This window comes from Sitophilus oryzae, unplaced genomic scaffold, assembly GCF_002938485.1.
Source record: "Sitophilus oryzae breed Bouriz unplaced genomic scaffold, Soryzae_2.0 scaffold_395_pilon_pilon, whole genome shotgun sequence".
NCBI classification, from domain to species: Eukaryota; Metazoa; Arthropoda; class Insecta; order Coleoptera; family Curculionidae; genus Sitophilus; species Sitophilus oryzae.
In genome coordinates, this window is record NW_022146968.1 from 600,766 (window position 1) to 672,854 (window position 72,089).

General features: G+C 32.4%; 6 protein-coding genes across 11 annotated transcripts in view; 3 read left to right on the forward strand and 3 right to left on the reverse strand.

The window, feature by feature from the left end:
• Positions 1 to 7,313: 7,313 nt before the first annotated feature.
• On the reverse strand, positions 7,314 to 9,002 carry LOC115885500 (tigger transposable element-derived protein 1-like). Its single transcript, XM_030904444.1, has one exon. It carries the CDS (start codon positions 9,000 to 9,002, stop codon positions 7,314 to 7,316), a length of 1,689 nt encoding a protein of 562 aa, XP_030760304.1.
• Positions 9,003 to 9,644: 642 nt separating this feature from the next.
• On the forward strand, positions 9,645 to 11,213 carry LOC115885524 (transcription factor Adf-1-like). Of its 5 annotated transcripts, XM_030904480.1 has the most exons (6): positions 9,645 to 9,942; positions 10,016 to 10,088; positions 10,152 to 10,280; positions 10,380 to 10,530; positions 10,592 to 10,821; positions 10,886 to 11,213. In XM_030904480.1, the coding sequence occupies exons 2-6, from the start codon at positions 10,061 to 10,063 to the stop codon at positions 11,092 to 11,094; spliced, it is 747 nt and encodes a 248-aa protein (XP_030760340.1). In that variant the 5' UTR covers positions 9,645 to 9,942; positions 10,016 to 10,060; the 3' UTR covers positions 11,095 to 11,213. The 5 variants fall into 5 exon arrangements, with proteins under 5 accessions (XP_030760340.1, XP_030760339.1, XP_030760337.1 ...); XM_030904479.1 differs by having other exon boundaries at positions 9,645 to 10,088; XM_030904477.1 differs by having other exon boundaries at positions 10,006 to 10,280.
• Positions 11,214 to 14,085: 2,872 nt separating this feature from the next.
• LOC115885501 lies at positions 14,086 to 15,354 on the reverse strand. The gene has a single exon (XM_030904445.1). It carries the CDS (start codon positions 15,352 to 15,354, stop codon positions 14,086 to 14,088), a length of 1,269 nt encoding a protein of 422 aa, XP_030760305.1.
• A 5,213-nt stretch (positions 15,355 to 20,567) lies between these two features.
• LOC115885481 lies at positions 20,568 to 22,070 on the reverse strand. 2 transcript variants are annotated; one of them, XM_030904426.1, is made up of 3 exons: positions 21,629 to 22,070; positions 20,983 to 21,271; positions 20,568 to 20,920 (listed from the first exon to the last, which is right to left on the reverse strand). In XM_030904426.1, exons 2-3 carry the CDS (start codon positions 21,268 to 21,270, stop codon positions 20,780 to 20,782), a joined length of 429 nt encoding a protein of 142 aa, XP_030760286.1. In that variant the 5' UTR covers position 21,271; positions 21,629 to 22,070; the 3' UTR covers positions 20,568 to 20,779. The 2 variants fall into 2 exon arrangements, with proteins under 2 accessions (XP_030760286.1, XP_030760285.1); XM_030904425.1 differs by having other exon boundaries at positions 21,341 to 22,070.
• Positions 22,071 to 40,034: 17,964 nt separating this feature from the next.
• On the forward strand, positions 40,035 to 41,771 carry LOC115885479. The gene is made up of 2 exons (XM_030904424.1): positions 40,035 to 41,176; positions 41,258 to 41,771. The coding sequence occupies exons 1-2, from the start codon at positions 40,053 to 40,055 to the stop codon at positions 41,553 to 41,555; spliced, it is 1,422 nt and encodes a 473-aa protein (XP_030760284.1). The 5' UTR covers positions 40,035 to 40,052; the 3' UTR covers positions 41,556 to 41,771.
• Positions 41,772 to 66,614: 24,843 nt separating this feature from the next.
• LOC115885502 overlaps positions 66,615 to 72,089 on the forward strand; it is a 6,306-nt gene continuing 831 nt past the window's right edge. Inside the window, exons 1-3 of the mRNA XM_030904447.1 lie at positions 66,615 to 66,827; positions 68,602 to 69,664; positions 71,504 to 72,089. The exon at positions 71,504 to 72,089 is cut by the window's right edge and continues 831 nt beyond it. Of these exons, the coding sequence (XP_030760307.1) occupies positions 66,615 to 66,827; positions 68,602 to 69,664; positions 71,504 to 72,089 (1,862 nt within the window). The remainder of the gene's footprint in view (positions 66,828 to 68,601; positions 69,665 to 71,503) is intronic.

Sequence of the window (72,089 nt, forward strand, 5' to 3'; positions counted from 1 at the left end):
AAATAGAAGATCGTGCTGGCACCGTGAGAACCTGTAGCTTTGATCCCCCTGATTCGGAGATGCCCTTTGACGACTTCATGGCCGGATACAACAGCAGTGAGAAGGCTCGCTATGGTGTAACCAAAGAAGAACAACGAGACCTCTTTTCCGTGCCTCTTGATTATTCGCACGCTCACTGTGTAGCCCGAGATTTGCGAATGTCGAGGAATCGCTGCGACGTTCAATGAGAAGTTTGGGCGTGTCGGAGAACTACGCCGACAGGATCCAGAGGTTGGAAGCGTCTTGAGGCTAACCGACAATGCGCATGGGCAAGCAAGACACATCTTCTATCTAGTTACCAAGGAATGGTCCCCGAGTAAGCCGACTTATCTCAATCTATGGAAGACCCTGATTGAACTGAGAGAAGCCCTGCTAAACAACATTACACGATTAGCCATTCCGAAGCTGGCATGTGGACTCGATGGTTTGAGTTGGCGTACAATCCGGAACATGATTGAAGTCTTGTTCAGATTTACGGGAATCGAGATCCTCGTTTGCTGCAACAACCCAAAGCTGAGATCGGGAGAGAAAACTGTAGACTGCTATTTCTACCAGACTTCCCAATGTACCAGGGGCCAGCTTTGCAAATACCTTCATTCACCGTGTATATTTCGGGACGAGCATGTACCTAAGACGGGGGCAGTGTTGCGGACCCGTGTAGACTCGACCTAACCTAACTATATGTCCCGCCCTCAGATGACCTTAACATTGCATTAAAGAATAGACACCGTAATGATTCATTCGGACGTTCGAGAAAAATCGAGTTCCACTGGAATGGAGAAGTACATACGAGAACAATCGAAACCTTCTCTATGCACCTAACGATCTATGGACTATTCTAGAAATCTTTAGCTGTGGGTATAAAAGCCGGCCGCTGGGGCCTAAAGAGGGCAGTTATAAATAGACGAGTACAGTTGACGCGCTAAAATTCAAAAATAAATTCTTAGTTATAAATCGTTTGTAAATAGTTCTTTAAGTCTTTTATCGTTATTGTTTTTGTTAATTGGTGTTAAATAAATAGTGTTTAAATAAATTGTGATCTATTCTATTATATATTTCTATCCACACGGAACCGACGAAAAACGTAACAATATGAAAGTGATTTTTTGGAAACACTCAGCACGAATGTTTGAATGCATTGACAGATTTGGAAAGAGCCGTATCCTCATCATTCAAAAGAGTAATTGTATTTGGAAAGGGTAGTAAATCCGTGCCAATATTATTTACTAAACAGATGCAAAATTTTGTAGACGCATTACTAAAAATCAGAAAAACAACAGATATTGTGCCACGATCAAATAAATATGTTTTTGCCAATCCCGGATCAGCTGATCGATGGATAAATGGGAGTTTAGTTTTGAGAAAACTTGCACATAAATGTGGAGCTAAAAATCCTGAATATCTCACGAGTACAAGGTTGCGGAAAAAAATTGCAACTATATTGCAGGTAATCAATTTTGAAAAAAATGAAATTGAACAGATGGCAAAATTTATGGGCCACACGGAGAAAACTCATTTAGAGTTTTACAGGTAATGTTAATTTTTTATCTCTATGCTTTCATATTTAGTCTCAGTAATATCATTCATGTAGTAAAAAACTGAAATAAAAACAGAATAACGAGATATATACATTTTTTATTTTAATTTTTTGACAATCCTATTTTTAAATTCTTGTAAAAATTCATGTTAGTTATATTGTTACACAAATATATGTTACAGACATTATTTTGTATCTGGAAATGTTCTATTATTTTAAGGCTTCCAGAAGATGTGTACCAAACTGCCAAAGTTGCAAAAGTCCTTCTTTTGGTGAATGCAGGAAGAGGTGTGCAATTCAAAGGGAAAAAACGGAAGCGTCTTGAGACTAACCGACAATGCACATGGTCAGGCAAGACACATCTTCTACCTGGTCACCAAGGAATGGTCGCCGAGTAAGGCAAATTGTCTCAATCTATGGAAGACCCTGATTGAACTGAGAGAAGCCCTGCAAAACAACAACATTACACGATTAGCCATTCCGAAGCTGGCGTGTGGACTCGATGATTTGAGTTGGCGTACAATCCGGAACATGATTGAAGTCTTGTTTAGATTTACGGAAATCGAGATCCTCGTTCGCTGCTACAACCCAAAGCTGAAATCGGGCGAGAAAACTATACACTGCTATTTCTACCAGACTTCTCAATGTACCAGGGGCCAGCTTTGCAAATACCTTCATTCACCGTATACATCTCGGGACGAGCATGTATCTAAGAAGGGGGCAGTGTTGCGGACCCGTGTGAACCCGGTCTAAGCTGACTAATACGCTTGGCGCCGTTCAAGGACGAATGAACAAATCTCGGCTATTCGAGAACCGGAACTGTGGGTATATAAACAGACGAGACGGCTGGGCCTGAAGAGGACAGACATAAATAGACGAGTACAGTTGACGCGCTAAAATTCAAAATAAATTCTTTCTAGATAATAGTTATAAATCGTTTGTAAATAGTTCTTTACGTCTTTTATCGTTATTGTTTTTGTTAATTAGTGTTAAATAAATTGTGTTTAACTAAATTGTGACTTTCTATCCACACGGAACCGAGGAAAAACCTAACAATATGCATTTTTTGTTTTCCAAACTGCATCATCCAGAAATTTTCTGATGTCAAACTGTTCTATAATACAGTAGCGTACCCAGAAGTCGGCTGTGCCCTCACAGTTAATGTTAAAAAGAAATTTCTTTTTTTTTAATAGTAGGTTGTAGGTATAGGTACACATTTAAAAAAAACGATTTGGTAATTGTTCTTTAAACGGGTTTTCTATTTTAAGGATTTTTGATAAATTTCTTTTTAGGAGTTTTGTTACTGTGCACCTGATGAAATAATATTCTGCGTGCGGAGGTTTTTTGTTTTTTATTTTTTGTAAAATCGGTGTCAAATATAGAGGAGGCATTTTTACATTATATACAGGGTGTGTATTAAGTCTGGAAACGCTCATATTATTATATCTGAGTTAGATCTAAAGCGTATGGTATGAAATTTGCTATACCAGGGTAAATCAACATTCCCAATTTATTGGGTTAGTTTGGGTTAGACGTTGCCAGCTGTCTAATTTCCTGATATATCAAGGCAAAGTTTGTAATTTTAAATAGTTACCCCATTTGTTTACTTCATTTTCGTATTCTTCTTAAAATTCTACACAAATTTGTCATTTTGAAATTTTCTGTTAGTTTTATTTTCAAGCAAACGCAAAAAATGGCAACAACGCCAATATTTCTGCTTGTAAAAATAAAAGTTTAATGACTTTACTTTAAAATTGTGTTTTATATGTTAACCAATAAAACACATTTTTTTTTCAAAAATGGCAAATTTCTGACTTCAATATCTTTTAATACGTTAAATTTAGGTATACGGTATGCTACATAAAAAATGTGTAGAATTTTAAGAAGAATACGAAAATTAAGTAAAAAATAGGGTACGTGTTTGAAATTACAAACTTGTCATGATTTGTCAGGAAATTAGACATCGTCGCCTTTATTACCAACAAATTCAAAATGTAGATTTACTCTGGTATACCAAATTTCATACAATTCGGTTCAGTACTAACTGAAATATTTGAGCGTTTCCAAACTTAAGACACACCCTGTATAATTCATCCTTGATAAATGTGCAGTTTATATCTTGAGTAAAAAAACATGTAAATTTGATTTCAGATTAAGTTCCAACATAGTCATCGTATTGAACGTGCAAAAGCATTCAGCTACTTATATATGTCAGATACCACTAGGTCACTTTCCTATAATTAAGATCGTGAAATAACATATCTCTTTGATGACTGGAGGTATTAAATTAAAATTAATTTATAACATTAATAAAAATTAAAAAACCTTATTTTTAGAAAGGAACATTACGGTGAAAAAACTTTCGAGAGTGTTCTCAAACTAGTGGAGGAAAAGAAAAGGGCTTATGCTGAAGATGGGATCGACATTCTTATAGAAAGAGATCCGTTTGTTATCATAATTTTGACACCCATAATGAAGCGGTCTCACGAACAAAACTAGTCATCCGAGGTTTGTTTTATTGATACAACTGGATCTTGCGATCAAACTGCGACTTGTGTCACATTTATTTTGGGCGCCCACAAAATTGGAGGGATACCTTGCTTGTTACATTCTGGTCAGACGGAAGAAATTTACCGTCATGCATTTTTATCCTTACGAAAAAAAATACCAAATGGTTTTTGAGGAAATGGCTTTCCAGAGGTTTTTATGACGGATGATTCACAGGCTGAATGAAAAGCTTTGTCGACTGTTTTTCCGGAATCTCAGCTATTGCTTTGCTCGTTCCATGTTTGCCAAGCGTTTTGGAGATCGCTATGTGAAACAAAAAATTGCATAGATAAGAGTCATCGCCAGTCATATATGATGGCATTCAGGGCGATTTTGTACGAAACTAACGAAATTAATGTCGAATTATTATACAAGACACTCTTAAAAGACAGCAAAATGTATAGCCTGCTTTTTGAATATCTTAAGACATACTGGTTGAGACGCAGAGAATGGTGTCATTTTCATCGGAAACATCTTCTTACTAGAGGCCACAATACTAATAATTATGTCGAAGCATCAATAAGGGTTTTTAAAGATGTAATTTTACAAAGGTGTAAAGTATTCAACAGTATTGCGTTGCTCGAATTTGTTGTTAAAATATTAGAATCGTACCATATAAGAAAAATGTTGAATTACGCAAACAACAGGGGAACTCGGCACGATATTTTGTACGACAAATGTAAAGGTGCCGCAAGTAAGCTGCAAGTGCAAAGCATAGATGAAGAGACATAAAGAGACACTTCATCAACTGATTCGCAGGTACTTTACACGGTTAACGTTAAAGATGGTTTCACATGTTGCGATTGCTTCAGTGGATCTGGCGGCGCCTATTGCAAACATATATGTGCCGTAGAACAGAATGCTGGAATACTGACAGAATCGGCTCCAGTATTAACACCTGAAGACAAAATTACTTTGGCTTATATTGCTCTTGGTACAAATACACCAAAAAGAAGTTTTTTTTTACATGTATGTGGCAAAACGCAGACAGTCAGATGTTGAGTGCGTTGCAGGTCCTGTCGATACTCCTAGTGTCAACATGGATATAAGTATAAAAGTAAATAATAACGCCGACGATAGCGAAACCGTGTGTTTCACGCCTATCACAAATTCCTCAAAATCGCAGTTTAATCGAATACTAGGCCTAACAGAGCCTTTATATACCCTACTATCAACAGTGACAACCAAAACATTGTGGTTAAATTTGTAAAATCTTTGGAACGTATTAAAACTGTATCTCAATTAACAAATTTTTACGCTCTAAAAACGAAGACAACACGACGTATACGAGTACAGTCTACATCTATCAGTCGCCGAAAAATACATAATAGACTGAGTCAGACCGACCGTCCAACAAAGAATCTAGTCAAAAAAAGAAACGAACCAGTGTCAAGCGGCAACATGATCTAATTGGAAATATTAAAAGGAATGTACCAAACGCTAAAATACATTGATTAATAATGTTCACTTTGTATGGCTTTTTTTATAATTTACATAAATAAACGATGATTTTATCCAATTAACTGTATTTACATTTCAAAAACTTTATCTGAAACATAATAATATGATTATACTTGTATATCTACTATAGTACACGTGCGCTGGGGCGCAGTATATTTAGCGAGGTGTGCTGACGCGGAGTACATTTTAGATGTTTGAAGGTGACGTATTGCGGTAGGCTGATTGATTGGCGTATTGATTTGTGCTAGCGTTAAGTATATTTAGTAAAATTGCTACCGAGGAGTGAGCCAGGGGGAAGGCCACACGGCGCCAAAGAAGAATAGGCGCCGAAGGCCCCGTTTTGTTTCTGCTTCTTTTTTTCGATATTATGCTTTTGCTAATTAGCGCTAGTTACTTAGCAATTAGCTTAACTGATTTTTAAAATCTCGTCTACTCCTAAATTATAATACAATCCTCAGATGATCAAGAATTACTAAAAAAATTCACAGTCCTTTACAAAGATGCAAATCGGGGGCATTGAAAATGATGAATAAAAAACGTAAAAATATGATTAGTGTTGGCTATATAGTGTATTAAATACATATGTTTAAATAACGAACTTAACAAAAAACAACAGATTTAAAGATTCACTGAAAGAGTAGTAGTGTTAACATTAAATAAAAACATTATCAATAATAATTATGCGATCGCACCTATCCGTAAAACAAGCAAGCAAAAAACCTCTGAAAAAACAAAATAACATACAAAACATCAGGTTAAAGCATGATGACAGATCATGATCAATGACAGATAAATAATTCTTACGGGAAAGTTACATTTTAAAGTTACATAATTTTATAATATTTTAACTGTTAAAGGCAAACCCTATTTAAACACAAAACTTTTTTGAATACCTACTACTGTATCTAAAAGACTTTTTTTAAATTACTAAAATTCTAGCTACGCTTCTTTTTTCTTGGCTGTTGTGCGTCACGTCACAGATTAACAGGCTCACGTTTGCACCACATAATCTGCAGACCACTAGGTAGACCGGTCGTAGAAATGTATGTTATACAACTTGTAGTCAATCTACACAAATATTATCAAAAACTTTTTTTCTTTTAAAATTGTGGTTCAGATTTTAGTAAAAGTGAAGGGGTCAGGTAAAATGGCAAAACTTAAATTTGATATGAGTTTTTAGTTTTTAACTAATATAGTGGCGAATTACAAAATTCTTTTCAATGAAAATTAATGAGTTAAATAAAATAATTTAATAAATTACTAGCTTTTTTCACGACTACGTTCGCGTTACACCTCGAATCGTTCATGCATTGATTTAAATGATTTTTACTTCTTTATAGAGAGCTAGTGAGCATAGATGTTTTTATTTTTCATCTTTTTTTTATTTATTAAGACTAATACTAATACTTTTATAGGTTATTTTTTATTCTTTGAAGGATAATTGAGTGAAGATATATTTCGTTATGATGTCACTAAATAAACCCTTCTATAAAATTTATACAGTAATACCCCGGACTTACGCGATAGGTGGGACTGAGCGCTATCCGCGTAAGTCGAATTCGCGTAAGTCGGGGTACAATTTTGCATATAAAGACATACAAAGTATGTTTAATTGGGACTGGAGACTAAATAAAACAATAATTTAGGAAATAATTAGTATCTAATTCTAAATAATATGACAATACAATATACAAACTATATTAATAGAGTGTATAAACACAATCCGAAGTTATTTTGATGTAGAAGGTTTCATAAATTGTAACAAAGTCGTCTGACGAGTCAATGATTTTTTCTTCTCCCGTAATATCTCCTCGTAGCATCCTAGTAATTTTTTTATTCCATGTTTTGTAACAAAACTGCGCTCTTCATTGGAGTCTATGCTTTCCAAAATTGTTAACCCTTTTTCAATCGAACTGAGGGCTTCTGTCAAGTTTCCAACTGTCATTTGATCTTCTAATTGAACTGGATCCAAAGAATCATGATTATCAATTTCTTCCTCTTGTTCACGCATTGTTATGAGCTCATCAATTGTAAGCTCCTCATTGTGTGAATCCAACAGCTCTTGAACATCATCACTATCCACTTCTAAATTTATTTGTCTACCAAGTTCGACAACGTCTTTGATCACATTGCAAATTTCATCAGGCCCTGACACTAATTCCGCCTGAGTCATAGTGGAGAAAAAAAATGGACAGAGTTTTTTCCAGACGCCATTTAAAGTTTTTTGTGAAATTTCATTCCAAGATTCTCCAATGATTCTCACTGCTTCTAAAACGTTGAATTGTTTCCAAAATTCTTTAACAGAGAGCTCGTTGTTTTGTCTCATAGCTTCATGCAGATGTGCAAACGATCGTCTCGTGTAATAAGCTTTGAATGTTTTGATAACGCCCTGGTCCATCGGTTGAAGCAAGCTGGTTGTATTTGGTGGCAAAAATTCAACTTTCACACGTGGGTCGAAACTAGTTAAAGTAGCAGGAGGATGACCTGGCGCGTTGTCGATTAATAGCATCACTTTAAACGGGATTTGTTTAGACTGGCAATAACGTTCGACTTCAGGTATGAAGTGATGACCAAACCAGTCTTCAAAAAGGGAGGCCGTCACCCAAGCTTTACGATTCGACTTCCAAATCACGGGCAAACCAGCTTTAGATTTGTTTTTCAATGCTCTTGGATTTTCCGAGCGATAAACTAAGAGAGGTTTTAATTTAAAGTCACCAGCTGCATTCGCGCCAAGCATCACTGTCAATCGATCTTTGGCGGCCTTAAAACCTGGAAAAGTTTTCTCTTCACGCGCAATAAAAGTTCTTTTAGGCATCTTCTTCCAAAATAGGCCAGTTTCATCTACGTTGAATATGGTTTGGCTGGTATAGCCACCTTCATTTATCATAGCTTTGAGTTTCTCTGGATAGAGAGATGCTGCCTCTTTATCTGCACTTGCCGCCTCTCCACTTTCTGCAATGCTATGCCAGTTACAGCGACTTTTGAACCGGCTGAACCAACCGTTACTGGCTTTAAACGTTTCATCTTTAGCCATCTCCCCAGCTTCTTCTTTTAATTTCTCAAAAATTTGTTTAGCTTGAAAGCACACCGTGTTCTGATCAATAGGACAATTTTTCACACTTACTTGATTATCACACCATAATTTTAACAATGTTTCCATTTCAGCGATAATACCATGCCGTTTACGAATGATGCTTGAATTCAAAGACTGAGCATTTTTCACAGCTTCGAGAATTTTTTCTTTACTTTTCGTAATTGATCTGACTGTCGATTCCGGAAGTTCATACTTCTTCGCTAAATCACAAATTTTTATTTTTGCATCGTAGTCTTTAATAATGTTAAGTTTACACTCCAAAGATAATGTTTTTCTCTTCTTGTTTAAAGCAAAAGAGTCGGTTCTACTTCGTTTGGATGCCATAGTACTTAGTAAATATCTCAGGTCGTCGCACAACGCACAAAAAAACACAAAATCGTAACTTATGTACCTACGCGCCGATTCCGCACTACACGTATGTGCTTGTTGTAAACTGAACGAATAATAATGCGGGCGGGGGGAGTCAGAAACAAACGCCGCCGCTTGACCTTGACTGCACGGCGTTCAAACAAAAAACGAATAGACGAGAAAATTAAATCGCGTAACTCCGAATTCGCGTAAGTCGAGGTAGCGTAAGTCGGGGTATTACTGTATTGCATTTTCGTACAGCAAACTTTTATTCCCTATTTTACTCCTTAAGGGTATAAATTTCATAAATTCGCTTTACCTTTGTGCCAATTTTTATGTGTATAATCCAGAGGTCAGCAAGTTTTATATAAATTTTACTAACTTTACCCATTTGCTTGATGAATTTCAAAATTTCTTCTAATTCCTTTTGTGTAGGATTTCATTCTTCTAGACCAAATAGTAAGGAATTTTCATACAACAAACTGTTCGAGATAATTTTACTCTCTAAGAGGATGAATTTCCTAAAATCGCTTTGTGTTGCTAATTCACTCTAATGTCGTTTAAACGAACCTTTGTGCTAATATTTATGTATCTAAAGCTGGCGGCATGAACTTAAGCCCCAATTATAGATTGAAAACGTTGCGGTTCGACGCCCGACGTTACGGTCGGTGAAAAGTTCGTTTATACGCAGGATGTTTTGTTGATTATAAATTTTTCGGTTGTTGTTGCGGTTGACGTTTTACGTCCAAAAGTTAACCAACTTTTAACTTCGACAGGAACGTTGACCTTGAAACGTTAGTAATAGCCAATAGAAATGACTTTTTTAGCGCCTCTATTTAAAAAAAAATGCGGTGGCGGCGATTCGAGCGATCATAACATAACCTCACAATTGTTTCAGTTTCTTTTTGGAAAGTAGGTATGAATTTTCGAAATTTTCTTTAGAAAATGCAGGAAAAAGGTGATTTATATTAAAATTTAGTACTTTGTAGGTGTTTCTATTTTGTTATTGGTGCCTATTGTTGTGAACTGTGAAAATGGAGGTCTTGGAAGACACTAGAGTTGGTATGTATACTAAACAATGTGCAGAAAGATATAATTATAAATTTTATATATTATTTTTTATAGATATACACCTTTTTCTTTCCCTAGTAGAAGGATTTAAACACTTATACGACATCAAACATAAAGACTATAAAGATGGTCAGAAAAAAGAAAATAGCTGGAGGGAAATAGGCACCGCTATGGACATATCAGGTAACATATTTTATGTAAGAAACATACTAAATAAAAGACTAGTTACATAATAACACCAATATACTAATAATTAGTATTATAATGTATACTTATTTTTAGTTGAAGAAGCCAAACGGATATGGAAACTCCTTCGGGATACATATGTTAGGAAGAAAAAAGCTGAACCATCTGGTTCACAAGGTGGCCTTGCTAGGCCTTGGCCTTATATGCAGGCCATGCAGTTTTATGATTCGTGCAGGGTACAGAGAAGGTACACAAAATAATTATTGAAATTATTTAGTACATACCTAAATATATTTTATTATTTTTAGAACAGTCTCGAACGTAAAATTACCGATTTCTCGGCCAAGTACCTGCGCAACTGCCTCTACTAGCACCTCTACAGTATGGGACAGCATGTCCACAATTGTCAGCTCTTGTGCCGAAACTCAATCTCAGGCTCAAGACTCTCAACTTGTAGAAGAGAGTGAAAATACTATCGAAAAAGAACAAGTGGTAAAGGAGACAGAAAAGAGTAAGCTAGCACTAGAAGATGGAATAGGTACCTATTCGGAGTACAAATTTCTAACTAAATGTTGATTTAAAAAAAATAATATATCTAACAGGACACTTCCGAAAAAGAAAAGTCCAGGCAAATGGATCTGAAATAAATGAAATTGTTGGGTTGGCTAAAACAATAGTTAGCAATATGAACAGCACTGTGGGTCCTATAAATGCAGCCTTTGGGAAATTTGTCTCTATCAGGCTTGATGAGATGTCATCTGAAATTGCCAAACAAAAAAGACTGAGGATTATGGAGATTTTGGAAGATTAAGTTTAGTAACAATAAGTATAATATACAGGGTCCGGCAATAGTGCTTAGGAGCTACATCCTAGAATAAAAAACTTGAGAATTTTGTTTAAGTGCAAACCTAAAGTATATACCAGGATGTATTTCACGAAAATATTTTAACTTCTATAGGGTGGCTCAAAAAAGTGTGAGTGGACCTGGATGATTTTTTTTTAAATGGAACACCCTGTATATTATTGCATTTTTGGCTTTCTTTCAGATCACTTTACATAACCCTAAGATATGAATAAATAAATTTCGATAGTTTCAGAGATATTAAATAATCAGTCCAAAATATATATTTTTTCAGCCCTTCTTAAAAAATTATTAAAAATACAAGAACTGTTCTGAAATCAAGACTATTTTGAAATTATTTTACTTTTTATGTGGTCTGTACTTACTTTGTCAAAAACATGTAATTCATAAAGAACTGTTCCCTGAAATTCAAGATTCTTTTAGGTATTTCATTATATGTTGGTATTTTTTTGGTTATAAAATGGAACATATTGTGATGCTCAGCGATGCCAACTTTACAAATATAAAATACATTTTCAGCGTGAAGAAGCAACATTTGAGAATTAGAGGAACATTTTAGCGATCGGCAATTTTAACGGTTTCTTCGCAGATATTTGCAATTTTATATTTCATATGGCATTTTCCACATTTTTTATCAAAGCCACCCAATGATTTTTCTCTCGTATTTTACCATTGAAAGCGCCATATGAAATAATACTGCGTGTATCTGCGAAACCGTTAAGAAATTTTGAAATACTCTAAATACAAAAATGTTGTTCATTTTTTAACTCCCTTGATCTAATAAAAAATAATATATAGGTGTTCCATTTAAAAAAAACAAAGAAAAAATATTTTATATTTTAGAAAGTTTGGGGGTAAATATTGAACATCCTGTATGATTTGCATGATTACCATATTTATAGCAAAGTAAGAACAGACCATCTAAAGTAAATACCTAATATACTTTGATTTCAGAACAGTTCCTGTATTTTTAATAATTTTTTAAAAAGACTTGAAAATATATATATTTTTGATTTATTTTTTAATATCTCTGAAACTATCGAAATATATTTATTCATATCTTAGGGTTATGTAAAGTGATCTGAAAGGAAGCCAAAAATGCAATAATATACAGGGTGTTCCATTTAAAAAAAATCATCCAGGTCCACTCACACTTTTTTGAGCCATCCTATAGAAGTTTACATATTTTCGTGAAATACATCCTGGTATATACTTTAGGTTTGCACTTAAACAAAATTCTCAAGTTTTTTATTCTAGGAGCTACAGATGCCCGACGCACTATTGCCGGACCCTGTATTCTACACTCACCGGCAAAAAAAACCGGCCACTAAAAACTAGTCCCAATTTCAAAGTTGGATTTCTCGCGAACCACTCATTAGATTTTAATGATTTTTTTTTAAATTGTAAATTAATTCCTTCTTAACGGATGCTACGTCAGCAATTTTTATTCCAAATTTATTTTGAGCATATACAAGGCACAACTATAAGACGAAGTTTTTCGCCCAAACTTTGTAACACCCTGTAGGGTGCAGCAGCTGTAGTAGCTATTGCTACATCAAATCACATTGTAGCGTCATCTTTTGTGAGCATTTTGTTTTTTTAATCACGAAATTATCTCTGTTTGTATTGGAGGTACGCTGCTTTAAAACAAACGCCTCGAAAAAAGCTTTAAAATCAAATCAAACATCAGAACGTAGACGTAAACTAACTAAAACATGAAAATTAAAAAAAAAAGGTAAAGAAATTTTAAGGGACTAATATCTAGTAACCACTCTGGTGAAATTTCCCGTTTCCATATACCGATTCCAGGCATCCTGGACTGTTGTTCAAAATATACTCAGGGTATCGGAGACATAACGTTGACTTCGGCCATCCTCAATTAAAGCCACAATACGAGCAAAATTCGTTTTAAAACAGCATATCTCCAATACAAAAAGAGATAATGTGATGATTAAAAAAACAAAATGCTCACAAAAGATGAGGCTATAATGTGATTTAATTTGGCAATAGCTACTACCGCTGCTGCACCCTACAGGGTGTTACAAAGTTCGGGCAAAAAACTTCGTCTTATTGTTGTGCCCTGTATATGCTCAAAATAAATTCGGAATAAAAATTTCTGACGCAGCATCCGTTAAAAAGGAATTAATTTACAATTTAAAAGAAAAATCATCAAAATCGAATGAGCGGTTCGCGAGAAATCCGACTTTGAAATTGGGTCTAGTTTTTAGTGGCCGGTTTTTTTTGCCGGTGAGTTTACAATATTTTAAGTTTTGATGTTACCTATATTAAGTATATACAGCGTGTCCCAGTGACATTTTACTGTGAAATTAGTAATAAACTTTTTTCCTATTTGGTAAGATCACAGATAATATGTGGTAAGATGTCACTGGGACATGCTATACATACATAAGTTTTTGAGTTTGGTTTTTTTTATTCATAAGAATTTTTATTTGTGTTGTCCATACATCTAATTTAATATTTCTATAATAAGACTGAAGGCCTGTGATTTTTGTAATATACTTAGTAATATAAGAATACAGGTAGACACTGTTGGCATAGCCGTTTTTCGTTTTTAGCATGCATGTTTCTGCAGGTTAATATTTTTTGAAATGTTGTTTTTATAAAAGATAATAAATTATATATGTATAATAAATAAAACAAAAGTATGTGAAAAATGGTTTTTAATTATTTTAAGTAGATAGGTAGTTTAAAAAATTCAAAAATTTAAAAATACAAAAATCAAAAATTATCTACAGTATGTCCACGGATAGAGGTCCCAGAAGGTGAAAAGGACTAAAAATTGCAATGAAAAAATGAAATTTTTAGTCCATTTTACCTCTTGGAACATCTTTCCATGGAGATACTGTATATATTCAAAGCCAAATTAAAAACAATCCATTATCTATAAGGTAAACAAAAACTTAATATGGAAATATAAAGTTAATTTGCAGCAAAAACAGTACCTCTATTGAGTACATGGTCGTACTGCCAAGGCAATTCACCAACCTCAGAGACGAAATAGTCTGCTACACTATTTCTCAGTTGGTAGAGGTATCGTACCGCATTATTGTTGGCTAGTCTACCAACTGATCTAAGTGGAGTGGTTTCCTCTCGCCAAATGCCATCGTTCTGATCTCCATTGTCAGTGTAACCTGCTGGATTATATTTTTGGCTTTTTGATAAGCAATAGTTGTGTAAAACAACACATGCCTTGACTATGGTATCCACATTTGGAGGGTCTGCAATTATGGTGGTTTTTAAAATTCGCCATCTAGCAACCAAGATTCCGAAGGCGTTTTCAATAGTCCTACGAGCTCTGGAAAGTCTATAATTAAATATTCTTTCTCTCACAGAAAGATTGGTGCCTCCAAAGGGTCGAAATATATATTTTTTTAGGGGGAAGGCTTCATCTGCTACTAAGACATAGGGCATTTTAAAAGTGGTATTTTCCAATTCCTCTGGAGGAGGGATGTTTAAATGACCCTTTTCCAGAAGCTCCTTAAAAAGCATATTGTGAAAAATTCCACCATCACTTGCACTTCCAAGAGAACCCACATCCACCATGATAAATCTATAATTGGCATTGCAGATTGCCATCAATACCGTGCTGAAATGTTTTTTATAATTAAAAAAGGCAGAGCCTGAATTAGGTGGGGCTTGTATTGAAACATGCTTCCCATCCAGGGCTCCTAGGCAGTGAGGGAAATTCCAAACATCTTCAAAATCTTTGGCAATAGCTTTCCATTTTTCAATGCTGTGGGGTAGCTCCAAATAATCATTTTTCAAACTATCCCAAATTGCCTCGCAAGTTGTATAAATAATGTCCCGAACTGTAGTTTTTCCCATTTGGAATGACCATGCCAAACTTTGCATTGAGTCGCCGTGGGCCAGGTAGCGTAAAGTAATGCAAAGTCTTTGTTCGGCTCCAATTCCCCTCTTAATTTTTCTTTTTTTAATCTTATCATGAATTAATGCCAGCAATGCATTAAAACTATTATCAGACATTCGAGTCCACTTAAAAAATTCTTCGGGGTCCTTCTTTTTAATGTTCTTAAAATAATTAAAAGAATTTTCTCGTGATAGATTTACAGGGCGAATGCTCCACCTCCTGGGTCTCCGTTCTTTCTGATTCTGGCTGAGCTTCAGTGCCAAACAACACAATAACAGGGCTAAAACTCCAACCGATATCTCATCATCGTGTACATCCATTTTTTTTTAAAGCCAAGAAAAAAAATCTTTTTAATTTTGCTAACTAAAATACTACCTAATTATTGGTATAATAATAATTTTTAAATTCTTCAATGACATTCATTGATTGAATAAATAAGGTTAGGTTGAAAATGTTAACTAAAACGTTTTATATCTATAACTAACAACAAATTACCGTCGTTATCGTTCAACGTCAACCGCAACGTCGAACCGCACCGTTTTCAATCTATAATTGGGGCTTTACTCTAAAATATCTAAAAACGTAATATATTATCTAACTGACACACCACTGACAATGACAAATAATTTGTGTGTGTAGGTGTTTTTCAGGTATCATGTTAGTATTTCTAGTCGTTTTACACAAAAGAAATAGCCATTAAAAAGCACTATAAAATATTTCATAACAAATCTACACATATATACCTTTCATTTAAAAAAAGAATCATCAAGATTGGTAAAGCGGTTTCGGCGGGATGGATGCAACAAAAAACCCCTTTGAGCTTTTATATATGTATGGATTAATTATTTTTCTAAACATGTTTTACTTTGCAAATTTTTATAAATATTCAGACTCGCCAATATCGTACTCCACCGTGTCCAGCCTGTTTACTGCGTAGGCCGATTCCTCTTCGGCGGCGTCGTTACCCTGGCCGAAGGAAGAGTCTTGAAGACGCTCGTCCGCGCATAGGAATAAGTTGACTGCGTAGCGTATTGCGTATTAATCGATTCTGAAACTTTCTATCTCGTGTATAACATGTTACGCAAGTTTATTATTTTAATCTCGATTTTGGCCAGATAAATGTGTGAAATGCCACCTGAATATCTTCCGCCATGACAGGTTTTTACTTTTTTTGTTATGGTAAAGTGGATTTGTATAAACTTTATTCAATAACGTATATTTTTTCCTCCATTAGTGATTTTTTAGTTTTAAGCTTGAAAATTAAGTATAACATTTTAGAAAAAGAAACACTGTAATATTTAAAAGAATAAGAAGAAATTAGTCTTATTTTGAAAAGGAAAATATAGAAAAACTCTTTCTATAGAAAAAAGTCTTTATGCTGGAACCAGAATCCGGTGACATATATTACGGTCTCACCGGAAACATTACTAATTACTTCCGCTGCATAACTTGGAAGAATATCTACTTTTAATAATGAACACCCCAGAAATACGCCAGTAAAAACATTTATTATTTGAGATTAAAACTCGAGTTAAATTATAAATATTAGTTACCTATGTTGTTATAGCTTTTATAGGCCTGTTTAACGACTTAATAAGTTACCTGGCGAAAAAATCTGTGCGCGTACCTACCACTATTGTTACAGGTTAATTCGTTAAGAAATATGTTACACAAGTTAAAAACCCTAAAATTTTAATGGTATTACTTGTGCATTATTGGTCTTATAATGTAATTTGTTGGAATTATATCTTCTTAAATATAATTAGACTTTTTAACGACTTTTAAGTTACCTAGGAAAAATCTGTGCATGCACCTACCAGTATTGTTTGTGGTATTGTTACAGGTTAATTCGTGGAAACAAATGTGTTACATATTATTCGTGGTATTAGTGGTATTATATTGAATCAGCTCGGCATTAGTGGGGCATTATATAAGAAATTTTGGTATTTAATTTGTATTTTTGGCATTACTTTTGGCATTAGTATACAGACATTTGTCAGCAGTTTACTCCTTGTAGATAATCAAAAAGTTTTTGATAAAATTTGCTTTTTTATGTCAGATCATTTCTATGAAAAATTACATTAGATTTTTATTAAAGATGCTGGAGTAATTATATAAAACATTGACTAATAAAGCTTGTCCATTTTAAATAAGGGGTCACCGAAGTTCATCCTCCTTGGAGTGTTTGGGTTAAGGGGTATAATAAATTAATCGTTGTTTTATGATAAAAACCATAAAACATTTATTTGTGAGTAAAATAATGCAATGGTTGGATATCTCTCCTTTATAATTAGGTGACTAAAATTACACTAAAATAATTAGAAAAATCTTGTACTTATTTAGTAATTACGTCAATATTAATTAATTGACTTTCTAGTCTATTTTATTTTATGTACAAATATATTATTAAATTTTAAGCATTAAGTAATATAACACTTTGTGCCCTGTTATATCGTAAGAGGTTACGAAATATACTCCTGGTTACACCCTTACGAAAACAGTGTAAGGGGTGTAAATAAATGTATAATCACTGTTTTATAATAAAAACTATAAAACATTTTTTTATTTGTGAGATTAAATAAACAAAAACAATGCATTGGTTAAAATAAGTACATTCAATACATATGTATGTGTTATAACATAATATAGCCATTACTATTATACTATTATTATTAAAATAATATGTAGTGTGGCTTATATTTCTTTAACGAATTAACCTGTAACAGACATTTATATGCCCAGTATATTTTTGTTTAACAAACCAATCATTAGAAAATCCAAAACCTACCGTTATAGGAGGTATAAGATGATTAAACTTATATAATGACAAACTACTTATCGGATAACAAATTAATTACTACTGTCAGCTAGTTCACCACTGTCTAGGTAGAATATACCTAGAGTACCTACACCTACCTATGATGTAGGTAGATTAAAGCTTATTTTGACGTTACTCTCACTTCGGTGTCACAAGCTGAATTTTTCAGGCATGGAAGTACAGTACATGATATGGGGACCCTTATTCCGAAAGTAGTACAAAAATTAGACCGGGTAAAAGGGCACTATCATCAAAAATCGATATATTATCAATACCACCGTATAGAGAAAACAAATACTCTATTTTTGATCCAGTACACAATAAAATCTTCGTAGGGAGTAATTTTTATAATTATTTACAAAAAAACATTTCCATTAGCGCTTATGACCAAAAAAAACTTTAAACATGAATAATCATTTCAATCATGCGAAAATTTGGTTTAAAAATAGATTTTTTTAATATAACTTTCATTTAACGAAAAGCGAAGGCCTAAATGAAAAAAGAAACAATTTAAAAAGTTTCGCTTATGTCTTTGACAAGGTATCAAAGCAAACCCCATATTTTTGCTTTTAAACTAAAAGATATATCAATAAACAATTAGCGATGTAATGGTTTTTGCGCGCGCTGGCCGACTGCCGCCGCTGCGCCGAGATTTCCTATACCCTTGTATATCGATGGCTTAAGTGCAAAATGTCGTAAGCCCAGTCACCCACTTTTTACAGGAGCAATAAAAAACTCTTTATTTTTTTGAAAACGCGCTATAGCTCGAATATTTTAATGTTATGCTCAAGTTTAATTAAGAATATATTTTTAGAATATAAAAGAATTATAATTTTTCTCTTCTTAAAAAAGCGAGGCGTGATACGACATTTGTTTTTTTAGTTATTGGTGGAATACGACATTTTAGTAAATACGAAGGAAATACGAAAAATAAACTAATTGAAAAACTAATAAAATGTTTTATTAGAAAAATAAACACGTTTTAAATGAAAAACTTAACTCTTAAGTATGTTTAAATATTTATATAATATTATATTACTATTATGTATTTAATCTTTGTTTTTGTCGCAGAAAGGAATGTCTTCATAGAATTTCTTAACTTCGTGTGGCAATACTTGCGTCAGTTCTTGTAGGTGATTATATTTTTGCCTAGTTATTGGAACTCTCTGCTTATATAATGGTCGTTCTATTAAAGGTTTGACCGAGTTATTTGGTCTTACTGGCAGTGGGATATAATCTTCCTGACTATAGTCAATTTTATAGTAAATAATCCCATCTGGCGAATACCTCAAACACTTCAAATCGTTCACTGTGGGATCATCCTTCTTTTTACCAGGACGAATAGATTGATAGGTAAAATTTTCCTTTAGATCATATTTAATGAAATATTCATGAGTTAAGTAGTGTGCTTCAAAGGGGAAAGGATTCTTTCTTGCTTCTCTAATTATCATTGGGTATTGGCTTGGGATATGAATTTCTTTTCCTTTTAACTTTCTCTCAATCAAGGCATGAGCGGAATCTACCTCCATTTGGGTGTGACCCTTTTCCAAAAACTTTTGGAAAATGGTCACACCTTGTTCTACTGCCAGATTTAAAAGGGCGTTAGCTAGTACGGCATTCCTATTCTGATATCCACACCCGTCCGAATAAATAATTATAGTTTTTTTTTCTTCCATGCAGAATTGTTCTAGATGTTTTACAATACAGGTGGTAAAAATTGACGAGACTAGTTCACCTTCTGTTTCGTTCCAGCAATAGTTAACACAGTGATGAGTGCTTAAATTATAAATAGAAAAGTTATGGACTTGCAATTTGCTCTTAAAGTAAAGCTTACTGGCATAGAGCATTGGACAAAGCTTTACTGCCTGCACGTCCATCGTGAACACGTAACATTCTTTCCTTGTCGCGGCTTCCTTATCTCTTTTCTTCTCGTTTCTGGCTTGTTCTTTTCTTTCTATATGATTTTTGTATTGTTCTTCTGTGGTGTTTCCTACCTTGTAAGAGCAGCAAAGATCACATTGATCTTTTTTTGGTCTGTGGATTGCGATATTCATTTCACTCAATGTATCCATAAAAGTACAAATCGAAAGCGGGCAATTTTGTTGCTGTTCACAGTGTTCCTTATACAGATTGTAAACTTCAGTTTTATTTTTAAAGTTTTCCTCTAAGTATAGCTTCTTAGTGTCGACTCTACAATAATGCGATGGTAGCTTCGGTATAGAATAAATGAATTGTATCATCAGATCTTTGTTTTTCTTATTGTCCAGCTGCTTATTTGTTGGTAGTTTTTGTTTCGATTCTACAATAGAATCAGATTTTGGCATTCCGTGTGTTCTTGGACTTGTTACCCATTCTCTTACAGTTCTTTCTTTAACTCCCAAAGTATTGAGGTACATTTTTTTGCAGACTTTAAGTTTCTCGTTATTTCCTACTTGTAAATAGTAAATAAAAGTTCCCTTTCTTCTGGAGTCTCCTTGAACATAACAGCGCTCCTTTTCTTTATAAATAACAAGAGATCTTATGTAGTTTTTTTGTCATTCCAACTTAGATTCCAAAATGCATCAAAGATTTCCTTTCTGACTTCTTGATTTATTTTGCTGCAAGACCTTGCAATAGAGTTACAGTTACACACATCACCTAATTTCCTAGCTGCTCTTTTTACTCTTTTCCCTTGGTTATCTCTTACAATAGATTTATATTCTTTTCCCTCCATTCTCAATCTTTTATTAATTTGCCTTTTCCATGTCGACGTGTTACCTTTCCTTTTTCTTTTATTAATATTTTTTCTATTTTGGTGTAAATCAGTCTCATCTTCTGTACTGCTATTTCCTGAACCCTCTGGCACATAGCTGTTTTCACTTTCAAAATTAACTTCTTCATTGTAATTGGTTGACTCCTTTTCTTGTGGATTCAGGATGTTTTTTTTTTTACGACTTTCTAGAACTTTCTATACTACTATTTAAAATTATATCTACCTCCACTAGAGGCATTTCCTTGGTAGATGTCTCATTGCTGGACACATAAGCCTCATCGATAGTAATCATATTTTTCCCTTCATTTTCTCCAACCTGAAATTTGAATATTAATTTTATTTTTGCAATTTGTAATTTTATAGCGTTCGCCATTTTACCTGAGCTGGTAATAATTCTTCAAAAGCGCTTTGTTCTATTTGGATATTTTTCGACCTCATAGAAGGATCATCGATTACTATGTATTCCGATAAACTGTTGTCTATAAGATTAATATCCTCAAACACTATAGGGATGTCATCAAACGTGTGGGGACCAACAGACTCATATAGTTCTCTTTTTAAAGCAGCTCCATTTGAAATATTTCTTTCACTGTTTCCTTTACTGACCTCTGTCAGTGATGATGTAGATATTGCTAGAGCTAAAATTTTGGCAGACCTGCTAGACATTCTAAAACCATCAAATTAAAAAACTATTATTTTATGTATTACAAATTTAATAAATAGTTGTTTTTCATACAAGACAATAAAACGCTATTTTATCACTGATCGAAAAAAATAATTAATTACTTTAACAGTTTCTATAAAAAACAATGAGTAGTATTTTTTTAACTTTAGATGTTTAAAAAATGTCGTAACCCTAATATACAAGTAATTATTAGAGAAAATTAAAATGTCGTATCCCACTAGGCGTAATTTTCTTATTATGTTCTGGTAACTTTCAAAATAATTTACAAACACGTGTTAAAATCAAAGTCTAAATGAATTAACCTTCAATTATATAAAACTCTATACAATTATTACTTACATTCAAACCACTAAAAATCACTTTTTCGAACACCAACCTGCTTTATGCGCCAAACGTCATTGCTCAACTGTGGCTTACGACATTTGACAAACCAACCGAGACGTCACGATTATACGACATTTGGTTTTGGCGCGTAAAATGATATTTCCAGGCGTATGTGGCTTGCAACAATTTGTCACAATGTGCAGTTTAGGCAACCAAATATATTGGCACCATAAAGCACTTTTCAAAATTTTTGTGGGTTACGACATTTTGCAGTTAAGCCATCGATAAGTCACGAATATTTTACACCGCAAGTTATAATCCCCGCGCTAATCCTGTTGAACGTCAAAATAGAGTAGTGAAAACGATGCTTCGAACATATGTTAAACAGGAAAATCACAGGACGTGGGATGAACATCTACAGGAAATTGGTTGTGCTATCCGAACTTCGCCAAGTGAGACTACAATTGCTTATTTTTAAGCATAATTTTTTTAAAAACTTTTATTATTTTTGGTGGTCATTATGCCTTTAGTTGTGCATAGCAGATTCGCAACAGAAAATATATATCTTTTTTTCACAATGCACCTAAGGTGTATTTACACTTAGTGTTCGTTTTATCGAACGGTATGCCTCCTGAACCAAAATTTTATGAAAAAAAATTATTGTTTTTTGCAACGTTTGCACAAAACATTTTCGGCTTTTTTCTAATTTTTAACGATTTTACCTTTTTTTAGCCTATCTCTCTCGGAACTGATTGATTGCCTAGAAGAAAGTGATGTCACAGAGGGCAACATATATGTTACTCCCCCTCAAGATGGCGAAGATACTGATGTTAACAGTGATTTATCCGATGACGAACACTTCGGAAATATTTCTTATTTGGGCCCTGCAATGTTAAGAGTGGAGAGTGAGTTTGTTCCCGTACTCCCTAACGAAGAAACTGACCACTATGAGTAGGATGATGCTATTCCTCTTGCTACTTTATTTCCCAATGCAACTGAAAACTTTATTATTTATTATATATATTAATTCATTTTCAAAAATCAACCCTCAACATCAAAAAGGAGCAAATAATAATTATATAATTGGACCAATCAAGAACCCAATTTTCAAATAAATCAAGAGTGCACCAGAAAAAATCCACCCAAAGAAGTTTATGAAAAAACGACTCCATTGGAGTTTTTTTACTTGTTTTTCGATGAGGAGGTACTTACCAATATAGAACAACAAACGAATTTATACGCACAACAAAAAAAATCTAATTTGAGTAATGAGTACCCCAGTAAACGTATGTACTGGTCAAACGACAATGACGTGCCACAAATACTTTCAGAAAGTATTCGACTAAATCGGTTTGAGATGATCCTTCGGCACATACATTTAAAACAATTGATAAAGAAAATAAATTATACAAACTGCAGCCGCTCATTGACAAACTAAATGAAAATTTTAAAAAACATGGAGGCCTAGATGAACATCTGAGTATCGACGAGAGCATGATCCCTTATTACGGGAAGCACTTTGCAACGCAGTATATAAAGGGTAAGCCGATACGCTTTGGTTTCAAAAATTGGGCATTGTGTACAAGCAACGGGTATTTAGTAAGTTTTGAAATATATACCGGCAAAAAAATAGTCCCCAAAAAACACCAGAAGAGTTTGGTTTGGGAGGGAGCGTTGTGGACAGGACTGTTTTGGACAGTCAAGGGGAAAGAACAGGTAAGTAACTAAGTAACTAAAGCAAAATCTTAAAATTATATATTCAGTAGCCAGTAAGTAATTCTAATAATATTACTTATTGTTCTGTTCAGAGTACTATCTAACATGGAAAAAGGGAGAATTTAAAAAGAAAAAAAGAGGAAGAAGATAAAAGGGGAAAGTTGCCTAAAATTACCAGCTTCTTTTCTTTTAAGGAGGTGGCAACTGGAAACACTGAAACCCCGAAAACAACGTCTTCAGTGGATATGGTGCTGGATACAGATTTACAGCAGAATAAGGTAAGCGAATTAATAAGCAAAATAGTTCACTATCAGTTTAAAATATTTTGGACTTCGCGATTCTCAGCCATGGGATTTATTACCAATTTAGGCGAAATTTATTTTATTGTTTTTGAATGAAACTTTCATTCATATATAGCGAACATTTTTTTCTCGCGACACTTAAATAACTATTTATCAATTTTTGTCAAATAGTTTTTTTAGTGCATACAAGAGAATGCATTGGAATTAAATGAAGGAGTTCTTCAAATCTCTTGTGATATTTTAAAAGACAATGAAACAACTTCATATCAAGAAAATCAGATTTTTGAAATATTAAAAATGAAGAGATATCTTACAGATCGGGAAAATTATAAAGAAATTATAAAAAGCAGCTCGTTAAAGCGTTTTATTTTAACTTATGGCCCTTGTCGACCTACAGATATAAGTTTTCCCAAAACCGATGACAGGTCCTTTTCTCCTTTTTTTATAATTATAAATCAAAATATGGTATAATTGTTGAGCGTAAGTGGTTATGTCATTCAATAATGTTGGATTGCTGTTACTGTGAGCCTTGCTGGTTATTTGGGAAAGTAGAATGTAGAATGTTTAGGAGGGGAGTTAGTACCTGCGACCTTACAGATCTATTGTGCGTTCCCGTTTCTTGAATTATAACGAGTTATAACCCATCATACAATCTCAAGGCTTTAACAAAAGCCAGTATCTGAGACGGCTCCACAGCGGCCAGCTCTCCATCCTTGACATCAGCCGTACCAAAGTTCATGGCACGAATGGTCGTCGTCTCGGCGCACTCAGTGATGAGGTGTTCAGGTGTTTCCCATATTCCCACAGAATCTGCATTCGCCGTTGTTTCTCAGCTTCAGCCTACTGAGGTGTTCGTTGAGGAGACAGTGTCCTGTTAGAAACCCCGTGACAATCCGAAGATTGTTTTTACTTAAATCAAGGAAAACCTTTGATTTTTCTCGGTCGTAGCTTCTGAGGAACTTTTTCGAGTGTCTTAGACCGTTGGAGGACACCCATTCCAAGTTGCGGTTGGAGTCTTCCACATTCTTCAGTTTCGCTTTCAGTTGGTTACCGCTTGGAAAACAGAACGGTTCTGGTTCAGTTAGTTGTTCGCTCCTTTCCTAGCTAGATCATTTGCTTTTTCATTGCCTTCTATTCCTTGGTGAGCAGGCACCCAGAGTAGGAGGACTTTATTTTCTTTGCCCAACTTGTTGAGCTTCTCTAGGCATTCTTTGACCAACTTCGAATTGATGGTTACTGAGTTGATCGCGTTTAGTGCTGCATGACTATCGGATAGGATGGCAATTTCCTATTTTCGATAGTTCCTATCTAAGATAAATTGTACACATCTTTCGATAGCGTAAATTTCTGCCTGAAGGATACTGGGGTAGGTGCCCATTGGTTCGGAGTATTTGGTTTTCGGCCCAAATACTCCTATCCCTGTCCCTGCTTTGGTTTTGGAAGGCATCAGTATACCATGTTCTGATATGGTCTTTTATATGCTGAGTAAGCGTTTCTTCCTTCCAATCCTTTTTATTACTCAATACTACAGTGAGGTGTTTCTCGAAGTTGTAAATTCTTGGTATGTCATCCACTGGAAGTTGGAGAAGTGGAATTTTCTTTCTGAGGGTGTTCCAAGCCCCTCACCTAAAAATTCTCCCAGTACTGTTTCCATCAATGACCATTCTAATCATTGTCGCAATGTTCTTAATATGCCTGTTCCAAAGAAGTTTACTATCCAGGGTTATTCCTAGATATTTCACTTCCTGTGATGGCAGTATTTCCTTTCCATATAGATGGATTCTTTTCAAGTTTTTCAAACTTCGCTTTCTGGTGAATGGCACAACCGCGGTTTTATCCGAGTTGATACTCAGCCCGACAGTCCTGCACCATCTCTCAGTGATGCACCATCTCTCAGTTATTTGGGAATAGATCTAGTCAATTTTTTAAACTAACTTGGGTTAATGGTACCTCTGACTGGAAACATATTGGTACGAAAATTATTAAACATGAAGAGAGCAATGTACAGATCGACGTTTGTATAGTTTACGATTCCTGGAAAGAAAATAAAAATTTAATAAACCAAAATTTTGATGTGGCTTATAAAAACGACTATAATTTTTGGGCGACAGGTATTACGAAGGATTTTAAAAGTTATTATAACTTTATCTTTATGTAATTTACCATTCAGAGGTTCTAAAGATAGTTCTAATGATTTTAAAAAAGGTTTTTTTTATCATTGTTATCTCGATATAACAACGTTCTTCAAAAGTTATTAGAACAACCTTCTGGTACAATAAAATATTTAAATCCTACTGTGCAAAATGAATTTATTAACATGTTGGGAAAAGATGCTGAAAATAAAATTTTTGACGAAATACGTACCGCACCCTTTTTTTCTTTAATTATAGACACTACACAAGATATTTCTAAAATAGAACAGTTAAGTGTAATATTTCGGTATGTCGTTTTAAAGAAAAATGAAAATAATATTTATTAATATGTTTAAATTTATTAACATGTTGGGGAAAGATGCTGAAAATTAATTTTTTGACGAAATACGTAGCGCACCTTTCTTTTTTCTTTAATTTTAGACACTACACAATTTATTTCTAAAATAGAACAGTTAAGTGTAATATTCCGGTATGTCGTTTTAAAGAAAAATGAAAATAATGAAATAATTCAAGTTGAATGTAAGGAATCTTTTACAGGATTTTATTGCGTAGTTCATGACAGGAGTGCGGAAGGTTTAAAAAATTATATTGCAAATTTATTTGAACAAAAAAATCTAACGTTTCAACGCTGCAGAGGACAGGGATATGACGGTGCGGCTATTATGAGCGGTGCTTATAATGGACTACAAACTAAAATTATTGAATTAGAAAAAAACGCCCAATTTATCAACTGTACAGCACATAAAATAAATTTAGTCATTAACGATGCTGTCGGTAATGTTACAGAAGCAAAACAATTTTTTGAAATTGTCAGCCATGTTTATAATTTTTTTTCAGCTAGTCTTAAACGATGGGAATTAATTCAAGACGTAAAATTCCATTAAGTAAAATTTCATTAAAAATCCGACAAAATGGTCATCAAGGAACGATGCTTTAGAATCTTTAAGATTTAATTTCATAAATGTTATAAAGTCACTTACAGAAATTAAAGTAAGAATAAAGATGAACAGTCTGAAGCAACTGGACTGAAGAAAAAATTGGATAACTTTAAATTTTTAATTTTATTAGTTTTATTTTCCAAGATACTTAATTGCTTAAACCATATTTCTAAAGTACTTCAACGCAAAATAACGAATATTGCCGAGGCATCTATTTTATTTAGTCATGCTTATCTACAGTTTTGCGAGCCTCGTAACAGTTATGATGAAATTAAATCAGAGGCTTTATTTAGAGCTGTCAAAAACTTGGGGAGTCGAAACAACTTTCGTAGAAAAAAGAATTAAAGTTACAAAAAATTTTTTCGATTAAATAAGTACTAATACAAAATTATCAGAAGAAAATTAAAAAGAAAAATACGTTTAACAGTATTTTAGACACCACCTCTTTCCAATTAAAAAATAGACTGCTAAGTTTTCAAAATATCGTGTATAAATTTAATTTTTTTTGAACCTTCCCATTTAGTATCCCTAAGTGACTGTGAACTTCACAAGCAAGCTAAGATACTGCAAGAAAAATACGCTGACGATTTAACAGCAAAATTTGCAGGGGAAATACTAAATTTCCGCTCTGCATTTAGAGCTATTTTAAAGAACATAAATATTATTACAGAAGTGATTGATTTATTCTTTTGTAAACATCAAACCACTGTATCAAATTTTCCCGATGTGTGCACTGCTCTCTTATTATTTTTGACACTTCCTGTGACATCAGCATCTGCTGAGAGAACATTCTCAAAGCTCAAGCTTATAAAAAACTATTTAAGGAGTACCATGAGTCAGACAAGGTTAATTATAGTCTAGCAATATTAAGTATAGAAAACGAATTTTCCCAAAAAAATAAAAATAATTTTGATCATATAATCGATCAGTTTGCTTCCATTAAAAATAGAAGAAAAAATTTCTAATGTTCTATAAATTTTATAGAATTTTAGTTTACGTTTATAGTATTAAATTTAATTTTGTTACCCAGTTACACCCGTTATATATTTTATTTTGCTATAATAAAAAAATAAAAGTATACATTAAGTATCCGTATAAGTAACTATTTTGTTTTATTTTTCTATTAGTTTAGATACCAGAAAAATATGTCAATATGGGTGTATTTTAAGCGCCAGCCGATAGTTTTGCCCCCCGGCGCACAATGGAACGGGTCCATGTTAAATGTTGGACATGGGGCTAAAAATTTTTTTGGGAAAATGGAAAACTGAATATGGTAGTTTCAAAAACAAATGTCAGGTCTCTCTTAAAAACTGATTTTTAGAAAACAAAAATGTATTTTGTGGTTTTTACAAAGGTTTAAAATTAACCGTTTTCAAAAAGGCTAATTTATGTTGAAAATATTACCACAATTTGATTTTTTTATTGCCCAAGCTGCGGTAGGTTTTTTAAAAAATATTATTTTTTTAATTTAACTCGTTCTTTCTTAATTAATTTTTGGCAAAATTTTGTACATACATCTCATCAATCACCCACTATATATTTTTGAATTAAAAAGTTTTGAATTTTTATTACAGATCTAATCATCAAGAAATATGAAGTAAGTGCCGCAAGGTACCATAAAAAGAATAGCGGCATATAGTAGACCATTATACCCTTATTATAAACATATATAAAAAAGTTGCCCCAATTTGCCGTTTTTTGAAAAAACAAATTTTGAACTATACGATGTATACTATTTTCAGGGGGCTTTTAAGTAATTTACATAGGTTGAACAAGTCTGGCTTTAAAAATATATTGTTATTCCGATATTATTATTAGGTACTATCCTTCTTAACATTTATGTATAAATCGTATATTAGTAGATTATATCCAAATCATTGCACCCTCCCCGCCTTTTAGGATACATCTACGGTTTTATTATTATAAGCAGAACTATTAAAAAAATGATTCTCAAATATGACTTGTTAATGAGAAATTAGTGTTCTATCACTTTACTATAGTTATTTTCCTAAAAAATGCGTAAAGTGATACTTTCCCACATGCCTTATTTGAAATTTACCCTGACATTAACAAAATTTGTTAATTTGAAAATTATTTGAACGACTAGCATTATTAAATAATGCTAGTCGTTCAAATAATTTTCAAATATGCAGTAATTTAATATGGTTATCACTTGGCTGAAATATTAAAAAACGAAACGAAAAACATGCTAAACCATTATTTTTTACATTATTTTGTCCAGAAAACATTAACTTTATCCAAAAAAAATCCTGATGGGTTTTTCGCCACTGCACTGCAAGAAAAATCTACAAAATAAAATAGTTATTTTTTGTAAACACTTCTGCGTTAAACCTAAACGGACGCTGCTTGTCAGAAGTTGTGTTTACAGTAATAAAAATTTGCCTAACAAAGAAAAAAAAATGCTTAACGTTTCGAAAGTTTTTTTTTTCCGTCGTCGGAAGCAAAAAATATAAAGAATCAAGAAAAAACTATTTAAAATATTTAAATTGAACTATTCGAGAACACTTTACTTTTTAAAACAGATACGTCTACAAGAAATCGTTGACGTTCTGTTAAAATGACATTATATTAAGATAAACTTCAAATTTAACAATTACTACCTGATAATTACTTAATAAGGTAAAACCAAAAAGCCCAAACTTTCTGTATGATTATTTTTAAATTTCACGTATGTTATGTTTATTTATGTAATGTTGTTTAAAATCAAAGAAGCGATTGCCATACATTACTAACATCTACAGATACATGAGCAATACATTTATTTTTATTAGATTGAATTAAAAAAGCCTCTTTTATTTTTCTTTATAGGCTATCGCTTCTTTCATTATAATTTTGGCGTTATTAAAATTTATTCCATGCCCTGTGTCCCATGAATGCTGACAAATCTTAGATTTGTGAAAATCTCCCTTTCTTAAATAATCTTTATGTTCTTTAATTCTAACATTTAAGGGTCTAGATGTTTCACCAATGTAAAATTTATCGCATTCACAGGGTATTTGGTATATTACATTTTTTGTTTGACTCGCTGTATCCAGGCAACAACAACAAATAATAATAATGTGCTACTTGGTTTTGATTTTAAGCGTAAGTTATCAACGCGGGTTACTTTATTGTTCCGTAATTTATTGATTGCTGTGATGGATCTTAAAAAGCTTACAAATCAAGGTATTTTTAATAATCTGTGTGAGAAAAAAGTGAGTTTATGTGATAACAAACTGGTGCAAAAGATAACTCTGGAATTCTTGAACTTAGAGGAAAAGAACAAATTTATTAAAGAAAAGGTAAAATTCTTTAGCTCTAAACTGTCTTCAAGATGGCAATGTTCAAGGAGAACAAAATCCAGATTTATAACAGAAAATAAGGTTTGGTTGCAGAAGCTTTTCTTTGACAATATTGATTTAGGGAAACATCTTCAGATGCAACATAAGCTTTCTACGTCCAAAAGTTTCAGTTTATTGAGTGACCGACAAAAGCGAAGAAGAACACAATATTTAAAAGACAGTCCCGAAGAGCACGTTGAATATTTACGAAGAAAAACATGAAGCCAAACATACAGTACATTTTAAATTTCCTAACAGAACACCCTGAATACGCTGATGAGGTTAAAAAGGTTTGCGAAAACTTAATGCACCCCCTTCCAAAGATATAAAACTATCAAGAGAAAAAGCGCTTGCTGCATATGTAGGAGCTAATCTAAGTAAACAACAATATAATATAATTAGAGCGGCTACACATGTGGACGTTTTTCCAAGTTATTACCAAATACAGAAGGCCAAATCAGAATGCTATCCTGAAAAAGAATCCATAACAATTACCGAAACGAGCGTTAAAATTAAGTTACAGGCCTTATTAAACAAAACAACTACCAGACTGTTACAATCAATTAATGTTGAAAAAAGTAGAGAATATTTAGAACCAAAATCATATACATTAATTATAAAATGGGGTTTTGATGGGGCATCAGATCAGGCCGAGTACAATATTCAATTTGAAAATGAAAATGGTAAAGATAACAATGTTTTCATAAGCAGCTTGGTCCCGATTAAATTGCATTCGAATGACTCGAACATTGTCCTGTGGCAAAATCTGACTCCAAGTTCTACGACGCTATGTAGGCCAATTCATTTTTATTTTAACAAAGAAAGCGAAAAACTGGTAAAATCAGTTAAAAATGAAATTGAAAGGGAAATTGGAGATCTACAACCCACGTTATTTAAAGATATGAAAATTTATTACAAAATGCTTTTTACGATGGCTGACGTTAAGATAATTAACATTTTAACGAACACCATCTCCAACTGTAATGAATAATTTGGATAAAGTAATGCAAAAACCAATTAACGAAAATAATTTTTGTTATGGACTATCTTCGCTCCACGCTTGGATACGCTGTTACGAGTGCCTATTGCATATAGCATACAACCTACCTTTCCTGACTTAGTCCGCGAGAACTAACGAACATTAGGAACTTAGAAATAGAAGAAAGATAGAAATTCAAAATGAATTTAGGAAAAAAACTGGTCTTTTGATAGATATTGTAAAACGAGGTAAAGGGACCACCAACACGGGCAACACTGCAAGGAGATTTTTTCGAGATCCTTCCCTTACTGCTAAAATTACTGGCTTAAACGAAAATCTTATTGCCCGTTTTGGTGTTCTTCTAACAGCTATAGCTTCAGGAAAAAAAAATAATAAAACAAGTTTTGTTAGTTATTGTACTGAAACTGCAAAAAAATATGTTGAATTATATGGTTGGTTCTTTTGTCAGCCACAGTCCACAAAATTCTAATTCATGGCGGAGATATTATTGACAATGCTTTGGTACCTATAGGGCAACTAAGTGAGGAGGCTCAGGAAGCTAATCACAAATTATTCAGATCCTACAGGTTAAACCATGCCAGGAAAATATCTAGGTGTGCTAACAATGAAGATATTCTTAATAGTCTTTTACTTGCTTCCGATCCTGTAGTTACCAGGGACAGGTCTCTAATATCTCTAAAAAGTAATATCGCTTCAAAGGAATATCGTCTTCAGAAGTTTTAGATTTGTTAGACTTGTCCGATGACCACATATTATAATAAATGTTAAAAATTAAAACAATATTGTAGACATTATTTAATTATCGAAGAGTTATATTGAGTTAATCTTTTTGTTGTGTTTTTTTTATAAAATGTTAAATGTTTATTGTTCTTTGTCGAATTAATGTTTTAGTTATATATTACATGTTACCTGACAATATCTAGCTTTTTAATATTTTGGATGAGTTTATAGACAGCTGATAATCCTTAGTATTTCTCTTTTGTATTTTGGAGGGTGTACTTAAAAGTACCTAATTGATAAAATTGTCCGCCATCTTTAACTTTTATGAAATATCAAATTTGACATTAAATTTGTATATTTCAAAGCATTGGCTTTCCAAAATTACCACAAATAATAAAATCGGACCAAAAATGTTTCAGTAATGAGCAATTTTCAAAGGCTCATTTATGTTGACCACCCTATATAATAAATTATTAATCTATTAAAAATATTTTTTCTAATAAAACTCAAAGTTCCTCCTTTCCAAAAAAAAACTCAAAACGAAAAAATTTGATCACATTGAAGCAAAGTTATGGTCTTTAAAAAAAACTGGTTTTGGTAAAACACGCTATATTTTTGGGGCGCCCTATATATGGTTTAAGTTATCTAAGGCAACAATTTTTTGTTATAATTTAAGACGACACTTTTTACATAATATTACAGTATATATATATATAAATAATTTTAAGTTTTCCATATTGAAAGTATCAAGTAAAAAACCTCATGTCCAACCGCTCCCATAAGCTCGTTCCACTGTACGGTGCCGCTATTTCTAGCTACGCCGCTGCCAGTGATAACCCATATGCACGTCCCTGGTGAATATGTCGATATTTTTTTAGCTTTAAAATATGTTACACTTATAGCAAATTTTACCCTCAAAATTTCATTCAAAACGCTAAAAGCATTTTGAAGAAAATTATAATAAATCGAAAAAATATTAAGACTTTAACACCCTGTAGCTACGAAACAAAGCAGAATCGGACCTATGTTGATATGAAAACTAAATCTTATTTTTACGTGAGGAATCTCCCCACGAGAGATGGCAGATACTTTTTGAAACACCCTGTATAAGTTAATATCACTAGAATAAGATGTCTAAAATCATGGAAGACATACTGATCATTACACGTAAAATGTTTAATTTAACAAAGACTGCGCGCGCAGGAAGAGGAAAATTTTCAAAAACTCAATTTTCAAAACTCACTTCGCTCGAAGAGCTAGTTAGTATTTTCCAATCGCGATTTCCTTGCACTATCACTAAAGACTCACTTTCTCGATCCGGAACAACTAAATTTAATTCTAAGAAAAGGTGTTTTCCCCTACGATTACATATGTAATTGCAAACGTTAAATGAGACAAAATTACCAACGAAAGATTGTTTTTTTTTAAGATTGAAAAACGAACCTTTATCCGCTGATGATTATAAGCACGTGTGCAACGTATGGAACATGTTTAAAGTTTTCGATTTGGACCATTTTGTGTAATATTTACCTAAAAACAGATGTTTTATTATTAACAACAGTTTTTGAAAGTTTTCGAAAGTTAACGTTTAAGTATTACGGTTTAGATTGTAACGAAAATTTATTTTCGTTGTGCTTGCCCATTTTATTTTTAAACGAGGTTTTTACAGTTTGCAATTTTACTCGCATTGACACTCGCCTTCCGGTACCGGTTCGATTTTGTGCCGTCGGGATACTAGAATTAGAAAAACGTTCAATTCGTTAATCAATTATTTATAATAATTATCATATATATATCGTTAATCAATTATTATAATCAATTAATATAATGAATTTATTTAAAATATTTTTTTTTATCATACTTTAATAATTCTCTATGGTACTTAGCAAAGTTACCAAACTTATTATTTGGAATGTTTACTATTTTAACTATGTTTGCCCTGACAGCAATGGTAAGTAGTGCCACAGTCAAACCAGAAGCTCACATTAAACTGCCAGTGAAGGTGCCGGCAGCAGTGAATGTTGTCGCGGTTGACTCTAATATTAAGTTATTAGATGAAGCTGATTATGAGTTAGTCAATATGAATGATATTAATAGAGCCCACCATAATGGTGAGCTAGTCTGAATGGGTGAGCTTGATTAAAGAACAGCCAACTAAAGTAGCTTGTGTTTGTCCAATAATGTATGCCCTAACTGGGTTGCCTTATGTTTATAACATAAAGACAACAAATGTCACGAGATGGAAAGTGACTATTTACCGAAATAGTATGACCCTTCAAGGAAAAACTATCGAATTTATTTTGAGTTATAAGTATCAAGGACATACACCATGTAGGTGGGGTTTAAGTGATGAGGAAAAAAACAACGAGCGAATTGGAGATTTTGTGTGTAGGACTCCTCCAAAGATAGCGGACCCGATCAAAACTACTCGGAAAATCATCTCCGATTTAGACGTAAAGTTTTACCTAAATTTGGCCGTATCTTTGTTTTTCTTTGCATTATTGGTTAAGGTTATTGGTTAGTTATGTATCCAGCCTTCATTATTCAATAATGCTGATGCAAGATACCCTTTAATTATAAATAGCGAAGACAGGACTTCAAACAACGGAATGATCTATCGACAGCAGTGCAGAACGAATCTCTGCCCGTCACCATATCAATTTTTTCTATTGTTAATTAAATAAGTTAAAAGTAAAATATAAACTAAAAAGTAGTAAATAAATCTTTGGTTTTCTGAGTTAGAATTATTTTTTTAAAAATCAATTTTTAATATTGGAAAACATAAAGTGGCGCAGTCATCGGTAGGATTGGAAAAGAGAAATTTTTGAGAAAAATCATCTCTTTTGCTATCAAGCATTAATTCCAAGAAAAGAACTTCGTGCATCGTGCAAGAAGAGGAACCGCTGGAGAGAAAATAGAGACAGACTACGGCACTTCTAGGACCAACAAAGTGGGTCACTCTATTCGCTGTATCTCCCGGTCAACGTCAAAAAAAAGAAAAAAGAAGCTATGGTGAGAAGACTACTCATGTAAGTACTTCCTGTCCATGTCAATTCCCTCGTTATCACCTAATTCCTTGGCGGAAAGTAGCGAAAATAGCGAGTTAAATTTAAGCGAATTAGATTTAAGACAAGAAAACGTAACTAGAAACGCGGATTTAGATTTAACAGATTTATTATCTAGCTTATCAATTAATTCTCCTAAGTTAAGTTCTAAAGATAAGTTTAATTTTAATTTAGAAAAACCAGAAAGCTTAAACATGTCAGCACCACCGCATTTTGATGCAAAAATTTTAGAAATTGTACCTAAATTCGATGGTAATCCATTAGAACTATCATCTTACTTAGAGACAGCTAATACTTTAATTTCAAATTTTTGGGATACTAGACCAGATCATGTAAATTGTGTTCAAAATGTGACTATTATTTATGGCATATATTCAAAATTAATTGGCAAGGCTAGAGAGGTTTATAGTATTTCTATAAATAAAGATTGGCAAAGCATTAAAACTTCTTTAATTGCTCATTTTGGAGACCAACGTGATGAAAATGGCTTGCTTTTTGATTTAGACCAATTAAGACAAACAAATCATGAAACACCACTACAATTCCACACTCGTGTCATGTCTAATTTAAGTGCTTTACATAATTATATCGACACACACGAAACTATTGAAGCAACAAAACAATTAAAAAAACAATTTTACAACACCCATGCATTGAAAATATTTTTAGCAGGTTTAAAAGAACCATTAGGATCTAGCATTAGGGCTATGAGACCAGAATGTTTGGCTTCAGCACGACAATTCATAATTTCGGAAAATAACATAAGACATTTACAAAAACCACACATACCACAAGTCACACCAAAATTTAATGTTCCAACATTCACACAATATTTTCCAAACCAACCCTTCCAAAATCAACAATTTAATCAATTTAATCAACCTTTTAGACAGAACTTTCCAAGTAATTTCTCAAGACAAACCAAACCTGTCTTTCCTTCTCAACCTATTGATATAAGACCGAGGCAGTTACCACCGCCCAAATTTTTCACAAACAAACAAGTTTTTGGGACTAATAAAAATACCAATGTCTTTAAACCTAGAAATATCCCTCAAAATCAATTTCCAAAACCTACACCGATGAGCGGAATATCTCACGGAACTTTTCCAAAACCCCCCGTAAATCAACAAAGATATTTTAATCCACCTCATTTTGTTTTCGAGGAATTGCACAACGTAGAACAAAATAACAATGAGCCTTATATTTCAAACAATGAGTTCGAAGGTTATCAATATTCCTATCCCGAACAACAGTACTACTCAGAGTCGGAATATGCTGATACACACACTATAAATGAAACTCAAACATATGATGACACAAACCAACCACATACATCATCATACAATGAACAAAATTTTCCCGACATCAACGAAAAAAACCAGAACACGTAGAAATTCACTCGATATACGATAAAAAAGATTTACCATATATTCAAATTAAAAATCCTCCTTTAAAATTATTAATTGATACCGGTGCAACTAAATCTTTTATAAATCCAGAAAAGGCTGAAAAATACTTTTATAATTCAATAAAAAAGGAACCATTTACTATATCATCAATTTTCCAAACAACAACTAGGAATCACTGTATAGAAATTCCAGCTTTTGATGAATTTAGATCAAAACAAAAAATGAAATTCTATCTTTTTAAATTTCATCACTTTTTTGACGGCTTAATAGGTTACGAAACATTAAAAGATTTAAAAGTTCAATTAGATTTGAATAACTATAAATTAAAAACACCTTTTAGTGAAATTCCTTTATCTCACTACGAAGCAAAAAATAAACTTTTATTTTTCGCTCGAATTGAATCAAAATCTATCGAACAATTAAATATTCCTGTTTCAATTTCTAATGGTCAAATAAGTTTAGAAAATACAAATATTTATAATTGTTTTATCCCAGCCTGTATAACAGTTTCTAAAAATAATTATGCACCAGTAGAAATTCATAACAACACCGACGATATTCAAGAAATATGCTTATATAGTCCAATAAAAGTTAATAGCTTAGATTTAAATAATTTCGAATTATATAATTTTTCTATTAATAGTCCTTATTCAGATGGTCATACTGATATAAGTTCACTTATTAGAACTGATCATATGAATAGAGAGGAACAAAGCAAACTTTTAAAATTATGTTATTCATATTCAGATATTTTTCATAAACCAAATATACCCTTAACATTTACTAATACTATAAAACACCAAATTAAGATGAAAGACGAAATTCCTATATACACAAAATCGTATCGCTATCCATTTATACACAAAGAAGAAGTCCAACGACAAATCGAAGATATGTTGAATCAGAATATAATTAGACCAAGCGATTCACCATGGTCGTCCCCGATATGGATCGTTCCGAAGAAAGCAGATGCTTCGAATAGGAAAAAATGGCGTCTAGTTATCGATTTTCGAAAATTAAACGAAAAAACAATCGACGACAGATACCCTATTCCGAACGTATCAGATATTCTAGATAAACTTGGTCGCTGTCAATATTTTTCGACACTAGATCTTGCAAGTGGATTTTACCAAATAGAAATGCACCCAGATGATATCAAGAAAACAGCTTTTAGTGTTGAAAATGGGCACTACGAATATTTACGTATGCCCTTTGGCCTAAAAAATGCCCCAGCCACGTTCCAGCGTGTGATGGACAACGTTTTAAGAGGAATGGTCAACAAAACATGTCTCGTATACATGGACGATATAATAGTATTTTCGACTTCTTTACAAGAACACCTCGTAAATTTGAAAAAAGTATTTGATAGATTACGAGAGAGCAACCTGAAAATTCAGTTAGACAAATCAGAATTTTTACACAAAGAAGTAAAATTTTTAGGACACATTATTACCCCTAACGGAATAAAGCCAAATCCAGACAAAATAAAAACAATTGAGAATTTTCCTATTCCAAAAACTGTAAAACAAATAAAATCATTTCTCGGACTTTTAGGATATTACAGAAAATTCATTCAGAATTTTGCAAATTTAACTAAACCATTTACACAGTGTCTTAAAAAAGGAGCTAATATAAATATAAAAGACCCAATTTACATCAAGACCTTTGAAGATTGTAAAAAATTATTAAGCAATGAACCATTATTGCAATATCCAGATTTTAATCAAGAATTTATTCTTACAACGGATGCTAGCAATATAGCTATAGGAGCAATATTATCGCAAGGAAGAATCGGAAGTGATAAACCTATTGCCTATGCATCAAGGACGTTGAACAGCTCTGAACAGAACTACTCGACAATTGAAAAAGAGCTACTAGCTATAGTATGGGCTACAAAATACTTTAGACCCTATCTATACGGTAGAAAGTTCAAAATAGTTACTGATCATAAGCCTTTACAATGGCTAATGTCATTAAAAGAACCTCATTCTAGATTAGTAAGATGGCGTCTCAAACTGGAAGAATTCGATTATGAAGTAATTTACAAGAAAGGTAAATTAAATGTAAATGCAGATGCTCTATCTCGTATTGAAATATATCCAACAGAAACAAATGTAGCAACACCTCCTATACTAAGAGATATGGAAAGGTTCAACGAAAACCCTTCACTATATGAAGATCCACAACCATCAACGAGTAGACAAGCAGACAATGAATCTATCGTAGGACAAGTCGACCCTGAAGAACGTTCTGATTTAGACACAGTTCACACTAGCGCGGAAGACCCTATTTTGACAATAAATATTTCTGAGAAACCTTTAAATTATTTTCTATGTCAAGTAATTTTAACTGAAGTTGATGTAAACCCAAGAATTGAAATAAAGAAAATATTTGGTCCACCTATCAATAGAACTCGATGGCGTATATATTTTCTAAAAGAAACCTTTACACAACAATTAATAAGTTTTCTTAAAGAATATGCCGAACCAAAAAGACAGTATGTCTTTTACTTTGAAAACGATAATGATGATCAAAACTTTTATAAAGAAATGTGTAGAGTTCTTCCTCAGATATTTAAAAATTCTAGTTTTAGACTTTTAAAAACAAATAAAATTTTACAAGATATCACTCGTGAAAATTCACAACAAAGTTTGATAAAATTACAACACGAAGGCATAACAAACCATCGTGGGATAAAAGAAACTATCGACGAATTACGGATTAAATATTACTGGCCGAAATTAAGCGATGACGTCAGAAATTTTGTTAATAATTGTACTATTTGTCAACAAGTAAAATATGAACGACATCCACCCCTAATTAAATTACAATTAACACCAACACCTAAAAAACCATTTGAAACTATACACATTGACACATTTAAATTTGATAACACAATTGCTTTGACAATTTGTGACAGCTTCTCGAAATTCGGACAAGCTTATGTCATTCCTTCTTTATCAGCTCTACATGTATATCAATCTCTTTTACAATTTATTTCAACTTATAAAATCCCAGAGAATATAATCTCTGATAATGGTATTGAATTTTCTCAAAGTATTCTTAAAGATTTTGCTAAAGTTTATAAAATCAATTGGCATTACTGTTTGGCACAAAACCCGAACTCTAATGCAATTGTCGAAAGATTTCATTTAACACTTTTAGAACATATGAGAACTTTAAAGTTAACTAATCCAAGATTAAACCCCTTCGAAAAATTACATTATTCTATTATCGGTTATAACAATTCTATTCATTCTTCAACAAATAAAAAACCTGTTGATTTATTATTAGGACATTTAGAACTTCGAGAACCAATCGATATTAATAATGACGTGAGAACTGTTAATGAACAATTAGAAACGCATAAAGAAGTAATGAATGATTTATATAAGAATATAGCTGAAAAAATATCAACTGAAAAGAAAAAAATTATCGATAAAAGAAATGAGAAACGTGACCACCCTGTAGATATCGAACCTGGTACTATAGGATATCGTAAACAATCTGAAAGACAATCTAAAACAAATCCCCTGTATAAACCTGAACATATTTTACAAAGCAATGATTTGACAGTCACTACTACAGCTAAAAATAAATATCATAAACAATGTTTTAAAAAACCAAGAAAATTAACTGATAAATCATTGTTACAGATTGACGATTCTCTCACGAATCTTGATGGCACAGCAAATACAAGTACAGAACCTTGACTCAAATCCTGGCATACTTCCTTTTAAGTTAGGAGAGGTCAGTTTAAAAACTGCAACACATACATTTCTACACTATATTGATATGAATGAAATTAATAAGCAAGTTCTTGAAACGAATAAACACTATGACGATTTAAAATTATTAATTGATCAATTTTCAGACGACATAAATCGTATCACACTTCTAAATACTTGTAACAGTTTAAATTATGAGCTAAAGTTAGTAAATTATAAAATTCGTTCATTAATGCCAAATCTAAGAACTAAACGAGGTTTAATAAATCCTCTAGGCTCGTTAGTAAAATTTATTTCAGGAAATCTTGATCAACAGGATGCCGAAGAAATACATAATCACTTAAAAGAGTTAGAAAATAATGAAAATAAGATTATCAATAAATTTAATAATCATTTGTCTCTTTCTAAAATATCTATGCGTAATATGAATAAAACAATGACAGTTTTAATTGATAACCAAAACGCAATTAAATATAAAGTCGAAGAAATAAGAAATACTTTAAACGGTACTCTATTTCATTTTTATCATACATTGGAAATAAATAGTATATCTGGACAAATAAAGAATAACCTTGACATCTTAATGAACTTTCTTACAAATTTAGAAACTTCTATAAGTTTTTCTAATTTAAAGATTATGCATTCGAGTTTAATAACTCATGAAGAATTAAAAGAACTTTTATATAATATGTCAAATATTTATAATGAAGAACAATTACCTTTTAAAAATAAAGATTTCTTAGATTATTATAAAGTGGTAGAAACAAATACATTCTTTTACGAAAATAAAATAATATTTTCGCTAAATTTTCCATTGATACATCCACATCCTTTAGAATATTATCATTTATATTCTATTCCTAATGTTAATCAAACAATAATTATCCCACCTTCAAATTACCTTATCCTGGGAAAACATGAGTATCAATACGACACTGAAGAATGTATGAAGACCAGTACAAAGTATTTTTGCCAAAGAAGTCATCTCCTACCACTACCTCAAAGTGAAGATTGCGTTACGTCAATGCTATCCACTACGAAGAATACACAAACTTGTAATCAAATATCTATCAATATGAAGAATAACATCATAGAAGAAGTAGATCAAATGCATTATATTGCAGTATTTCCAAAAGAAGAAAAAATAACTACTATATGTGAAGAAAAACAAGTAATGGCCCTGAAAGGAACATATTTATTCACATTACCGAAAAATTGTGAATTTATAATGTCACAAGCGACTTATACTAATAAACAAGGAATTATTAGTACACACCCTGTATTGATTTCTGGAATACAGACATTGACAAATATAAATGTTATTCCAATCAAGAAATTAAATATTGAAAAAGTACCCTTGGATAAAATGCATTTAATTCAATTAGAAGAAGAAAACCCAATGGAAAACTTCTACATTCATTCCCATGCAGTGAATTGGACACTTTGGAGCATCTTCTTCATTCTAATTATTTTTGCAACTTCTTATTTCATTTTTAGAAAAAGAAAACTTCAACCGAAGCCCGTTCCCCATCCAAGGATGATTAACGAAACTCAAGTTAGTCCACCCTAGAGTTTCTTCTTCGCAGGGAGGAGTTATGTATCCAGCCTTCATTGTTCAATAATGCTGATGCAAGATACCCTTTAATTATAAATAGCGAAGACAGGACTTCGAACGACGGATTGATCTATCGACAGCAGTGCAGAACGAATCTCTGCCCGTCACCATATCAATTTTTTCTATTGTTAATTAAATAAGTTAAAAATAAATAAATCTTTGGTTTTCTGAGTTAGAATTATTTTTCAAAAAATCAATTTTTAATATTGGAAAACATAAAGTTACCCTTTATTGGGATTACTTGTGGTGGTATTGCAGTTTATCTATTATCCAGTTTTAACTCTTGATTGCAATGTGTATGGAGTTGTAGACAAAATGGAGGAAGTGGCAAAGAATGAAAGCCATGTAATGTACGAAGGTACCATGATCATTAGACCAGGGTCATGCGTTAAGATTGGTAAAAGTGCATTAATTGTAAAAGAAATATGGGTAATCATGAAGTACTTGTCTGCTGGAGTGATCCCTGTAAAAATTGAATTGAAATGCACCAAGTTAGATTGGAATTGTCCTATGACATCTAGCACGGTATGTGATAAACCGGAAAAGTCTTGTGCGGAAGATTGTAAAGGTGATAATGCGTTTTACTATAGCTTGTGTGAATCTCAAAAGACGTGGAGAGGAGATTCATGTTTCAGAAGTGGAGCTTCTAATGTTACATAATGATGTGTGTTTAACTACCGGCAACACCGACAATGATTATTTTGAATTGTTCACCTTGACTAACACTGAGTCCAAATTCTATGGTATCATAGAAGAGCAACGAGGTGGAATCAGCAACACGCTTGAAATATCTTCCACAGAGAGACAGAGATAGAGATACATTTTACCTTTGCCTATTTTTTTAAGATAATTTGGACAATACTCAATTCTAACTTCAGTTAAGCTGTTATAGCCAGATTTCATAATTATTCAATTAAATTGAATTTTCAAGTTTGATAGTAGAATTTTGTCTATTACTTATTCAATTTTTTGATTGGTTGTTATTTTGAGAAGGTTAACTATTTATTGGTTAGTTACCAATTTTTTTTAGCTGCCTTTCGGCTTCTGTATTAAAATTGATCAATTTTAATTTTAATTTTAAGGTTAATTTTAAGTTGATTTTTAGTAGTAGTTAATTAGATTTAATTTAAATATTGTTAAGGTAAATAACTATACCTTTGATTTAAATTTTGATTGACTCTCATTGTACATTATATTGGCAACCACAGACAGTCGACTTGGTACTGTAGAACACTACCACATAACTGGGTACTTAGCCATTGTTTGGAATAGCCATACTGCTGTTTATTATCTTCTAGGAAGATACGAGAACTGACCCTCCCCATAAGTAGCTCACGCACTGAGACTGGTGGAGTCTCACAAGCTCTCCAAGATTAGCCGGACAATCACGCTACCCACCAGCGGATGAGTGCAGCGAAGAGGGCGAGGCCTTTCTCCCAATCAATTGAAGCAGAAGCATATATCTAAGTATCGTAGTTAATTACCTATTTTACATTATAATATAGTCAAGACTGTCACAGCCAGCCAATTGTATTATATAAGTATCATACCCCAAGGCTTACTAAGTAAATCTAAATTATATATTTACCCGCCATGACCCGCCCATGAGGACAACAGAGATAAACTCTGTATAACGAATGTTGTCCGATGCGTTATTAAGGAACCAAGCATTTTTTACGGGATTTGCTGGTGAAAATTATATTTTCACCTCGAATCGTTTTAACTTATATCTTAAGTTGAATATACAGTCTGAAAAAAAGATATAGCTTGGCACCCATATTAATCAAATATTATTTATTTATCAAGCGAGGTATAAGAGGCGGAATAAGTCAAGCTACACATCGTTTTAGTCCATGTAATAACTGTTTTTACGAGCCGACATACGATCCTTCAAAGCCTGAAGTATATTTAATGTATTGGGACATGAATAACTTGTACCGATAGGCGCAGAGTCAAAAATTACCCTACAGCGATTTGAAATGGCTGTCCTCTGATGAAACACTTTTCGCTCGGATTAATTCGACGACGACGACTACGGGTTGAATAGATAGTGTTATACAAGAGTACGGCGATTCTAATCAAAAATTGATTATATTGGAAGTTGACTTAATTTATCCTCAAATTTTACACGATAAGCATAAAGATCTTCCATTCTGTTGCGATCATAAAACATGCAAAAATACCAGAAAAAAAAATACTTTATAGATTAGAAGATAAGTCAAAATTAGTCATACATTTTCAGAACTTAATACAATCTCTATCCCACGGATTGATTTTAAAACGTATTCATAGAGCTTTGGAGTTTTCTCAGGATGCATGGTTAAAGGCCTACATAGAATTCAATACACATCGACGGATTTTTGGCAAGAAATAATTTATAAAAACTTTTAAACTTTTAATAAATGCAAATTTTGGTAAAACAATTTAAAGAGATAATAATTCAAATATTTTACCACTATGCCCTTGCTTGAACAAATATACCAAAAAAAATGTATGGCACACAAACCATAATGAAGTCGCGCATTCCTTCAGCTGTTCATTTAACCAGCGACCAAATCATGAACAAAACAGGACGCGGAGCACCGGAAGAGTTACTGCGTGAAGACGAAGAAATCGTTATTGTAAAACGGTACGATATGAAGCCGGTTCTTCTAGCTTCGACGAGACGTGGAACTCAACCTTTCGACGAATGCAAAAGATGCAAAATATATCCAAGTACCCAGGCTCAACATTGTATCAAAATATAATGACTGCATGGGTGGTATTGATTTGATAGATAGGACGATAAGTTATTATAGAATACAAGCTAGATGTAAAAAATGGACCGTAGGGCAAGGGTAGACTCGGGCAAAACCGATATATCGGGCAATAATGATCACTAATATATTTCTCTAACGCTGCTGCTGCGAAAAATTAAATTTTGCAATATTGCTATTTTGAAAACGGTACTCATAGTCTGTTAAATGCCGGTAGTTTTTTGCTGAATTGGTAAGTAATATTAATTTAGTTCCTTTAAAATGTTATTGCAAGACGTAAAATACTTGGTTTTCTTCCACATTAATTATGATTTTTAGCTTAAACTTCTTATTTTATATAGAATTTTTGGTTTGATTGAAAGGATATTGTTTCCCTTTACACATAACCTTCAAAAATTTCTATTCTAAAGTATTGTTGCTATATATTTAATAAAAGCTCAAAGTCTAATAAGGGCCCAAAAGTTCACGATGATATTCAGAAAATATTGTCGATTTTTTTAACAAAAAGTTTAGACAACGAAACCAGAAAATTAACTATTGATTCCTATCCTTTGTTGACCCTAGAAGCACAAGGTGGGGTCGCCGGCGATCATGGCACATATATTTTTAGACCAGCGCGCTGCTGTTTCGGAACTGCAGAGTCGCGCTTCTGTCTACCTTCAGTACTGCGTGCGTTTTTAAATTAGTCCACTTTTAGTTGAATTTGCACGTGTTTTTCAGATTTTGACCCCACCTTGTGATTATCGCAACAAGTTTTGTTTAAGTAAGTTTTTTTAATATTATTCTTAAATTGGCTTATCGAGTTTTTTTGTTAATTAGAATATCAATATGGATCCAAACAAACGTTCTCTAACTAAAGAAGAACTGTGGAAAGCTCTATGAAAGTAATAGTGATATAGAAGCAAACTGTCTAGATGTAAGTTGCAGTAAAAGATGATGACAATTTATTACCGGACGATCATATTGAAGACGAATTTGATCCAAGAGAATCGCAAAATGAGGCTGATGAGATGATGTCGATAATTATTATCAAAACGCTATGGAACTGGATGTCCAACAACACGACCGCGACCTTCCGAAGTTATTGGACAAAAATAATTATGTTTGGTTCTGCTGAATCTTTGATTTTCAAGCGGAAAAGAGCTTCAAAAAAAGAATATTGTCCTTCATCTACCTGGGGCAAAGGGAGAAGTTAAAACTAAAAAATAGTATCAAAGAATTTTGGCACCTTTTTTCCTTTTTTGACTTTTTGAAATAATTTTAGTTAACATAAATAAAAAATTGAGGTTCGTAAAGCAAAATTCACCGCTGATCAATATAACACACAAAAAACAGACACAACTGAGCTTCTAGCGTTGTTTGGATTACTCTATTTTGCTGGTGTTTTGAAAAACGCCCATCTTTCTTTAACAGATATGTGATCTGAAATATTCGGTGTTGCGATTTTTAGATGTACCATCTCAAAAAACCGCTTCGAATTTTTAATAAATTGTTTACGTTTCGATGATAAAACCACTCGTCCAGAGCGTAAAGCTCTAGATAAATTTGCTCCAATAAGAGAAATATGGGACATATTGATTCAAGGTTGTCAGAATAATTATACTCCTTCAGAGTATTTAACTGTAGATGAGCAACTGCTGAGCTTCAGAGGAAGATGTTCAAAATCTATCTTCAAAATGTATATTCCCAGCAAGCCTGACAAGTATGGTATGAAAGTAATAATGATGTGCGATGCCAAAACAACGTACATGTGCTCTGCTGTGCCCTATATTGGAAAAGAGCAGCGGGATCCGCAGAATGGGTCAATTCCAACGCAATATGTATTGAAACTGACGGAAAATATTCAGGGTACAAATCGCAATATAACCATGGACAATTGGTTTTCCTCGTGTGAATTGGCTGAAAAACTACTGGAAAAGGGTTCAACGATGGTTGGAACCCTTCGCAAAAATAAAAGGGAATTACCACCTCAATATCTGAAAACGAAGCGTTCCAAAATTCCCTCATCAGCCTTTGCATTTACTCAAAAGTTGACCCGTTTCACATGTCCCAAAACGAAACAAATGCGCTGTCCTAATAAGTTCCATGCATTCTCACGATGATGTTGACCAAGCTACGAGTAAACCGGAAATAATCTTGTTCTATAATAGTACAAAAGGAGGTGTTGATACTTTCGATCAGCTTTGCCATTCAAAGATAGTTGCTAGAAAGACAAGAAGATGGCCACTAAGATATTTTTATGGTATGTTAGATGGGGGAGCAATAAATGCAAGTGTTTTGTATAAACACAAACATTTTAATGAAACATTTTCCCGATCTACATTTATAAAGTCTTTAGCTGATTTACTAGTAAAGGATCACATGAAACAAAGAGCAGCTAATCCCAAACAGTTTCTTTCCTCTTCCTTTCTTGTACCCAAAATAGATGGGACATTTCGTTTTATTTTAAATTTAAAGAAGTTGAATTGTTTTCTTGATCCTCCTCACTTTAAGATGGAGGATTATAGAACTGTGTTACAGTTAGTATATAAGGATTGTTTTTTACAACATTAGATTTGAGAGATGCATATTTTTTAATCCCGATTCATTATAAATACACAAAATATTTGATGTTTCAGTGGGATAACAAGCACTATATGTTCAATTGTTTACCCACAATGCCTTTGTACAGCCCCTTTTGTATTCACAAAAATAATGAGAATAGTAATTAAATATCTCAGAACAAAAAATATAACATGCATATCATAGTTGGATGATCTGATTATAATTAGTAAAACAAAAGATGAGGGGAGCAAAGATCTATTCTTTACCATGCAGTTCTTAGAGACTTTGGGCTTTATCATAAATGCCGAAAAGAGCTCTTTTCTGCCTTCCCAACAGTGTCAATATTTAGAGTTCATTTTTAACCCTTAACGGTTATTACTATTATTACCAAAGGCAAAAAAAGTTATCTCTTTTACCAGTTTTTATTGAAACCATTAAAAAGAATAAAGTGTCTATACATTTTTTTGCAAAACTGTTAGGTAAATTAGTAGCGGCTTGTCCCGCGATACTATATGGCTGGGTCCATTTAAAAATTTTAGAATGTGAAAATTTTTCAGCTTTACAAAAAAACAATCAAAATTATAAGTCTTATGAATATTTCAATTGCGACAAAAAAATACTTAAAATGATGGTATAGAGCCATATCTAATAATAAAGGTGTGCCTATACTTTCAAGTCGGGAGTTTAAATTAGAAATTTTCTCAGATGCATCTCGCGCTGGTTGGGGAGTATTTTGTAATGAACAAGCTACGCATGGTTTCTGGGATCCAGCACATCAAACCAAACATAAATTATTTAGAACTCGTTGCAGCATTTCATGCCGTTAAATGTTTTGCCAACAAACTTTCAAATTGCTCATTACTTCTTATGGCGCGTCCAGACCTGAGGAGTCGAGTGCGAGACGTGCGCGAGGCATTTGAAATTCGCTAAGTGTGGACGGGTCTCGCAAGAGCCTCGCGACCACCTCGCTAGACAACCCACGGAGCCTCAAATGGTGCGTTCAGACTTGAGGAGTCGAGTGCGAGACGAGCGCGAGACATTCCAAATTTACGGTGTTTTTCAAATGGTGGAGGGGTCTCGCAAGAGCCTCGCGACCGTCTCGCGAGACAACCCACGGGGCCTCGTTGCTATCCGTCCCCTGTCGGTTTTTCGACGGCCGATCAAAGAAAGCTCGCGGCCAAGTCTGGACGTGTTTTTGATAGGCTCGCTCGACTGCGAGATATTAGCTCTGATATTAGTGCATATTGAAATGGAACCTTGGAAGGAAAAATATCAGCTGAAATTCATCGATTTATATAAAGTAAAATCAATATAAAGAATCCAAAAGATCAAGAATATTTAAAAAAAAAACAATAAACACGATGCGTGGGTAGATATTTCACAATCGATGAATAAAACCTTGGGAAGAATATAAAAGAGAATTATTAAAAAGTGTTTAAGAATTTCCAGACTTAGGCCTTTTAAGGAACGCCAGACCTTTTTGCGACTCATCTAAATTCTAAATGTTTTCGCTATACCTCTTGGAAACCAGATCATGAGTCTTTAAGGATAGATGGATTTACAATGTCCCGGAGAGACGAATTTTTTATGCATTTCCGCCGTTTTGTTTAATAACTAAGTGTCTAAGGAAAATTATCCATGATAAAGCGCAAGGAATTGTCGTTGTACCGAGTTGGAAAACACACCCATGGTACCCTATCTATTAAAAATTATTACTAACAGCTTAAGCAGAACCTTTGTTTTTTAAACCAAATAAGACATTATTGCTTTCCCTTTTCAGACAGCCACACCCACTGTAGAAAAACTGACCCTAGAGGCCGGACTTTTGTGCGGAACTCTTTCCTCCGTAGAGGCCTTCCAGCAATAAGTCTTCATCCAATCCTAGAATCCTTGGCTACAAACACGTTAAATCAATACAATTCATATTATCAAAAATGGTGGTTATTTTGTATCAATTGAAAAAAGGATACCTATTCATATTCTTTAGATTCGTTAATTTCTTGTTTAACTACAGAATACAAAAAGGGGGCCTCATATGCAACTTTAAATTCTCAACATGCATCTCTATAATTAAAGTTAAGGAATATGAGCCCTGTCCCAACATAAGATAAGAAGCCTCTATAAATGCCAGCGCCCGCTGCGGGGAAGCCGGATTAAGATTAAATTCTCATTAAGTACAGATCGATACTCTGCTCAAATTGTAACTTGTATTTTGTGTAATTGTCTAAGTTCACTGTTTGTAATAAAATAAATAATTTTTAAAAAAGCTATTTTTGCTTCCAAATTATTTAATTGGCGCTGCGAACAGGATAGTCAGAGGTAATCAGTTCATTACCGTGTATTTCAATACTCTGCTGGCTATTCGAAGACCCGAAGAAGTCCAAAGAAAATTCCTGCCCACTGCCTAGTATGAAGCTGCTGCTATCCGAGTAAGTTACATATTTTGTTTGGTTTTTGGGAATATCTGAATTTTCTTTTACTTTTTCACCTCTTGTAATATTCTAGTGTTGGATTCTATTTATTTTGTTTTCCGCTTATTTAAAGACTAGAAATATTATTCGAAATTTATGAACACTACTATAGATCAATTATTACTTGAATTCAGTCTTATCTCAATCTCTAAAAAAAATAATAATAATTCAATTAATCAATCTACAACCGTAAACATGACTGCTCCAGTTATTACGGATGAACAATTGAAAAGTTTTTGTCAAACTATTCCTTATTTTTCGCCTGAACAGAACGATACTTTATCGACTTTTATCGTAACCGTAGATGATATTATTAAATTGTTTGAATCTGGAACTTTTGCTATGTGCTCAAATGTACAAGTCCATTTGTTAAATCTCCACATCGTGAGTAAACTAAAAGACACAGCTCATACGTATATTACTTCGAATAAATTTCATAATTTTATTCCTGATTCTTTCGCTACTTGGAAAAATATACGTAAAGCTCTTTTAGAACAATTTGGTCAAGCCAAATCAGAAGACACCTTATTTAATGAATTACAAAACGAAAAACAAAAATTTAGCGAACATTATCGAGATTTTCACTTACGCCTTAACACGAAATTTAATATTTTAATGAAACATGTACAACTTGTCCATGATAATGAACAAAAAATTAAAACTCTAAAAGAAATTTATTCTACTGAAGCTCTGAAAACTTTTATCGCAGGTTTACAATCACCGTATCGAGAAACAGTCTATTATACCAACCCTCGTACATTACATGAATGTTTAGAACAATGCGAACGCTATTCTAATTTAATGTCTCGTTCACAAAGACCTTTCTCTCAAAATAATCATAGACCTTCTAATAACTATAATAGTAACCATCATAAATTTAAACCTAATTTTAACCCAAATAACAATAGAAATAACAACCTTAGTCAAAGAAATTTTCCTCCAAAACAATTACCTCAGCCACAACGCGACGCTATACAACAAATAAGAAATAATCAAAATTGGGAACCAATGTCCGCGAAACAACATCTAATAGACAAAACATTCGCCAAAATCTTCACAATTTAGAAAATGACCATTTTTGCGATTCTTATCCTATTAACGATAATTCATTATATAATGCAGAATACGAAAATAATTACGATGATAGTTATAACGATTTACCTCAAATAACTTACGATAATTATCCTGAACGAGAATATCAAGAATTTCTTGCTTGGAAAAACTTTAAAGAACAGAAAAACACCGAAAATTTTCCAATACAAGCCTCCTCGAGCAAAGACACGTCATAGAATTAAATAATCTTCATAATATTAAATTACCATTTATATTATTACCAAAATTAAAGTTAAAAATTTTAATAGACTCTGGAGCATCGGATTCCATTGTAAATCCCGAAATTACAAAACGTTTTCCAAAAGAAATGCTTTTTAAAGAAAATTTTACTATTAAATCTGTCTTTACTACATTTAACAGTAACCAAAATATTAATCTCAATATATTTCAAGAATACAAAATAAATAACCCTGTAAAATTCCGTATACTTAAATGGCATGATAAATTTGACGCTTTAATTGGCTCCAACGATTTAGAAAACTTAAAAGCTCAAATATGTTACAAAAATAATACAATCAAACTAAATAATATCGTTATTCCATTTCAACTAGGAAATAAGAAAAACAATTTAATCCCAGTTAATCAAATAACGGATATGCTTATCTGCCCCAGACGATACTTAACGATAACTCTATTATACCTCCTTCGATACATAAAATCATTAATGGGCATATAGAGATACCCAACTTAATTATAAACGACCCTTTGATAAAACCGTTAGAAGTTCAAAATCTCAATAACTTTAATATCCGAACCACAAAAAAAAACCGATAAACATTCTTTTGACCCTAATGTCATACGAACTAATCACTTAAACAACGAGGAAAAAGAAAAACTTATCTCTCTTTGTAAAAAATATTCTCATTTGTTACATAACGATAATAACAACTTGTCCGCTACAACACACAATAAACATTTTATCAGAACTAAAAATGAAGATCCTATATACACTAAAAGCTTTAGACATCCCCAAATGATGCAACAAGAAATAAAAAAACAGATAATTAAATTATTAGACCAAAAAATTATACGTCCTAGTATATCGCCATATTCCAGCCCGGTATGGATAGTTCCAAAGAAAGCTGATGCTTCTGGTGAAAAAAAATATCGTATGGTTATAGACTTCCGTAAATTAAATGAAAAAACCATCGAAGATAAATTTCCACTTCCGCGAATTGACGAAATACTTGACAATTTAGGAAAAGCCGCCTACTTCACATGCTTAGATTTGTCCCAAGGATTTCATCAAATTAAAATGCACCCTGAGTCAATAGAAAAAACAGCTTTTACTGTCCCTCAAGGACATTACGAATATTTACGAATGCCCTTTGGTCTCAAAAACGCCCCAAGCACTTTTCAACGCTTAATGAACGAAGTTTTAGCACCTCATATAAATAAAAGATGTTTTGTTTATATGGATGACATTATTATTTTTTCCAAGAGTTTACACGAACATCTTATAGATCTAAGGTTAATATTTGACTGTCTAACTACCGCAAATCTAAAAATACAATTAGATAAAAGTGAATTCCTTACAAAAAAGGTACAATTCTTAGGACATATTGTAACACCTGAGGGAATAACACCAAACCCTTCAAAAATCGAAGCAATCAAAAAATACCTTATTCCTAAAACTGTAAAAGAAATTAAATCGTTCCTTGGATTAATAGGATATTACAGACGTTTTATCCCAGACTTTGCAAAAATTACTTTTCCTCTTAATAAATGCATTCGAAAAAAAAGAAAAAATAGACATTACTAAAAACGAATACAAAGAAGCGTTTGAAAAATGTAAAGAATTAATTACTAATTCTCCAATACTAACATACCCCGATTTCTCTTTACCTTTTACCCTAACTACTGACGCGTCCGATATAGCGCTAGGTTCCGTACTTTCACAACAAAATAGACCAATTGCCTTTTACTCTAGAACACTTAATTCAGCGGAACGAAATTATTCGGTAATAGAGAAAGAATTATTATCTATCCTAGAAGGTGTAAAACATTTTAGACCCTATTTATACGGTAGACATTTCATTATATTAACTGATCATAATCCATTAGTATGGTTAGCAAAGTTGAAAACTCCTAACAGTCGCTTAATACGGTGGAAAATTAAATTAGACGAATATCAATTTGACATAAAACATCTAAAAGGTTCAAGCAACTCTGTCGCCGACGCACTATCACGCATTGAAATAAATATACACCAGACAGATAAGGACGAGACAAACTCAATGACTCCTATGATTATAGACACAGAAAAAAATAAAGAAATAGAAAACGAGACGCAAGAATCCGAAAATTCCTCTGAAGATTCTAATCAATTCTTATCTCAATTTTTAAAAATTAAATCACCTCGACCCTCTACCAGTGCTACGATTCATTCACAAGAAGAAAATATTTCTGCAGGACTCCCTATTTCTGAAAAATCAATAAATACGTTTAAAAACCAAATAATTATAAATATAACGCAAAATTCTCGTTACGAATTTATAAAACGGTTCAACAAAGATATACATTTAATTTATTTAGAAAAAGATAATCTAGAAAATCAAATTCTTAATCAACTTATCGAAATAATAGACCCCACTAAAACGTATGGAATCTTTTTAACACAAAGAACTATTTTAAGACCTATTTTAGAACAATTATTACAAGAAAATTTCATGTCTGTAAATATTGCCCTCTGTCTGACAAAATTATTGGATATAGAAGACAAAAACGAACAAATAAACTATGTCAAAAATTACCACAATTTAAATCATAATGGAATTAATGAAACTTACTTACACCTAAAGAAATCTATATATTTTCCAAATATAAAAGATACAATTACAAAATATATTAATTCTTGCGATATATGTTTAAAGGCTAAATACGAAAGACACCCTTATAAAGTTCCTTTCGAAGGCCCTATGTTACCTACGAAACCTTTACACACTTTACATGTAGATGTATTCCATATTAAAGCTAAACTATTCTTAACAATAATTGACCCGTTTTCAAAATACGCTCAAGCATATCTAATAGAAAATCAAACTGCAATAACAATTCTAAATAAACGGAGACATTTTTTCTCATACCATAATTTCCCAAAAAGAATAGTATTCGACAGTGCGACTAATTTTAGTTCGAATGTAATCAATGAATATTTAAAATTATATAGAATAGAAAAACATGTAACTACTACCGCAAATTCTACTAGTAATTCCCCGGTAGGAAGATTACATTCTACCCTCCTAGAAAAACTAAGAGTTCTACAAATACAAAACCCCGACGAAAGAATAGACAATTTAATGACTACCGCAATTACTATCTATAATCAAAGTATTCATTCTTCAGCTAATTTCACGCCTTTTACTTTATTATACGGCCCATACGAACATGAAGTACTGTTTGATAATGATCTAACGGTGTACGAAAATTACAATGAGAATAGGAGAAATGAACTACAACATTTCTTAGACCATGTATATAAAAATACGAAAGAAAAAATGACAAAAAACTTAACTGGTGCCAATCAATCTAGACAAGAACCTATTCTACCCCTTCAACCCACAAGGACACAGTTTAGAAGCCCTACAAGAAGATGTACCATTTTACCATTACATCTCATGGAGTTCGCTCCTTTTAGCGTGTCTAATTACCCTAATTATTTGTAGTCTCAGCATATATAAAAGAAAAAGGATCCAGACATTATTCCTGAAGCCACGTCCAACCAAGGAGTCCCTAACTTCAGTCTTAAGGGGGGAAGAGTTAAGGAATATGAGCACTGTCCCAACATAAGATAAGAAGCCTCTATAAATGCCAGCGCCCGCTGCGGTGAAGCCAGATTAAGATTAAATTCTCATTAAATACAGATCCATACTCTGCTCAAATTGTAACTTGTATTTTGTGTAATTGTCTAAGTTCACTGTTTGTAATAAAATAAATAATTTTTAAAAAAGCTATTTTTGCTTCCAAATTATTTAATTTTAATATCCCAAAGATCCGTTGGCCGATTTTGTTGAAATTTCGCCATGTTGTGAACTTTGATAAGTTAGCACTAATTAAATGATAATTATTATTTACAACAATATTCAAAGGATAAAATCTTATCCCAATAAATATTTAGCAACGCCTTGGATTCATGTGTTTTTACGCCTGTTGGCGGTGGAAACTATGCAAGCTTTTTCTTTGGCCTAAGTTGTTAATTAAAAAAATAATAATCATAAAAAATATAGGTCCTATTAGCCTAAATTTTAGCAAAATGTATCAGCAGATCCGATGAGATCCGAGTTATTATGTTTTGGAACTTAATGATTTAATTAATTATTCCCTTTAATGCATTTACATATTCTACGCGCCAAGAAAAAATATTGCATTAGTCTAAATTTATTATTTATGTGATTCCACGATTTCACGTATAATTTGCCCCTTGCTTCTCATACGGAAAGAGTTAGATTAAAATAGCCAAACTGTACCTAACAACCCATATGCCTTGACGCATATTCTTTTTTATAATAATATGGGCTTTCTTTATCCGCCGGCCCAGACAAACATCCATATCCATAAAATAGTTGGCCCACACACACACACACACACACACACACACTGATAAATTAATAAGACCTCATTTCGGCCCTCAAACGTCCTTCGATGATTAACGCCGGCTAAACTATCGACTTACGTGTTGACAAGTTGATTAGGCAGGTTATTGAACTCGTGTGGCATCGAGCATGTCGTTTTTTCAAAGATGGGTCCCATATAAACGCGGCCAGAAGTATTTTCAATACTAATACTCAGTTCAAAAGTTGGCACCCAACGGTTAACAAGTGCTAACAAGAATTTTTTAAAAGCGCTGGGTTTTAAAGTGAAACACATATAAAAAGAAAATGGACGTGCTCAATGTAAATGAAAAAATCTTTATCGATAATTCCATAGTTCATACTGAGTTCCATTCTTACGAACCATATTTGCCTACGAAATTGGACAACAACGAGGAAATTATAATTCCAATCCATGAAATCGATAAATATACTCTTCCATGTGATAGTTATCTGTACATTGAAGGAAGACTAACAAAATCCGACGGAACAATTTCAACAACAGCTCATTTAATAAACAATGGAATAGCTTACCTTAGAGAGTTAAGATATCAATTAAATGGAGTAACAATAGATTCTGTGAGAGACGTGGGTCTAACCTCAACCCTAAAAGCCTATCTATCCTACAATAGAAACGAGTGAACAAGATTAAAAAATGCTGGTTGGAATCCACTTGAAAGTAATAATAAATCATTAGTGAATATTAAGCATGGATCATTTAACGTTTGTATTCCTTTAAAATTCCTCATGGGATTTTTTGAGGATTTTAAAAAAAATATCTTAAATTGTAAACAAGAGCTGATATTAATTAGAGACAATTCTGATACTAATGCCATTATAACAACCGATAAAAATGAAACAGTAAAAATAATTTTAGACAAGTTAACGTGGAATATGTCTCACGTATCTGTAGGAATTCCTCAAGAATTGTCACTTACAAAACTAATTGATCGCAATACTGATATTGTTATGGCATTTAGAAGTTGGGAGTTAGTAGAATATCCAGAACTTTTGAAAACAATCCGACATAATTAATTGGTCCGTTAAAACATCTACAAAAGTTGAAACACCCAGACACAATTCTAGCATTTCAAATTTCGAAAAGAGATGAAAAAACGGAAGATATGAGTCAGTTTAACGATATTGGTCTGAGAAATGTAAAAGTTTTCCTAAATGCCGAACACTACCCATATAACGATCTAAATTTAGATGTGGAGAATGATAAATTTGCCGTCTTGTATGACATGTATTCGCAATTTCAGTCAGCCTATTACGGTACAAAACCCGAACCGGTTTTTGATCCCGCAAATTTTCATAAACTCGCTCCCATTGTCTATATTAACTGTTTATATCAAAAGGACTTTTTACAAGCGGGCGCTCCAGTTGTCATGAGAGTGGAATTTGATTTGAAAAAGGACCTAGACAAGAATACATCAGCGTACTGTCTCATCTTACACGATAAAATTTTCAGCTATAATCCCCTAACAAAAATCGTAAAACAATTATAAAACCTGTTTAAAAACGAAAATCAAATTCATTCTAGTATAGGTTCTCTCAGAGTGTATGTGCACGCGACCTTGTCGGAGAAAAAGAGAGCGAGATGAAAGTTTTCTTAGATGTACAGGGCTTCAAAATTGAAAATGAGAAATGTGTGCCTAAAGAATTGGCAGCCTACAATGGACAACAACAAATATGTCATTATATTTTTAAAAGTCCCTTTCCCATGCATAACTTTTCACCTCATTATGCACGGCAAGCGATTTGGTTAATTAATAATTACCATTGTATAAAGTGGAATGAGGGTTTTACATCGTTGCATGGGTTTCATACCATCATTAGAAATCTGACAGAAAAAGCCGAATGTGTCTACGTTAAAGAAAAGGAAAAGGCCGATTTTATTAGGAAACATTGCACAAGACCGGTACTAGAGCTGGACGAAAATCGACCTGGCGCTACTATAAGGAAAACATCACCTTCCTGTTTTTATCATATAAAATCACCTTGTATTTGGGCGTTATCAAATGTATTTAATTTATATAATTGTTTTAATATCTAATTATTTTCTTATTGTGTGTAATAAAGACACTATTTTAAAAATAAACAGGTAGTTTTATTTTAAAAAAGACAACGTTTAATGAAAACAAGTTTCGACTTGTTTAGAATAAAAAATCTACGACTGTATAGAGTGTACACCAACAATAACAACAATTTTTGTTTTTAGAAAAATTTTTATAGAAATTTCTTTTATAGAAAAAGAAAAAAATGTATATAACATTACAAGTGTAATATAAAACTGTAATAAAAATCAATAAGGTTTTTTTTACTCTGACATTTACAAAGATTCAAACAAAGAAATATACTTGAATAGGAAAAAAAAATCAGGAAAAGGGATATAATTAGCATAAAGATCTAAACTATATGACGCTACAACTTATAAACGTAAAACTATTCATTTTACAGATTGTCTTCACTGCATGTGATCAACTAGTATTTTTCTAATTCTATATTATTTTTTATTTTTGCAATATGACTACCATTCCGTGTACTTTACTAATACAAAGTAAAGATAAACTTAATTTTCCTACTAAAATGCTTTTCGTTGTATCAAAACAATTATTTAGGTAAGTTATCTTAAAATATTATTAAATAAATAATACATTTTATATACATTATTTAGCTATGGTATCAAGGACATTTCCATTAAAAAAATATGGTTTTCGTTGCCCTTACATACACCCCCAAAAATACAACACTGCAAAAAAAATTTGGGAATCTGCCAGCTAGATACGCACGATTGAAAATCGACAATGAAATTGAATTAAGCATGTTAGAGAAAGCCTGGCACGCCTATAAATTTAATTTAATTGATGAGGAGGAGGGGGAACCCTCCAACGCTGTAATGGTAAATGAAAAAAGTAAGTTATAAAAAAACTGAAATTTTATAAAATAACTTTGATAACTTTCTAGATATTATATCTATGCTGCCGTCACCGTTATCACCAACACCACCACCACCACAAGCATCAGCGTCCCGCCAAGAAATTTCCGAATCTCAAATGACTTTTATCGGCGATAAAAACAGCAACAACAATAGTGAGGATCATCACTCATCAAATTCAAAAAAACGGAAACATGATGGAGGAGATATAAAGAAAAATAAGAAAATGGCACAATTTGTAGACCCTATTATTATTATTGAAGGGGAAGAGGGCAGCTACGAAGGCGGCGGCGGCAACAGTCAAGAATCGCAAAGCTTTTTTTAAAATAACTGTTTTCTCTCTCTTTGAAGGCGCGGTATAATAAAACTGAATTAAATATACCGATTTAACCGATGTGAGAAACAGGATATACCTATCGGAAAATATCCCCTCTTAGACACAGAATAAAAGTATTTATATGAAAATCTAGGTAAGTAATTTTCAGTTTTAATCAACTTCTTTTAATTTAAAACGTTACAATCAAAATAATGTCTCAGAACATCAACAGCAGCAGCAGCAGCAAACAGTCTTTTGAACAATTAAGTGAAGTGATTGTTAAAAGAATAGATCAAGTGGGTAAGTTAATTAAAATAAAAGAACATTTTTTGAAATGGATAAAATATTTAAGAAATATAATTTCATTAACTAGAAAATATTTAAAATGTGAAAAAATTAACATTAAAAGCTACAGTAAAGTAGAATCTAATTTATCTATTCTAAAATGTTTTTATGAAGTCCTCAAGTCAAAGTATAACATTACATTTCAAAATTGCTCTAAATCTAAAAAGCAGATGTTGTGTTGGAAAGATATTGAATCTTGTTTTAATAATCGTATAAAAACAGGAACTATTGTCAATTATAAAGTAAAAGATCCTAAAATATTTTTTAAAAAAGCCTTCCGAAGCTTCTCCATTAAAATTAAAAAAGAATTAATTGATTGTATTCTAAAAGTAAATGTAATATTTTATGCGAATTTTATTAAAATACAGAATAGTGAAACTGATATTAAACACTTTTCAACAAAAAATTCTGTCATTGATCAACAAACTAAATTAAAAGATTGGTACAAGGAATACGTTGAAAATAAAATTTTATCTAAATTGGAAGAGTTTCAGGAACGAGATTCAGGGTGGGCGCTTTATGAAATAATACAATTGGAAGGTAAACATTAATAATTTCTGTCCTATCAATGTGGGTATTTCAACCTATGTTGAAATGCCTAGTTTTATAAAAAATACGAAAAGCGTTTTAAACATTCACAATAATGATCAGTATTGTTTTTTATACGCAATATTAGCCTATTTATATCCAGCACCTTTGAATAAACATCCTCAACGTGTCTCATCTTACCCTCATCAAAGCCAAATTTTAAAATATGAGGGAATATACTTTCCAATTAGTTTAAAAGATATTTGTAAATTTGAAAAAATGAATAATTTATCAATTAATGTTTTCACAATTGAAAAAAAAGATGTACCAATAGCCCTAAGCAAATATAATTTTTCTACATGCATCAATTTACTAATGCTTTCAAAATATCAACTAAATGATGATGTGGTAAAAGAGACCGATTTAATGGACGGAGATAATAGTAAAATAGTAAAAAATATTCAACTAAATCAATGTTATCATTTTGTTTTAATTATTAATTTATCTAAATTGCTAAATAGACAAGTTGGTTATAAAAGTCATAAAAAATGGTTTTGTAATCGATGTTTAAATAGTTTTTCTTCAGAAATGTACTTAAAACGACATGATCGATTGTAGAAATATTAATAAAACAAAAATTTCTGTACCTTCTGAGGCGAATAGCATTTTAAAATTTAAAAATTTTAAAAATAAAGAAAAAGTTCCATTTGCTATTTATGGAGATTTAGAATGCTTATTGGAGAAAAATACAGATTTAAATAGTTCTAGTAAAAGTATTAAGTATCAAAAGCACATCCCATTTACTATTGCTTATTATTTAAAATGTTCTTATAACGATTCGCTATCTAAATTTGAATTGTACACTGGCAAAGACTGTATTTCATGGTTTATTAAACAACTACATGAAATTGCTCTAAAAGCTAACAACATATTATCAAATCCCGTTCCAATGAAAAAACTTACCGAGGAACAAAAATACAGTTTTAATAACGAGAAAACCTGTTATACATGTTTAGCAGACTTTTTACCGACCGATAAAAAAAGTTAAAGATCATTGCCATCTGACTGGCAACTATCGTGGATGTAATTCCCGTAGAATTCCACTTTCTATCTGGATATGATAGCAATTTTTTAATTAGAGCCCTTAGTACTGAAATTCCAGGGTCAATTTCACTTCTTCCTGTGAATATGGAAAAATATATTCCATTTACTAGGTATATTGATAACACAAAAATTTCCTTTCGTTTTCTAGATTCATTTCGTTTTATGGCTAGCAGTTTAGATAAGTTGGCATCTTATTTAAACAAAAATCAAAAAAATATAATTAAAGAACATTGTAAGAGTGAAACTGAATTTGAGTTACTACAAAGAAAGGGAATATTTCCATACGAATATCTAGATTGTTGGGAAAAATTAAGTGAAACGAAATTACCACCAAAAGAGGCATTTTACAGTACTCTAACAAATTGTCATATTAGCGAAAGTGAATATGATCATGCTAAAAATGTTTGGTACGAATTTCAGATACAAAATTTACCGCAATATGCCGAACTGTATCTTAAAACCGATGTATTGCTTTTAAGTGATATTTTTGAAAATTTTAGAGAGTCCTGTATGCATACATATCAATTAGATAGCTTACATTATTTTAGTTCACCAGGATTAGCTTTTGATTCGATGCTGAAAATTTCAAAAATTGAGCTAGAATTATTAGTAGTACATTGATATGATTTTATTTTTTGAAAGAGGTCTATCACAATGCTCCAATCGTTATGGAAAAGCAAATAATATTTATATGGGTAAAGAGGGATATAATGAAAATGAACCTTCATCATATTTAATGTATTTCGATGTAAATAATTTGTATGGAACTAGTATGAGTTTACCATTACCAAGCAGTAATTTTAAATGAGTTGAGGACATATACTCAATTGATATAGGTACTTAATGTTCCTGATGATAACGAAATTGGCTACGTGATAGAAGTTGATATTCGCTATACTAAAAATTTACATGATAAACATAAAGATTTACCACTCTGTCCCGAACATTTAGTACCACCAACTTCACAATTAAATACTAAAAATTCCATTATAGAAATTTAAAACAAGCTTTCAGTTTAGGTTTAAAAATTGAAAAAAATCATAGAATTCTAGAATTTAAACAATCTTGTTGGATGAAAAAATACATAGACCTAAATACTGAGCTTAGGAAACAAGGTAAAAACGATTTTGAAATTTTTTTTTATAAACTCATGAACAATGCGGTTTTTGGATTTTAAAACAATGGAGAATGTTAGAAAATACAAAGATATTATTGGTTACTAGGTGGGCGGAACGGTATGGGGCACGTGATTACATATCTAAACCAAATTTCAACAGTTGTACAATTTTCGATAACGATATGGTTATTATTGAAATGGACAGATTAAATGTATTATTAAATAAGCCTATATATGTCGGTTTCACTGTCCTAGATTTATCCAAGATATTTCTTTACGAATTTCATTATAATTATATGCAAAAAAAATTTCAAAGCCTCAAATTATTGTATACTGACACAGATTCTCTAATTTACCACATTTTTGATGATAATATATACACACATATAAAGAATGATATTCATAAATTTGATACATCAAATTATGATCCCGATAACGTTTACAATATTCCTTTAAGAAATAAGAAAGTTTTAGGATTAATGAAAGATGAAAACAATGGTAAAATAATGCATGAATTTATTAGTCTGAGATCGAAAATGTATACTTTTAAACTTTACATGAACTTCTTTCTTTTACAAAAAAATTCGCAACAGAAATCTTTAAACAAAATGGAAAGTATGGAAAATAATAAGGAGAGTGATTTAAATATTACAAAAAAAGTAAAAGGAATAAAAAGTTCAGCTCTAAAGAAAATTACTTTTGATGATTACTTTCAATGTTTATTTAATAAGACTATTTTGGAAACAAGTCAAAATTTAATAAAATCTGAGAAACATCATGTCTATAGTGTTACACAGAAAAAATTTGCCTTGAGTCCTTATGACGATAAAAGAATGATTAATTATATTTACACCGACACATTACCATGGGGATATCATAAAACTGAAACAATAAATTAATAATAATTATATATAATCTTCAATAATTTTAATTACCTTAAACCCCCCCACTATGATTCATTTAACTAATACTATAAATGTAAGTCTACATTATTAAATTTTTGTTTTAACATTTTCATAACAAAAATTTATTTTTTTTATTTTTGATAGATGAAGCCAGTAACAGTCCTTCCTCATCCAGTACTTCAATGCCGCGACCAATTATATTTGGGGAATATGCACTTTGTCCATACAACCAAAGTCACCAGGTGTTGAAGTCGCGCATTTTTAATCATATGTTGAAGTGCAAAAAGAGAAAAGAAAATTATAATAGCGACTTCAACGAGGCATTGAAGACCAATCAATTAGAGCCAGCATTTGAATACGAACCACCGCCGCCGTTCCTTTCAAGAAATGAAAGGAAAAATTGGCGTAGGTACAACGCTGGTCAATATAAACCAAGAAATTAGGTATTACTAAATATGAAAATAATTATTTTTAAAAATAACTAATAATATTTTTTCTTTCAGATCGGTGTTTCCTATAAAATATTAATAATTATAAAAACATATGTTCAATAAATGTGTATTACAAAAATATGTTGTTTTCTTATAAATACAATCTTGAATAACCTGAACAGAAAATTATTATTCTCTTACACGCTATTGCATACTAATTGAGCATTATCCTACATTCAACAACTTTACCGTTATTCCATAAAAAGTGAAATTACATATATCCATCGACACATATACATTACATATATCCATCCACAAGTTAAGACTCGCTTTTAATCTTGTTATTCGCTTTATTAATATTATCAAGAAATATTAATTTTCTGTTTTTTATTACATTTTTAAAAATTTGTCACCAAATATACTATTGTTGATGAAGGAAAAATAATCAAAAAGTTCCTTAAAAATATTTAAGTTAAAATAAATAATTAACACTTTTAAATAAAAGTCCAAATATAAAATTTTGCACTAAAAACTTTGTAAGAGAATATTGCTTAAAGCATGCTATAGATATTGTTTTAGGTAGAAAAATAACTAATTATAAATAATGGACCGAATTTAAATTTTACACTCCAAAAAATATGTAAAAAAATATTTATTAAAGCAGACTATAGATATTGTTTGGGTAAATTTTTTTTAAAGAAATAAAACATTAAATTGTTTTCGTTGAATGTTTATTTTTTCATATAATTTGAAAATATTACCTACATTAAAAACATTTTTTTTATGATGATCCAAAACCCTTTGTGCCTCGAACAGTTTCTATTGACATATCGGTACATTCAATCAGCGAGGGATACTCAATTTTATGACAAATCATCTGTGCTATTCGGTCCCCCCGTTTAATTTCAAACTTTTTATTACTAATATTAAATAATAAAATTTTAACTTCGCCCCGATAGTCTTCATCAATAACACCAGCTGGAATGAAGAGAAAACAAAAAAATAAATAATGAATATTTTATTAGTGGCAAAGTTTACCTCCACAAAGAATGGAATAGTTCAAAGCCAAACTTGACCGAGCTTCAATCTTCAAAAAAGATCCTCCAGGAATTTCCACTTGCAGTCCCGTATTTATCAATTTTTTATGTTTTAATAAAAAGATAAGTTCAATTTATACTATATAGAATACGCAAAAAACACCTTCTGAAATACATTCCGTTTAAAAATATTATGTATGAAATGAACTTTGAAGACAGGCCGGAGTGGTTTCCATCCCATCCAAAAAAACTTTGTCCGAGTCCAAACAGAGTAAGTTAAGTTTGATTGATAAAAATATTTAAAATAAAGTATTCATAATTAATAAATTTTAGGTTCACATCAGATATCAACTTTCAGCCAAGTCAGTAGTGCAGGTTCTAGTTCTAGTTCCGTCATGAATACTCCAACTACCAGTTTTACCTCGAATCTGAATTTTCTCTACAAAAAACAATAAAATCTTTCGCAATACCATTAATGAACGAAACCGAAAAAAGCAAATTTAACGAAAATTTGGCCATGTTCTTTTATAAAACAGGAACTCTTTATAAGAGTAGAAGATGAACATCTTGCAAAGGCATTTAATATATGCAGGCCAGGTATACTTTCCTTATTTTTAGGAGAAAGAATAGTAATTAATATTTTTAACTATATTTTACATAGGTACTACTCTTCCATCAAGGAGGCAATTTGCCACTAATCTGTTAGATAAGTGTTATCAAAACATTAAAAAACAGGTTAATCAATTGTTGCCTCAAAACCTTTGCATTGTTAGTGATGCCTGAACTAACATAAAAGATAAAATGTTTGCAATCTAAATATATAAGAGCGTTTCATTGGCAAATCAATAAACTTAAGGAATTAAAAGAATATAAAAATTAATGAAAAAAGTCTATATAAACATGTTGCCCAAAATGCTTCAGTTTTGAGATACAGGGTGTCAAAGTTTTGTTTTTTTCGCTTAGTTTCCTAAATAGTTATTTTGATTTTTGAACGGAAATTGGATGGATTTTTTGACATTTTTACTTAAAAAGGTGTTCTTGTTAGTAGTCGCTAGCAGCAACAGTTTTTGAGAAATTTGGATTAATAATCAAGGCAGAATGTACAAAAAATATTTTCAAGTTTAAATCTTAAGGTAGTATTTCAATTTAATCTTGCTATTTTTTATAATGTTTTATGCATAAATATTTGCTTAGATTTAGATTTGGAAAAACATACTACATTTTCCAAATTTCTCAAAAACGGTTGCTCCAGCGACTACTAACAACCTTTACTTACTACCTTTTTTACCTAAAAATGTTTAGAAAATCATTTTCTTCTTGAAATATTATACAAGGTCATGCAAAAAAGTTACGAGCCTTATATTTCATATTCCATTGATTCCTCAAGTTTGATTGTAAATAAGTAATAATATTTTTTTTAATTAAGCACCTATAATTGCAATTTTTAGGGGAACCAATTGTAAATTACATGGCGGTAGCTCCAACTGCATCTTTTCTTTGGCATCAGTCCACACAGGTAGTCAGGCAGACACGGCACAGTGGCTTGCAGATGACATCAGTCGGTTGATTGATTCCATCCCAGCACCCACTGTGGTGTCAGGCGCAGTAACGGACAATACTGCCGCCAATAAATTGGCGTGGTATATTTTGGAAAAAAAAACCACAAAAATTTTTCCTCGGCTGTGTATGCCATTGCCTAAATTTACTAGTCAAAGACATCTTTGGCGATGAAGGGAAAAATAAAAGGTAAGTTTAAGAAATCCTTTTAGCATTTTTTAAGCCTAAATTCTTGTTATATATGTCGGATAGCACCAGCAACACACTTGGAGCGATTTCTGCATTTGCGGTGGAATGCAAAAATATTGTTGTCTCGTTTAAAAACCACCACATAATGAATAACCTACTAAAAACCGCACAAAAGGAAAAGCATGTCCGTGGGGTAAGTAGTGCCTGTATTCATTTTAATTAATGATACCACAAAACAATCCTATTTTTACGGCTAGTACAACCAGGAAAAACAAGATGGGGCACTCTGTACGGATGTCTGGAATCGATATTAGCCTCAGAAGACATTTTACACAGCATTGTGCATTCAAGAGATTCTTTGGATGTTGCAAAAAATCAAAGAGATGTCCGAGAAGCAATCAAAAATAGCACAGCGATGGCCAATTTTGTCTTTAATTTACAAAAATCCATTTTTATTTTAAAGGATATTGAAAAGCTAACGATAAAGTTTCAAGAGGACAGCGTCTCCCTGTATATTTTAGTGGTGATGCAGCGTCTAAATTTTTAGAAAAGGAGGAAATAGAAATTATTAAAAATAAAATAAAGGTAGTACAATTTTTTTACCACTGATGCCATAAAACATCAAGCTGTTATTATACTTCAGGAGCGATTCCAGTTCATTTATGAACTGGAATCGCAGATCATTATGAACTGGAAGGTGTTGGGTATTTCTTAGACCCCAGATATGCTGGTGAAGGTATGGATAGAACCTTAAGGGATGAATTGGAAGAGTTTATTATGAAATTTAATTATGAGGATGAGCCCACTGAAGACCATAAAGAAGCTGTCTTCCGACAACTGACAGATTTTCAATTGTGGGTGCAAAATCAGAAACAACACAACACTTTTAGGTATGGCAGATTGCTCGTCAAATAATAAAATTGTTTCTTGTTGTAATATTTTGTCTTTAATTTTTATCTCATCTCCACTACTAATGTGATATACTCATAAGTTAAAAACAACGATTAAAACAATATAGTTTAGGACTTTCTTAATCTGCCCCTTCTATATAGAATCCTGGATACGCCCTTGCAAATGAGTACACACGAAACAAGTTCGCAATATATAACCCAAAATTCTAGATGCGGTGGAAATAAATCCTGGTACCAGCATAAGAAGATTGGCTTCTCGATTATACCTTCCGATCAGTTGTTCAGCGAACAATACGTGATCAAGGTCTCTGCCCGTACCACGTACAGAAGGTACAAGCGCTTTAAAAAGAGGATTTGCCAAAAAGAGTTTAGTTTTGTGAGTGCTACCAAAGGAAATACCAGGAAGACGATCTTTTCGCTAATTTTGTGCTGTGGACGAAGAAGGATTTACACGCGAAAGGAATTTTAACTCCCGCAATGTTGCGTAGTTTTAGTTGAAGTACCTTAAAAAACACATAAAAAAGCACATAAAGCTCCCAAAGTCGCGACATAAAAAACAAAATTGAGACATAAAAAACACTTCAAGAGAACCATGGACAACTGGTTCACATCAGTCCCACTGGTAAAAGAATATAAATTGACAGTGATCGGCACAGTAAGGTCTCAAACGCACTGACAAGACGGCCAGGTCGCTGCTATTTCTAATAATAAAACCATAAAATCAAATGGCATAACGCGCACTAACGACCACGACCAAGCCTGCACTAAAATATTATTATTTTCTGCCGCTTGTTGCCGCTTTTCTTCCAAATTAATAATTTTTCAGATGCAATCCCTCAAATTCAACGCAGTAGTCTCCTATATCATTAGATATTTAATTTTAAAAACTGTATGTTTTTTAAACTTAATTATTCTTTATTCATGCGAAAATTGGGATAATTTGTAACCTTTGGAGATACGTGTTATTGAAACATTTTTATTTCATTCGTGGGAGATACGTGTCTTTGATTGTTTATCAAAATTATTTTGTAAACACACCTTTACTTCAAGTTAATTAATACAATTTGTACGTCTTAAAAATAAGAGTCCGCCAAAACATTCGTCACTAGCCGACGCCGATCGATTGCTTCTCTCGTCAGCTCACTCCTATCCCACCATCGCACATAGGAGTATTTTCACTAAAAACCTGGCCAAAAGTCGATTTTTATGACTTTTATTGGTAAACTTAATTTAGAAAAATAATTTCTATTAGGCTCAGATAAATTTTCTTTAAGGCAAAGACTATAGTTTTGAAATTTTGTTTTCATTATTTCTGTAATTTAGTTTCTATAATTTCAGTACAACAGCAATTTTTGTTTTTATGTTATAGAGGGTGTTTGTTTATCGGTTTAGAACTCAGAGATAAATAACTTGATACTTCTGACTACATAGTTTATTGAAATTTTGATTTTGATATAAATATACAGGTAAGGTTATATTTTGAATATACAGAGTGGACATAATTTTAGTATACAGGGTAGCGTTGTTAGTACTTCGTAAAATTTTGGAATTTGTTTTGAACATTTGAGTCTTTTTTGGTTTTGACATTGAACATAATTTCTTTCTGATAGATTGCGTCGAGTCATAACAGCTTTTTGTTAAAATTAGTAAATTTTTCTGAATAATTTAGTCTTTAATATCTTATAGAACTGAATTACAATGGAGAAAGAATCTTTTAAAGTTAATTATTTACGACAAGTAGAATTAGATTATGAACTTCTTATTAGGGGTATTAAGACATCTAAAAATTTTGAGAGTAAACGTAAAATTTTTTCAGGTCTTTTAAGTAGAGAAATTAATAACCCTTTTTGTTTAGTTAATATGGAAAATTATCCTCTTTCTTTTTGATCAAAAGAAATTTTCGAAATTAAAAGCAACTTTAGATTCAATTTCTTTGTCAGTTTCAAATTCGAGGGTGGAGTAAATGATTCAATGTTTAAAGTTATAAAATCTCGTCTTGTACATTTGGCTGGTAGAATTAGAAGAATAATTTTAGATGAAAATCGTGCTGATGCAGAGACTATTCAAACTGATGTTTATACTAGTTGTTATCAACTTGAAGCTGACTTATTTTCAAAAATTTCTGACACAAATGAAATTTTAAATGTTAGTTCTGTTCGGTTATTAATGTACCGCCTCCTATTGTGACTTATGTTGCTAAACCTTGTCCAGTGTCAGACTGGCCTATTAAATTTAATGGTAATCCTCAAGATTTATTTTCATTTTTAGAAACTGTTACTGAGCTTTCTGAATCACGTAAAGTTAGTGAACAAGATTTATTTTCTTCCGCAGTAGAACTTTTTACCGGGAATGCTTTTATTTGGTACAGAAGTATTAAACAACATGTTACAGATTGGAAATCTCTTGTAGAAAGATTAAAGAAAGACTTTTTGCCACCAGATAATGATGACAATATTTGGTCGCAAATTAAATCTTATAAACAACGAAAAAATGAAAGTATTTTAATTTTTATAGCAACTTTAGAGAATCTTTTTAGTAGATTAAGTAAATGCCCTAGTGAGGTTAATAAGATTAAAATTATTAGACAAAATTTACTTCCTGAATACATTACTCAGTTAGCTTTAGTTGATGTTTTATCTGTGTCTGAACTCTCTAATTTGTGTAGAAAATTAGAAAATGCTAAACATCAGAATGAAAAACGATCTAGAAGTTTAAATGTTTCTCAATTGAATACCACTCCTGATTCTAGCTCGTCTGATTCTCATCGAGTACAGTTTTGTAAAAAGTCTAAGAATGTCAATGCTCAAAACAAAAATAAAAATACTACTGTTCGGTCTGCTAGTTATTCTGTAGCGTCGTCGTCTTCTGACCCTGATATGGTAAATACTTCTTCGAGTATGCCCAGATCTGTAGAAAATTCAGGTAAGGAAGCAACCTCGCGTTTAGTTTGTTGGAATTGTTCTGGTCCAAATCATACATTTCATGATTGTCGACAGAAACGTAAGGTTTTTTGTTTTAAATGTGGTAATTTAGGTGTTAAGTCACCGGCGTGTCCCAAATGTTCAAAAATACTAATTGGACGAACTCGTGTTTCTGGTCGTGCAGTTCAAAAATTCAAACCCAGAAATTTATTTTCAGAATCTGATTGGAAGAAGTGGTTATTATGTGTTAAGAATTTTTATAGATCCACCACTACCAATCATAAAGTTTCTCCTCTTTTTTGTCCAAAGGTTTCTGATAACAGACCTTATATTTTAGTAGAAATTCTAGGCGTTGAAATTTGTGGTCTTTTAGATTTTGGAAGTACATCTACAGTTATTGGAGCTGCTGGTATTCCTGTTATTGAGAATCTAAATTTGGTTATTAGGGAACCAACTCTTTTATCAATTAGTACTGCAGACAATACCGAAAAGAAAATAGTTGGTGTAGTCGATCTACCTTTAGTCGTTGATGGTTCATGTCAAGTTATAAGTGCTATTGTAGTACCTTCATTGCCTCATAGTTTTATTTTTGGTTGTGATTTTATCTTGCGGTTTGATCTTATGGAAGATCTTAAGAAAAATTGGTGGGAAGTCAATTCTAGATCTCAGCCTAAGTTTTCTTCATTTCCTTATAACACCCGTGCTGTAAATACGTTGTGTACCCTTGATGATTTAACACCAAATCAGAGAAAACAAGCTGAACTTCTTATTAACTCTTTTGACAGTATCAATAGTGACCATGGTCTTGGTCGTACAGATAAAATTACTATGTCGATTGACACTGGTGATGCCAAACCATTTCGTCAAAAACCTTTTTTAATGTCCCCTTATATGTCAAAAATCTTGAATGAGGAATTAAATGATATGCTTAAACTTAATGTCGTGGAACCTTCTAATAGTCCTTGGTGTTCTCCAGTGCTTTTAGTTAAAAAACCAACTGGTGAATTTCGTTTTTGTTTTGATGGTCGATCTTTAAATCAGGTTACAAAGTATGACTCTTACCCTATGCCAAATATAGATAGAATTTTAAACTCTCTTCGTGGAGCTACGTATATTTCTAGTATAGATTTGCGTAAAAGTTTCTGGCAGATTCCATTGTCCGAGGATTCCAAACCAAAAACTGCTTTCAGTATAGTTGGTAGAGGTCAATTTCAATTTAATACAGTGCCATTTGGATTGTGTAATGCCGCTCAGACACAACAAAGACTTGTTGATGCTATTTTTGGACCACGTTATGAACCACACATTTTTTGCTATTTAGATGATATAATCATATGTTCACCTAGTTTTGAGGAACATATTAAATTGCTTTCTGAAGTTAGAGATAAGTTAAAAGATGCTAATCTAACTATAAATATAAAAAAGTGTGAATTTTTTAAAAAATCTTTAAAATTTCTTGGATATATTGTTGGCTCTAATTCATTAAGAACTGATCCAGAAAAAGTTTCAGCCATGTTAAACTTTCCTCGCCCTACCACTACGACTGAAATAAAACGATTTATAGGTTTGTGTAGTTGGTATCGTCGTTTTATAAGAAATTTTTCAACTTTAGTTTCACCCATTAATGATTTGTTAAAAGGTAAAAAGAAAGGTCAAGGAGTTCAGTGGAATCCTGCCGCTGAAGATTCTTTTTTGAAAATTAAACAACTTCTTGTTTCTGCTCCAATTTTGTCCCAACCGGATTTTTCTAAACCTTTTATTATAGAAACAGATGCATCCAACACCGGTCTTGGTGGAGTGCTTATACAGAAAATTAATGACGAAGATCGTGTAATTTCTTATGCTAGTAGATCTCTTACTAGATCCGAGCGCAATTATAGTGTAACTGAGCGAGAGTGCTTAGCTGTTATTTTTAGTTTGGAAAAATTTCGTCCGTGGATTGATGGAGTACGTTTTACCGTTTGTACAGATCATTACTCTCTTTTGTGGCTTAATAAATTACAGAATCCTACTGGTCGTCTTGCTAGATGGTCTGTTAGACTTAGACAGTTTACGTTTGATTTAGTTCATCGTAAAGGTTCAAATAATGTAGTTCCAGATTTTCTTAGTAGAATACCTAGTGATGATTCTCCTTCAGATATTTCAGATAATGATTCTTTTGTATGTCCGCAAATTTCCGTTTTGAATATAGATTTAGACCATACTGACGCATGGTATGAGACTATGAAGCAAAAGATTTTAGCTTCACCTGGTTCATTTCCACAGTGGAAAGTTGAAGATGGTTTTCTTTTTAAGTTTATTCCGGTACAGTTACCATTTTCATCAAATCTTCAAGAATGGAAGCAGGTTGTTCCACGTCCTCAACGTCGTAATATTATCGAATCATGTCATAATCCGCCAACTTGTTCGCATTTGGGTTTTTATAAGACTTTATCGAGACTTCAAGAACAATTTTATTGGCCCAAGATGAGAGCCGATGTTCTTAAATTTGTTAGGAGTTGTCGTGTTTGCGGAGCTCAAAAATCTTCTAATACTATGCCGTTAGGTAAGATGGGAAAAGAAAAGCAAGTTAATATGCCTTTTCAGACAATCGCTTTAGATCTTATGGGTCCTTTTCCTAGATCAAAAAAGGGTCATAAGTGGCTTTTAGTTGTTGGCGATTGGTTTTCGAAGTATGTTCTTCTGTGTCCGTTGCGTTCATCAAAATCTCCCTATAT

Excerpts from the sequence above, each read along its gene's own strand:
- LOC115885524 (XM_030904476.1), top strand. The coding sequence starts at position 10,061 with ATGGAGGTCTTGGAAGACACTAGAGTTGGTATGTATACTAAACAATGT. Across the intron at positions 10,531-10,591 it reads TCGTGCAGGGTACAGAGAAG|AACAGTCTCGAACGTAAAAT; the intron begins GTACACAAAATA and ends TATTATTTTTAG. Across the intron at positions 10,822-10,885 it reads AGCACTAGAAGATGGAATAG|GACACTTCCGAAAAAGAAAA; the intron begins GTACCTATTCGG and ends TATATCTAACAG.
- LOC115885479 (XM_030904424.1), top strand. The coding sequence starts at position 40,053 with ATGAATGAAATTAATAAGCAAGTTCTTGAAACGAATAAACACTATGAC. Across the intron at positions 41,177-41,257 it reads GTAATGGCCCTGAAAGGAAC|ACACCCTGTATTGATTTCTG; the intron begins ATATTTATTCAC and ends AATTATTAGTAC.
- LOC115885481 (XM_030904426.1), bottom strand. The coding sequence starts at position 21,270 with ATGTCTAGCAGGTCTGCCAAAATTTTAGCTCTAGCAATATCTACATCA. Across the intron at positions 20,921-20,982 it reads AAGAATTATTACCAGCTCAG|GTTGGAGAAAATGAAGGGAA; the intron begins GTAAAATGGCGA and ends TTCAAATTTCAG.
- LOC115885500 (XM_030904444.1), bottom strand. The coding sequence starts at position 9,002 with ATGGCATCCAAACGAAGTAGAACCGACTCTTTTGCTTTAAACAAGAAG.
- LOC115885501 (XM_030904445.1), bottom strand. The coding sequence starts at position 15,354 with ATGGATGTACACGATGATGAGATATCGGTTGGAGTTTTAGCCCTGTTA.